The sequence below is a fragment of the Dermochelys coriacea genome, chromosome 13, assembly GCF_009764565.3.
Source record: "Dermochelys coriacea isolate rDerCor1 chromosome 13, rDerCor1.pri.v4, whole genome shotgun sequence".
Lineage (NCBI taxonomy): Eukaryota > Metazoa > Chordata > Testudines > Dermochelyidae > Dermochelys > Dermochelys coriacea.
In genome coordinates this window covers 2,670,019-2,729,962 of record NC_050080.1, presented here as the reverse complement: position 1 = coordinate 2,729,962, position 59,944 = coordinate 2,670,019, and the positions used below count along the sequence as shown (strand labels likewise).

General features: G+C 50.6%; 1 protein-coding gene across 3 annotated transcripts; it reads left to right on the top strand.

The window, feature by feature from the left end:
- Positions 1-19,011: 19,011 nt before the first annotated feature.
- Positions 19,012-51,018, top strand: HM13 (histocompatibility minor 13). Of its 3 annotated transcripts, XM_038370052.2 has the most exons (13): positions 19,018-19,293; positions 21,308-21,406; positions 28,788-28,870; positions 30,787-30,875; positions 31,690-31,775; positions 31,943-32,068; positions 38,188-38,245; positions 41,550-41,633; positions 43,303-43,339; positions 44,677-44,779; positions 46,328-46,413; positions 49,078-49,273; positions 50,538-50,603. In XM_038370052.2, exons 1-12 carry the CDS (start codon positions 19,096-19,098, stop codon positions 49,226-49,228), a joined length of 1,200 nt encoding a protein of 399 aa, XP_038225980.1. In that variant the 5' UTR covers positions 19,018-19,095; the 3' UTR covers positions 49,229-49,273; positions 50,538-50,603. The 3 variants fall into 3 exon arrangements, with proteins under 3 accessions (XP_038225981.1, XP_038225980.1, XP_043351952.1); XM_038370053.2 differs by lacking the exon at positions 49,078-49,273 and having other exon boundaries at positions 19,012-19,293; positions 50,538-51,018; XM_043496017.1 differs by lacking the exon at positions 49,078-49,273 and having other exon boundaries at positions 19,020-19,293; positions 49,638-51,018.
- Positions 51,019-59,944: the final 8,926 nt, after the last annotated feature.

Sequence of the window (59,944 nt, the reverse complement as noted above, 5' to 3'; positions counted from 1 at the left end):
GGCGCGGGAAGAATTGTTTAAGGGGAGAGCGGGGGAGATGCAAAGCTCTGGTGAATTGCAATCATTAATCTAGACAGCTGAAAGGGGGTGGGGGAGGAATGGGGGGGGGTGTAAAAGCCTCTTTCCTGCTCCTGAGGAAACTAGAGACTGAATTCTGCTGCTCTTTACACCAGGGCAAATCCAGAGTTATTCCACTTACTCCAGATTTATCCAGCTGTCAGTGAGCTCAGAATCTGCCCCTGGGCTGCTGCACTATTACATGGCACGCAGCCAGCTGCCCCTTTGGCAAAATCCTTGTTCCTGCTTGGGATCCAGTGGTTTCCTCAAGGCACCGCTACCGGGAAGCTCACGATGGAGGACTCTCACTGGCCACAGGCAGTGCACTGCTGGGAGGAAGCTCAATGCACTGCTGGAAGGAAGCTCACAGTACTGGAGTCTCACTGGCCACGGGCAGCGCACTGCTGGGAGGAAGCTCGCAGCACTGGAGTCTTATTGGCCACTGGCAGCACACTTCTGGGAGGAAGCTCACAGCACTGAAGTCTCACTGGCCACGGGCAGCGCAGTTGGGAGGAAGCTCACAGTCCTTGAAGCCTAGCTGCAGCTGGACCCAGGAAATGCCCTTTGATCTCCACCGTTCTTTAAGCCCAGCATTCCCTGTGCTGCCCTGGGGTGGAGTTAGCTGGGCGCTGCCTTGCCAGGTGGTGGAAACAGTTCTTGGCGAAGTGTCAGCCGTTTTGATCTGTAAAGCTCTGTATTGTTGAAGATCAGCTCTAGTCCTGCTGCCCTCCCCTCCTTCGCCCACCCTGGCCCCGGCCGGGAGCATCCAGATGTCTCCTGTGTGCAAACAGCTGAAAGACGGTTGCAGTCGCTCTGGGTTTACATCCAGCAGAAAGGCGGGGGCAGGGCTGTCATTATGGAAAGTTGGCAAGAGGCTGCAGGCTGGGAGAAGAGTGGAAAGAATGAGATCAAACCCAGAAAAATGCAACCCTGATGGAGGGCCCGGGAGGAGAGGCCAAGGGGGCGATACACTGACACGCTGGGAAAGGAAGGGATGGGAGGGGGGGCTTTTGGCCAGTGGTTCTGCACACAGCAGCTGGCTGGGCTGCGGCACCTGACGCAGGTATGGAAAGCCAGGCTTCAGCTGCCTGCTCGCTTCCCACCCCTCCTGAGTGGCACCATCTGTCCGTCACAGCATGGGCCACTGCAGGGCAGGGCAGCCCAGTGAGAGGGAAATGGGGAGCCCTTCGGAGGGACATCATGGTTCCCCCATCACTGACAGCTCTTAAAGCAAGGTGGGAGGGTTTTCTAATAGCTCTGCTCCAGGGATTCCTTGGGGGACGTTTGTGGTTCTGTTACCCAGGAGCTCAGACTAGGTGATCACCATGGTACCTTCTGGCCCAGGAATCTCTGAATGTGCCCCCAGTGTGCACAGCCAGGCTGCTGGAGCTAGTGTTCCTAGTGCTGCCACGGCACACTACGCAGGGGCCCTGAGTGCAAAGAGGGTGTGACCACGTGGCTTAGAGGTGGCCTTGCCCCGGTCACTGCGTGAGGCTGGGAGTGGATGGAGGCTGGCCCTGCGGGCAGCACGCCATATGCCTGTTTTAAGGATCTAGTAGTACCTGCTACTTCTGGGCTTGCTCCTCCCAGTATCCCCTGCCTGCTTCTGCTGTGCACACAGGCTCCAGCCTCCTGCGCACACCACACCGAGCAGGTGCAAAACGCTGCCATTCTGAATTGCACGTCTTTGGCCCAGCTGTAAGTGTTGACACAGCGTGAAAAGCAGTGAAGGATCAGGTTCAGGCACTCTGCCCCACCCCCACTGGTTGGGGGGTTGAGCTCTGTACCCTCCTCCAAAGGCACCTCTTGCTGTACAACCTCTAACTGAGCAATCTCTGTGTGTGCCTGTGTGAATTTTAGTACCCTCTTAGGTCACCGAGACCAATCTGCTGCCTGCTTTGAAGTAAGTCTCTGCACCCTAGTCAAAATGCTTCACTTGGTGCCCACTGATTGCTACTGGCCTCCGGTCCCTGCGCGAGAACCAGGATCTCCACTATCCAGCGGACCAATCGACCCATTGCTCTGTCCCCTAGCTAACTGGAACCAGTAGGAGCCAGCTGCCAGATTTCGGCTGGAATTCCCTCTCTAGGGCTGCTGCCCTCTCACTTGGTCGATAGCTGCTGGTGCCACGGTATTTGTCTCTAGCCATTGGCTGACTCAGTATGATGTGAACTGAAACTTTTAGGTGCTGATCCTGCTCCTAAGGAAGCCAGTGGGGTTTTTGCCAATGTTTCAGTGGAAGCAGGTTCTCAGAGAAAAGCATCCCAGATGGGGCAGAAGGTGATGGGCCAATTCTTCTCTCCATTACACCTGGGCACCCCTGGGAATGGGCCTTGGTCCCAGCTGTAAATGAGAGCAGGAGTGAGCTCAAGGGGTTTGAGACAATCAATGGTGCAACTTTCGGGAAGTAGCATCTGCTGCCTGGGAGGCACTGCAGGAAATGGACAGGTGAGAAAATCTAGAGGACAGGAAAGAAAATGCAAATAGCGTTTAAAGTGGCCAGGAGCAGCCAGCAATGTTCTAGCTGGAAAGAAGGGGCCAGAGCCCCCGCTGATGTAAACTTGTGTAGCTCCCTTGAAGTCAGCAGATCTATGCCTATTTATTCCAGATGAGGATCTGGGCCTAAACTTTACTCAGCCAGTTGCTAATAGGATCTTGAGTGTTTTCACTTCCAAGTCACTCATTGGTATCCAGACTGGGTCAATGGGGACCAAAAGTTGTTGTCATTCGATGGCTATTCGGTGGCCTCGGTGGAATGAATTTGTTGGGTTTTCATCCAGCTTCCACCAGACAAGTGTCTACATCTCAAAAAACACCCTCCAGCAGGCACTGATTGGCCCAGGGTTTCGTAGAGAGGCCAGTGTTTGAATGGGCCATGGGGACAGAACTATTTTTACTTTATTTATTTAGTCCTTTTATAAGGCAACTATTGTGAGGCATCTAAGAAACGTACAGTAAAAACCAAATGCCAAAGAATCAACCAGCCAAATACAATACGCAGCCAGACAGGGTAAAAAAAAAACATCTGGCACTGGGACAAGCCTAATAGCCTTCGGGCAAACCACTCCGCCTGCACCGGGATCAATTCCCATCTAGCAAGAGTAACAAGGAAGGATAGGTAGCAAATATGCATGCAAGGGGAGGGGTGGGGAGTGGAGGGGCCCATCCCCAACTGAAAACAGACCTACCGAAATAAACGAGATTTGCGTTATGCTTTGAGGGAAGATAGTGTAGGACTTTGGCAGACTTGCTGTACATGAGCCAAGGATCTTCACCTGAGCAATCCCTGCTCCTGACGGATGCGAGGGGCCCAGAGCAGACAAATGCCTTCTGACTGTTACTGCTGGATAGGGAGATACAGCAATCACATCCCTCCCTAATACTTAGGACTTACAGAAGGTGATGAAGGTTCTGCCATTGCCAGGACTTGCATTGTCTCCTTTGGGGGTCAGTAGATTGCAGAGGACCCAATTGTCTTGCTCCTATCCCAAGAATCAGGCAGGCAACCCTAGTTTGTGAGCGTTGAAGCTTCTGGTGCTATTTCAAGAGAAGCAGAAGCACATCTCAGTAATCCAGCCAGAATGTGGCAAATGCATGATCAAGGCACGGTCTGCATCGGAGAGAAAGTAACAACCATTTGGAGAAGGCAGACACCGTAACGGTCACTCTAGACTGTGTTTGCCACATGGGCCTCTCTATTGAAAGCATGTCCAAGGCTGACCCTGGTCCCACCCTGTCTCAGAACTGGTAGCTTTCCCCCTTGCAGAACAGGCATGCCTGTCTCATCTGATGGAAGATTTCCCTCCTCCCCTGCTTACTGGCATGAGCTGGGATATCTCAATTGACCAATAATGCCATTTGCAGCCTTTTTGAGCAGCATTCTGGGCCACTTTTCAGTCCACGGCCCCTCTGCTCTGCAAACAAAAGGTTCATTTCAGCTGTTTACAGGGCAAGAAAAGAAGAGAGGAAAGCAATTAAAGAGGAGAAGCAAGGCAGTAGCAAAGCCATCACTTTTTTTCTGTTCTTCTCTCTCTCCACATTCCCCCCTTTCCAATCTCTCTTCATCACTTCCTTTGCCTCTCTCGCTACATAGCCTTGTTTCTCCTGCACTCACCCTTTCTTTCTGGTGGTGGTGAGAGATGAAGCGAGGTAGTGTCTCTCTCTCTCATCCTCTCAAATTCAGTGTGGGGTTCCCCCTCCCCACTTCAGGAGCATCAGACCAAGGTGTGGAAGAAAACAGAGTCTTTACGCTGAGTTTGTCAGCAACAAGTCGGAGACAATTTGTTTATGCAATTGCAGGGAAGACAGCAATTGGACAGAATGTCTGTTCTTAGGCAAATGTTCAAAGTACACACAATATAAAGCAATATTTGTACTTTTCGTTACATATAGCTGTGTACTGTTTATACATTTTTTTCCCCATTATCTTAGTTAACATTGCATTTTATTCTTATCTTAAAGCAAGGTCCCTTGTACTTTTCCCATTCGCCTTGCACAAACCCCGCTTTTACAAATCTTGTGTTATTAGGGTTAAGGTTGGCCTGTTATTGCTCTGTTTCTTAACCAAACTAAAATAACTGCACACAAATTCTCTTTTCCCTTTCACACTTCCACAAAGGTCATCTCCAGAGCTTGGTGCTGGGAAGATGCACCAAAGGGACAGGATTCTCAGCAGAGAAAAAGGGTCCAACCTGGGGATTTGACTCTGAAATTTTTGTTGCTTTGAATTAAGATTGCTAACATTGAATCTGTGAAGTCTTAACATGGGTGTGGGCATGCGTGCATGCAGAGAAGGCATCTCAAATCGACGTGGGCCATACCAGCAGCCTGGGATGGAAATGGTTACACATGTATAAAATGTGCCACAGTTCATCTTCTCATGGAGAGGCTCTAAGAAAAGCTTTTGGGAAGGATGGTCTGGCCCCACTCTTGCTCCTCACTATGGGCTGCAGGCAGGTCATGTTCCAAATCCCTCTAGTACAATGATAGTGGAAAGTCCCTCCTGCTTTCCCAACACATGTTCTTACAGAAAATTCTTGTTACTCTGCTGACCTCTCCACTCTGCTCACTGCTACCCCATTGTTGGACTCTCTCTATCAGATGACTAATATCCCTGCAATTAACTCTTCCTGGAACCCTGAAGCCACTATCCTAGGGTCATCCTATCTTGGTCCAAGGTGCCTGCCTAAATGCCATGGTGATGGGTGCATTAAAAATGCTAGAAGATAGCTAGAGATCCTGAAATCCACCAGTCCTGCTTTTTGAAACTGTCATTCTATAATCAGCCCCTTTAGGACTAAGGGCTCTTGCCCTGAAATCTATCATTGCAGTTCATGGAAGCTCCTGTCCCCAGTATCAGACTCACAACAGCAAGAGGAATGGCTAGCCAGGGTTTGATTGCAAAGCCAGAGCTCTGATGAGGCTGTGCATGCCCAAATACATGACGCTGGCGAGCTTCTGAGTCAAGCCTGTTGGTGCTTCCTGCTTCTGCCTGCAGAAAAGAATGGTCTGTGAGCTGGCTTCATAGTGCTACGACTTTGTTTCTAAATCCAGTTTCTTCAATCGTGCCAAAGACCCTCATCTTCATTACAAACAAAGCCCCTGCCAAACTTGACCTTTTCTCTCAGGATGGGCTTCCCACTGAGTATGGGTTGTAGATGTTTTATGATGCTCCGTATGGGTTCCAGTGTGGGATGGTAGGTGACAACTAGGGGCGTTTGGTCAGAGGTGGGGGGGCATTTCTGTATTGAAACAGATTCTCTTGAGGTATTTGGGTGGCCCATTCCATGCGGTCTACTTCTCTGGTGCAGCGTCCTTGTTTGGTGAAGGCAGTTTTAAGTTCGTTAAGCAGAAGTTCTTGTTAATAGTCCCTAAGTTCATGACAGTGCACTGTGTACTATTAAATGTCATCCTATTTCTATTACTCCAGTCCTCCAAGCCATCCAGTTTTTCCTGGCTAATATTCCGCTCCTCCTCTGTATTGATGATGCTTCCCAATTTTGTGTCATCAGCAAATATCATTCTGAAGCCCCAGCAGGGCTGCAGTCTCCTTGCAATGCATTCCCAAGATGCACAGCCCACGAGGTAATTAGTCACGAGTGAAGCAGATGACTCTTCAGGTTCAGTGACTGGTAATTTGTGACAGATAAGATTTACAAGTAGCCTGAACAACTTGAGACTACCTAAACTCTCCTACTCAGAGCCATAGGAAACCTGTGAATCTCATTGCACCAGCAAAGCCCAAACTAGAGTCGTCATGTTTTATGAGGATTAAATCCCAATTTCCCTTAGTTTTAGGATGGTTATGTTTTATTGCTGGAAATAGAGCTGCTGTACCTCTCATTGCTACAACTGAAGGACACGATTGCTTACTGTGTCCTTCTCTGGTGGATAGAAAGGGATCACTTCCCTTCTGCAGTGCCACAAGGTAAGCCTTTACCAGGTTTGAATTTTAGGACCTCACCCATCAGAGAATATGTGTGAATGATCTCCTGATGCAGGGCTTGCTCCTACAGACTGGAAGACGCCAAGACTAAACTCTCTGAGATAGACACCTACACAGACAGGCTTAGACATCAGAAGAAGGATCCACAGGAAGCAGAGGAACTGATTTCAAAAGAGCTTAATTGCAGCGATGAATTGGGAAGAGGACATAGCCTCACAAATGCACACCCCCGCCTTCTCCGGCAGATACGGAAGTGGGGACGCCACTCTAGCAGCCTCAGTGTATAAGCTAAGGAGGATGCTTAATAACACAGCCAAGCTGCCAGCAGCCCAGGAGGGAAGGAAATATTCACAAGGAAAACACACATTTCAGCCAATTTTCCAGTGGAGCCCTGGCTCCTGTCCAGCTGCATGGAAAGTTTGCTTTCATTTACAAGGCATTTTTACTGACATGTTGTCTGCTGCGTCCTGCAGCAGGTGGGATCCAAGGAAGAATAGGGGTGAGAAGAATCCAATGAGGCAAAAGGGAAGATTCAGAGTGGTTAGCTTTCACTCTGAACCAGCCATCCCCAGAATAGGGAAGCCCAGCATAAAACAGGGACATGTGTTAACTATTATAGCTCCAGACTTAGTAATGTATTCAGATTCCTCTATTGGCTGTATATCTATCACCTTCTCTTTTATTGCCTTTTTCTGGAAGCCCGTAATGGTGGTGAGGGTGGAGATGAGAAGGGAGAAGCAGCTGAAAGGAAAGTTAAATATGCAACACTCTCAGTATTAGAAGCATTGTGAGCAAAGCAGCTAGCAACACACCCACTGCTCCTGGAGACAGGCCGGGCATCCTTAGGATCTCTTTCATTTGTACAACCAGTGTAGAAGGCCCCTAGGCCACATCTCCAGGCACAGGACAGGAGGCCTTTCCTACCATGTCCCCAACCAGTAAGTGGCTGAGCCTTTCATACCCTGACTATGTTGGCCATGGACAGAGATTTTATTTTAGGGTTGGACCATGACTTCATCTGCAAAGCGTAGAAGTTCTTGGCACCACATCTTCAGCAAGGAGGTTTTTGGTACCCTGACTCCACAGCACAAACTACAGCTCCAGTTACGCTGCTTTGCTCATATCCAGCAATCCATGCTCCATTAAACAGCTACAAATAAAGAAAAAAAAGAGGGAAACATCCTCCATGTATCCTTTTACACAAAGCTGCAGGGAGGCCAGGGAGTATAGCAGTTGTCTGTTTATCAAGCACCTATTCACAGTGGTATCTAGTCCTGAAATACAGATTTAAGGATCACAGTCATAGATTATAAAGCTAGAAGGGATCATTGTGATCATCTATTCTGACCTCCAGGATAACACAAGCCATAGGATTTCCCTGAATTTTAATTCTGGTTTGAACTAGAGTGGATCTTTTAGAAAAATATCTAATCTGGATTTAAAAGTTTCCAAGGATGGAGAATCCACCACAACCCTTGGTAAATTATTAATTGCTCTCACTGTTGAGAATTTGCACCTTATTTCTAGTCTGAATTTGCCTAGCTACAAATTCCAGCACACAGCCCTTGTTATATCTTTGTCTGTGAGATTGAAGCACCCTCTTACCAATGTTTTGTTCCTCAGGTAGTGACTATTGAACTGATACTATACTTGCCCTGAAGGGAGCCAGACTCATACATGCTGGCTACCACTCTTATGCTAAGGGATGATCTTTTAGATGCTGCGGTTCCATTTTGTCTTCTGTTGTTCCCAGTCCATTGTGAGTGAGATGTCCTGGTTGAGAGAGCAGTTACTGTACTCCCCAGGGAGTAAACTAAAAACTGCTGTCCCAAGCTAGCCCAGTTCAGATATTGCAGCTCTCTGAACACAACCAGACACATGCAATCGCTCAATTGTATCGACCTCCGGCTGCAGATTATACAGAGAGGAGTTAGGGGCTGCAAAGTCTTCTCTTCCACACAGGCAGCATCAAATCCACGCATCTATCAGCTGGATTCTGCTGACCTCTGGCGGCTCTCGGGTTAAACAGCAGCTCACTCCAAGCAGTTAGCTCAGGTAAGAGTTTTCTGGTGGTGACTTATTTGTTCTATCATGTTCCTCCAACCTCTTCCTCGTGACCCAGGCAATCCTCTATCTTTTCCCCCTCTGTTATTTCCCATTCACAGTATGAATCCTGTATCAATCCCACCATGATTCTGGATGAGCACAGCTGGAAATGGCGCTCCCTGCCCCCCCCCGCCAAGAATACTTGTGAATCAGTCAAACGGTTCACTGGAGTGTGATCTGAGGGGGACGCCCTCTTACTGTGGCTACCTTTGCAGCGTTACTCTCCAGTGCCAACCCAGGAGTGAAAGACTACAGCACAAGTCCCAACACTGGATCCTCTGCTTGGTAGTGCACTATATTTCCACTAGCCTAGGGGTGTTCCAACAGAAATCTCACAAAGAAGTGGGGCCAGGTCTGTGGCAAGCCCTCCACATAGAAGTGTTTTTTCACGCCTGAATTGCTGATAGTGAAGCATGTCTGGACTAAATATCCCTTCTCTGTCAGTGGGTGTATTCTCCATTTCTTTCAGCTTGAGTGATCGGAATGTGGGTCAATCTCCAGACACCAAAAGGAATGAGAGATCTCTCATTTCTAATCTGGGGGTCTCTCATCTGGGAATCTGTTGCTGTTAGCAACTGTCTGGCAAATGCCACTTGGCTGGCATCTCGAGATCTGGTTGATTAGCTAATCAGTAACACACTGGCATTGCTATAGCTGTAATACTTGAATACAGTTGAATACATAGCAACAGTTGTGGCATTTAGACAAAAGACCTGACTTGAGTGCTCTAAAAGACCAGGTTTATTTTGTGCCATGGGGGACGCAGAGCTATGCTGTGTGAAATGTGTAATTATATAACAGCTTGTACTCACTCTGTCAAAGAAAATATTTATAACACCTCGGCTGTGATGGCCTTAGGCCTGTGCCAGCTGTGTGATCACAATTATTACCTGTTATAATAACTGGGCTTACAAATTTATCCTAATTGTGAGCTCAACTGTAAGAAGTACTTGAAAGGTCATAAGATGTCACAATAACCTATAACAACAAAAGTTGATGGGAAAAAATATGAAAGCAGGACAGGCTGAATTAGTCCAAACAAAAAGACCTCCTGAAATAACACATGGACTATGCTAAGATTATGCTTGGTAAACAAGAAAAGTGGAACCAGAAATCAGTGAACCAAAATTGGTGGGTTGGAAAGTAGGCCTATTTGGTGAACAAAATAATGAGACGGGCTATTCCAACCATCATTCCTTTGTGAATCCTTAAAGAAAGAGACTTTGAGAAGAAAAATTAGCTACTGGAATGAACTCCAAACTCATGGTGGCCGTGCCCACTGTCTCTTGGGACCCCAGGCCTCCATCATCCTGATCCAGAGAGAGATCCTGACCAGACTGAGCAGAAAGAGGGACCCAAATGCTGATAAATGCAAGTAATGCACATTGGAAAACATAATTCCAACTATACTTATAAAATGATGGGGTCTAAAGTAGCTGTTACCACTCAAGAAAGATCTTGGAGTCATTGTGGATAGTTCTCTGAAAACATCCACTCAATGTGCAGTGGCAGTCAAAAAAACAACTGAATGTTGAGAATCATTAGCAAAGGGATAGATACTAAGACAGAAAATATAATATTGCCTTTATATAAACCTATGATATGCCCACATCTTGAATACTGTGTGCAGATCTGGTCCCCCCCGTCTCAAAAAAGATATATTGGAACTGGAAAAGGTACAGAAAAGGGCAACAAAAATTAGGAGTATGGAACAGCTTCTGTATGAGGAGAGAATAATAAGGCTGGGACTTTTCATCTTGGAAAAGGGAATGATAGAGATCTATAAAATCATGACTGGTGTGGAGAAAGTAAATAAGGAAGTGTTATTTATCCCTTCACAGAACACAAGAACTAGGGGTCACCAAATGAAATTAATACGTGGCAGGTTTAAAACGAACAAAAGCAAGTATTTCTTCACACAGCGCACAGTCAACCTGTGGAACTTGTTGCCAGAGGATGTTGTGAAGGCCAAGATTATAACAGGGTTCAAAAAAGAACTAGACAAATTCATTGAGCAAAGGTCCATCAGTGGGTATTAGCCAGGATGAGCAGGGATGGTGTCCCTAACTTCTGTTTGCCAGAAGCAGGGAATGGGTGACGGGATGGATCACTTGATGATTACCTGTTCTGTTCATTCCCTCTGAAGCACCTGGCATTGACCACAGTTGGGAGACAGGATTCTGGACCAGATGGAGCCTTGGTCTGACCCAGTGTGGCCGTTCTTATGTTCAAATGACATTGCCACCTCCACCGGCTCCAGCTGAATCCGAAACACACCCTGGGATGAAGTGGGAACAGATATTAACAGCAGCAGCAATACCAGCTCCAGCCCATCTCAGCTATCTTCTCTTTCCCCCAAAGGACAGTTCTTACCATCTTTGATTGCATCTAAGAGACTGTCAGACAAAGGGTTTTTTCCTTCTAAACATTCTCTCCAGCTACAGGGAAAGGCAACAAAGGATGTTGGTAAAATGAAAGCCTTGTTTCATACTTTATATTTTAAATGCTTTAACTGTTGAGTTCTCCGTTTTTATCTTTAAGAAAAGGTTAAAAGGATTTTTACTGGTGTGTTTGCCATGGCACTAAGCAACCCGAGGTCTCTATATATGAAAACCTGGACCTTGTTAAATGCTGTTTAGTGTTGGACAGTGACCAGGTTATGTTAACACTTTCAGCCCATATATTCATATGAATTAATACAAGGAGACCTGCCTCACAAGCCAGCCCAGTAATAAAAGCACACAAGCCCTAATTGCCCATCCACAGTCAAGTCTATCTAGTACCCATGGAGGCCTGCTAAATGGGGTGTTGCACAGACGTGTGTGTGTGTTGCACTAGCAGGGTGGGGGAGTAACTGGGAATGAAGCTCATGCTGGCTGGTGCACCAGCATAGTGCACAGGGCTTGCAAAACTCATTAGATACTGTGACAAAGCTCTGTCCTTGCCTCGTGGTCCTGTGTTTCCTGGCAGATTTCGCTAGCCTCAGAGGCTCACTGTGACCCTCCACGTAACCCTTCTCTCTCTAGAGACAAGGGTCACAGTCTACTAAGCCATTTTCATTATAAGCCAGCGAGGGAGGTGAGGAGAAGTTATCCTTCCTTGCACAGTCGCTGTTGTCTCCCAGTCTCAGTGATTAATCAGGGGGCAAAGGGGAGGGGAGCCTGGGCCCACCCTCTACTCCAGGCTCCAGCCCAGGGACCCTAATAGTATCAGCTATGGTAGCTGATCTTTTAGAAACATGACGTGTACAATTCCCTGGGCTACTTCCCCCACAGCAGCCCTCATTTCCTCAAGCTCCACTTCACCCTTACCTCAGGGCCTCCTTCCTTGTGCCTGATATGGTGTGTACTACTCAACCTCTCCAACAGCGCAACTTCCTCCCACAGCTCCTGACATGCACCCCCACCTGACTAACTGGGAGGCTTTTAATTAGTTTCAGCCAGCCCCTGATTGGCTTCAGGTGTCCCAATCAACCTAGCATCCTCCCTGTCTTCTGGAAAGTTCTTAATTGGCCCAGGTGTCTTAATTGACCTGGAACAGCTGCCATTTCACTTATCCTGGTACCAGGGATTTGTTTAGCCTGGAGCTAATCTATCTATTTCCCACTACTTTTCTATAGCCATCTGGCCTGCCCCGTCACATATCCCCTCCCCCACCGCTCAACACCATAGAGTTGGGCAACTTGGGACGCCAGGCAGTATGCTCATGACAGACCATCAGCGTTGCCATGGTGGCATCCAGCCCTGTGCCGTATGCGGAACTGGAATGGTTGGAGGGATAAGAACCACCAGGTGACCCTTGCATTCTTTTCCTTATTCCGCTGCATCCACTGGAGGGGTGCATGGTCCGTCACAAGAGTAAATCACCGGCCTAAGAGGTAATAACGCAGTGTCTCCATAGCCCATTTGACAGCAAGGCATTCTCTCTCGACTACTGCATATTTCTGTTCTCTTGGGAGAAGCTTTCTGCTTAGGTAGAGGATCGGGTGTTCCTCTTCTCCCACCATTTGTGACAGAACTGCTCCCAATCCCACCTCGGAAGCATCTGTTTGTAAAATAAATTCTCTGTTAAAGTCCGGGGCTATGAGTACGAGGTCATTACAGAGGGCCGTCTGAAGGTCTGTGAATGCCCCCTCTGCTGCATCGGTCCACTTTACTATGTCTGGACCTCGGTCCTTCACCTGGTCCGTTAGGGGACTTGCCCTAGTGGCCAAGTGGGGAATAAACCATCGGTAGTAGCCTACCATGCGTAGGAACACACGGACCTGCTTCTTTTGGGTCGGCCGGGGCCAGTTTTGAATTGCCTCTAGCTTATTCATTTGGGGCTTCATTATGCCCCTTCCCACAATATATCCCAGGTACCTAGCCTCTGCTAGCTCTATGGTGCATTTAGTGGGATTAGCAGTGAGGCCAGCCCGCCTTAAGGTGCGCAGTACTGCCTCAACTTTCTCCAACTGGGTTCCCCAGTCTGGCGTATGGATGATGACATCATCTAGGTATGCAACTGCATAACCAGTATGGGGGCGCAGCAGCTTATCCATGAGGCGCTGGAATGTGGCTGGGGCCCCAAGTAGCCCAAAAGGGAAGACGGTGTACTGGAATAGCCATCCGGGGTAGAGAATGCTGTCTTTTCTTTAGCTTCTTTGGTCAGAGGAATCTGCCAGTACCCTTTTGTCAGATCCAGTGTAGTCAAGAATCGGGCACTACCCAGTCAGTCAACCAGTTTGTCGATGCGTAGTATGGGGTATGCATCAAACTGGGATATTTCATTCAGTCGGCGAAAGTCATTACAGAATCTCATCAGGTTTAGGCACTAGAACAATTGGACTGGACCACTGACTGTAAGATTCTTCAATAACCCCTAATTCTAACATTTTCTTTGCTTCGGCCTACATTTCTTCTCTTTTGGCTGCTGGGATTTGGTAGAGTCTCAGTGTTACCTTGGCTCCGGGGATCGTGCAGATATGGTGATAGGTTTCAGTCATCCGCCCTGGTTTTGTAGAGAACACATCTCTGTTGCGATTAATCATGTCAGCTGCCTCAATCTTTTGGATCAGCGTCAAGTCAGATGATATCCTCACTTGCTCATGTAAGTTATCCTCCTGGGGAAGGGTCTCCTGCATGACTAAGCATGCCTCTCGATCGTGCCAAGGTTTTAGAAGATTGATGTGGTAAATTTGCTCCAATTTCCAACAGCCTGGCTGCCGTACCTTATAGTTCACCTCTCCCACGACTTCGATTACTTCATAGGGTCCCTGCCACTGGGCCAACAGTTTACTTTCTGCTGTGGGAACCAGTACCATCACCCAATCCCCTGGTTGGAACCGTCAAAGCTTCACTTGGTGGTTATAATGGGTTCGTTGGGTCTCCTGTGCTCTCTCCAAGTGTTCCTGTACAATGGGCGTAACTCGGGCTATCCGATCTCTCATCTGCACTACATGCTCAACTATGTTCCTTCCGGGATTTGGCTCCTCTTCCCAGGCTTCTCTGGCTATATCCAATATACCCCGAGGGTGGCGCCCATAGAATAGTTCGAATGGAAAGAAACCCATGGAGGCTTGCAGAACCTCCCGGATGGCGAACATGAGGTAAGACAATAGGGTATCCCACTCTTTCCCATCTCGGCTCACCGCTTTCCTGATCATGGCCTTGAGGGTCCTACTGAACCTTTCCACAAGGCCACCTGTTTGCAGGTGGTATACAGAGGTCCATAGGGCTTGTACATGGAGCAATGAACATCAACTTGGACACTAAAGGTGTCCCAATCAGTCAATATCTCCTTGGGTAGCCCAACCCGGGCAAAGATCTGTACTAGCTCCTTAGCTATTGTCTTGGAAGCTGTGTTGCGTAGGGGAACAGCTTCCGGGTACCGGGTTGCATAGTCCAGTACAACAAGCACATGTTGGTGGCCCCGAGCTGTCTTCTCTAGGGGCCCTACCAGATCTATGGCTATCCATTCAAAATGAACCTCTCTTATTGGAAGAGGTATCAAAGGAGCCCGCAAGTGTGGACGAGGGCTATGTAACTGACACTCCGGACAAGAGGTGCAGTATCGCTGGACATCTTCATGTACTCCTGGCCAGAAAAACCTCCGCAGGATCCATGCCTGGGTTTTCTCTACTCCTAGCTGTCCTCCAAACAGGTGACTGTGGGCGAGACTCAATATGGCTTTTTGATGTTTTCATGGCACCAGAAGTTGTTGTATCTCTTGCTCCTGGATTTGCACCACATGGTACAGGAAATCTTTCTTCACTATAAAGTAAGGTCTGGAACCCCGGACCTTCTCATCCACAGGTATCCCATCGATCTCAGCCACCTCTTTCCTGGCATAATCATATCTGGTGTCCTCCGCCTGGTCCCGCCCAAAAGTCTCTCTCCCAGTTCTAACCTGCCCTCATGGCTGGGGGCAGCTTCTGGCTCACTTTCTGTGGTGGAAGTTTCTCTATTGGCTGCTCGCATCCATCTGCCTACTAGGGAGGTCTTCTGGCCCTGGGTCAGGATCCAGGTTCCCAAGGCTTTCACGGCCTTCTTCTCTTTTTTTGTCTTCCGGGTCTTTCAGGGGGCTGAGAACAGATCCTGAGAAACTCAGTGAACATTGGCGATTGACATTCCTCTGGTGACAAGTCGCTGTCCTCAGGATCCCCATCTCCTTCCAGCCTCTCCGGGGGGAGTAAATTATCAAAGCCTGGATAGTTCCTCCCAATGACTACAGGATATGGGAGTTTAGGAACTACGCCCACGGTCACCTCAATGGGGTTTCCCTGAACCTCTATCTCCACTGGGATGGTGAGGTAATGGCTCACGGTCCCATGCACACACGTCACTGCTACACGTTTGGCTTGTAGAGCTGACTAATTTTTACCAGCTTACCTGATATGAGGGTGATAGCACTCCCAGAGTCCACAAGCGCTGTAGTCTCCACTCCATTTATCCTCACTGGCCTCGTGTAATTATGCGGGGCTAATGCAAACCCCGTGAGGTGGATAAGGGAGCATGGGACCTCCCAATCCCCCAAGTTACATTGCATAGGCTCCTCAGTGCTGGGACACTGTGCTGCTATGTGTCCCCACTTCCCACATGCAGAACATCTATAATTGCTTTTAATCACTCCCCTATTCCAGGGGTTAGGGGGTTTAGTCCTGGGGTTCCCCCCCACTCAGGCCAATCCCTTCCTTCTGGGGTCCCCACTGGTTTTCAGCCCCCCCTTCCACCTAGGACTCCCCGGGGGTTTGGCTGCGCAACCTTCGAGGATTGGGGTGGGATGCTTGCTTCGAAAGGGGCCTTCCTTGGGTAGTCGGGTCAGTTCCCTGGCTGTCATCTGTCTTTCCACCAGCATGATCAGCTCGTCGTACGTGGATGGATCGTTCTGGCCTACCCATTTGGGGAGATCTGGCGGCAGTCCCCGCATGTAATGGTCTATGACCAGGGTCTCCACACCTCCGGCCTGCACACCTTGGGCTGTAACTACTTCCGTGCGAGGTGTATGAGGTCGAATAGCTGGGATCTCTGGGGTTTGTTCTCCTGGTATTTCCACTCATGGAATCTCTGGGCCCTTACCGCTGCCGTTACCCCTGCTCATGCTAGGTTCTCTACCTTCAGATGGGTATAGTCAGCGGCATCCGTTGCAGGCAAGTCAAAGTAGGCCTTCTGGGCCTCTCCACACAAAAAAGGGGCGAGAATGCTGGCCCACTGCTCCTGGGGCCACGCCTCACGCTGAGCAGTCCTTTTGAATGAGAGGCAATATGCCTCTACGTCATCTCCTGACGTCATCTTTGGCAGACAACCAGTGGCCCTCAGGGTTCGTGTCCTGTTTGACCCCTGGGCCTGGGTGGTGAGGATCTTCAGCTGGTCCATCACCTCTATCAAGAGGGCATGATCTTGGGTTGCCTGGCTCATCAATAATTGATTGGTTTCCTGTTGTAGCCGCATAGACTCCTGTTGTGCCATTGCCTGAACCCAGATGGCATCCTGTTGGGCTGCCATGGCTTGTACCAGACTCTGACCACCTCCTCCATTGTGGTACAAAGCAAACAAACAAACCAAAACAAACAAAAAAACCCAATGCACTTGTTTTTTAAACCTCTTTCTTCTGCCACGCTGTGAATGAAGTCCCACTCCTGACACCAGTTGTGACAAAGCTCTGTCCTTGCCTCCGTGGGTCCTGCGTTTCCTGGTGGATTTTGCTAGCATCAGAGGCTCACTGTAACCTTCCACATAACCCTTCTCTCTCTAGAGACAAGGGTCACAGTCTACTAAGCCATTTTCATCATAAGCCAGCGAGGGAGGTGAGAAGTTATCCTTCCTTGCACAGTCTCTGTTGTCTCCCAGTCTCAGTTGATTAATCAGGGGGCAAAGGGGGGGAGCCTGGGCCCACCCTCTACTCCAGGCTCCAGCCCAGGGACCCTAATAGTATCAGCTATTTCACAGGTTTCAGAGTAGTAGCCGTGTTAGTCTGTATTCGCAAAAAGAAAAGGAGTACTTGTGGCACCTTAGAGACTAACAAATTTATTAGAGCATAAGCTTTCGTGAGCTACAGCTCACTTCATCTATGATAGCTGACCTTTTAGAAACATGACGTGTACAATTCCCTGGGCTACTTCCCCCACAGCAGCCCTCATTTCCTCAAGCTCCACTTCACCCTTACCTCAGGGCCTCCTTCCCTGTGCCTATTATGTGTGTCCTACTCAGTCTCTCCAACAGCACAACTTCCTCCCACAGCTCCTGACATGCACACTCACCAGACTAACTGGGAGGCTTTTAACTAGTTCCCAATCGACCTAGCATTCCCCCTGCCTTCTGGAAAGTTCTTAATTGGCCCCAAGTGTCTTAATTGACCTGGAGCAGCTGCCATTTCACTTATCCTGGTACCAGGGATTTGTTTAGCCTGGAGCTAATCTATCTATCTCCCACTATTTTTCTATAACTATCTGGCCTTGCCCCGTCAGAATACCTACTAGTCAAGACAATTAGCCCCCGGGGTAAGCACAAAAGACGGGGGAAGTAAGGGGCTACACTGCTGAGGCTCGGGGTGAAACCATCTCCCCTGCTAGCAGTTCTGCCAAGCTACTCTTGGTGCTGCTTGGGGGCTCTGTCAGCCTGGGGTTAGCAGGAGGTTGATTAGCTAGAAGCTGTTGGATGGGAGAATGGGGCTCTGCTTCTTCCCTCCTGGCAAGAACCTCTTTGTGGCCTTATCGGAAGGGATCCCCTACTCTACCCTGTAGGTGACAAAGGTCACAGGCTCAAGGATGGGGGGGTCCCAACTTGGGGGAGAAGATAGGGGCCTGGGAATGGGGGCCAAGGCCAGGGATAGAGCAGGCCATGGGAGGGAGGATGGGGCCTGGGGATAGGGCTTATGGGTGGGAAAGGCCTGGCCCATGGGTGGGTAGGGTTGCCAACCCTCCAGGATTGTCCAGGAATTAAATATTATGTCTTGTGAGGAAACCTCCAGGAATACGTCCAGCTAAAATTTGCCCCTCTTGAGTAGGGTTCATGGCCTGGCGGGAGGACGTGGGTCTGGAGGTGGGGCCAGGCCAGGAGTAGGGAGGAGGGGGTCTGGGGATCTAGGGAGGGGCAGGGCTGGGGTGGGGCTCCTGGCCTGGGGGGAGGACGTGGGTCTGCAGGTGGGGCCCAGGCCAGGAGCAGGGGATCTGGGGATGTAGGGAGGGGCAGGGCGGGGTGGGGGTCCCGGCCTGGGGGGAGGACATGGGTCTGGAGGTGGGGCCCAGGCCAGGAGCAGGGAATCTAGGGAGGGGCAGGGCCGGGGTGGGGGTCCCGGCCTGGGGGGAGGACGTGGGTCTGGAGGTGGGGCCCTGGCCAGGAGCAGGGAGGAGGAGGTCTGGGGTTCTAGGGAGGAGCAGGGCTGGGGTGGGGCTCCCGGCCTGGGGGGAGGACGTGGGTCTGCAGGTGGGGCCCAGGCCAGGAGCAGGGGATCTGGGGATGTAGGGAGGGGCAGGGCGGGGTGGGGGTCCCGGCCTGGGGGGAGGACATGGGTCTGGAGGTGGGGCCCAGGCCAGGAGCAGGGGATCTAGGGAGGGGCAGGGCCGGGGTGGGGGTCACGGCCTGGGGGGAGGACATGGGTCTGGAGGTGGGGCCCAGGCCAGGAGCAGGGAGGAGGGGGTCTGGGGATCTAGGGAGGGGCAGGGCGGGGTGGGGGTCCCGGCCTGGGGGGAGGACGTGGGTCTGGAGCTGGGGCCCAGGCCAGGAGCAGGGGATCTAGGGAGGGGCAGGGCGGGGTGGGGGTCCCGGCCTGGGGGCTGGATGGGGCCCAGGGCGGGGGGGCTGGTCTAGGCCTAGGCCCTGTCCCAGGCTCATCCCTGGGTGGCGCAGCCGCAGCTGCGGGTCCCCTTGGTAACGGAGCCGGCTCGGTTGCTAGGGGGCGGGGCCAGGCCGGCGCACGCGCGCGTCCCACTTCCGGCTCTTAAGGGAACGTGTCCCGGAGGCGGCGGGCTGCCGGGCCGGAAGTGCGGACCGCGTTGGGAGCAGGCGGCGATGGCGGAGCAGGCTGCGGCTCCCGTGAGCGAAGCGCACAACGTGAGCGGGCCCGGGGAGGCCCCCCCCGCCGCCGGCCCGGCGCGCCCGCCCGCCACCCCCGAGGGCATGGCCCTGGCCTACGGCAGCCTGGTGCTCATGGCGCTGCTGCCCATCTTCTTCGGGGCGCTGCGCTCCGTCACCTGCGCCAAGAGCAAGGTAACCTCCGGACCGGGCCCCCCCTCCCCGGACCGGGCACCCCTCAAGGGACTCATCCTCTGCAGCACCCCCTTTGAGCGTCTGGGGCAGCCCCCAGGGACCTCCCGCGCTGCGGGGCCCTGGTTTCTCGTATTGTTGCGCTGGCTGACCCCCCCCCCGCAAGGGGCCTGGGACCCCCAGTGACAGATCAGCCTTTTGCTGTGGTCCCCACTGCTCCCCTGCGACACCCAGGTGTGTTCTCATCGCGGACGTTCCCCTCTCGTGCCATGGGAGAAAAGTCCTGAGCCGCCTCCAGGCCTGGAACCCGTATGCGCGCACACTGGGGGGCCCGCAGCGTTTTCATACCCCCCAGGTATTACTGCTCCCTTCCTGGAAAGATATGCTCTCTAGCTTCTGGTGTCTCACCCCTGTTTGTGACCCATAGGGTTCTGCTTTCGTCCTCTAGTCCTGCCTTCGTTCTCCCCTTCTGGAGAGAGGTACCCATAGGGTATCTCTGTCTTCTTGGTTATTGCCCCCTGGGTAGTGCCCCTGCTGGTTCTGGAGGAGTTCATGTATCCTTGGAAAGCTTCTAAGCCCCCATCATCCCTTTTTGAGTAATGCATCCACTAGAGAGAGTTGATCCTGGGTTCTGTTTCTACCTCTCTGGCTTTCTCCCCAGAAAAACTCCTGCTTCCTTTCGCTATCTTCCATGGAGATGTTTTCCCTGTCTGAGAGAATTCTGCTCCCCTTCAGCTTTAGGTTAAACAAACGCCTCTCAGAGTGTCTGTCTCACTGCAGGAGACTGCGTTGGATAACCTCCCAAGATCCGTTCCAACCCTGCATTTCTATGATTCTGCGCATTATCCTGTCCCCTTCTTGGGGGGCATCTAGTAATGATAGTTCACCCAGTTATATCACATTTTCTTCCCTAATGCCTAGTTTGGGGAGTTTATCATAGCTGTGGTGGTCAGTGTACGCTAGATGGAGATAAAGCTGCGGGGTTAACAGACCTTGCTGCAGAAAATGAGCAATTCTTTGGGTACTTAGATACTGCCTTGATCTGGGGAATGCTGTGCAGCAGCCAGCTGTATGCTCTATATGAGTCGTCACTACTTTCATATGTTGTTTTGCATAAGTGGTAGCACTAGGGTGCATATCTCTCAGGCAGGATTGCAAGTGTGTTGTGAAAGTTTCTGTATCTTGATTAGCCAAACAGCTAATGCCAAGTGTAGAGTGCAGTCAGCTGTCTGGTAACCATCACTAGACAGTAGACTGCTAGCCATCATGCTCTGCTGTGTGGTCTCGGTACCATAGCAAGGGCTATTGATGTCATGGAGAGAATGCGATGTAGGGGAATAAAAGGTCATATCAGGAATTGAGGACCTACACTGAGAGAACCAGACTTTTTTGGGTCAAAACAAAAGATTTCAAGTTACCTAACAGAAGCTTCCAAAATTATTTAAAGGAATTTACAAAATGAATACATCTTTCACACTCGTAAGGGGCTCAGTACAAGGGTGCATCCTAAGAATGTGATGAGTAAAAGGTGGCTGGACAGAACTGTCATTCAGTGGCTAATAAACATATGGCTTACACAGATGGGAAAGCTAAATGAAGCCAAGAATATGAATAATGTTGAAACAGTTCCAATGCAAGAATAGTACAGGGGATGCAGAGCCAGCAGTGTCCAACACTGGCCTCTGCTGGGGGAGTAGGAAGAGAGAAATGGGGAGGGAGGTAAGTTCAGAAGGCCCACTGCTTTCTCCCGAAGGGAAAAAGTAGTAAACTCTGGCAATTCCTGCTAGGACAAAGGTGGGCAGGTATCTGTTTCCATATCAGTTTCTGCTTTTAAAAAAGGCTTGGCAGGGATGATTGGAAGCCAGCAAGAAACCTACTTCTGTGTGAGCCCAGTGTTGATTAGTTCTGCACAGTCCAGCAAGCTGATAGCTCTGCTGGTGCTTCTGGACCTCTTCTCCCCAATGTGTTAATATGGAGAGCAGGTTAATCCACAGATGTGCTCTTCTTCTCTCTCTAGAATGCCTCAGATATGCCAGAGACTATTACCAGTCGGGACGCTGCTCGCTTTCCCATTGTTGCCAGTTGCACCCTCTTCGGACTCTACCTCTTCTTTAAAGTAAGTAAGCCACGTAGATCCTATGCTGTTGGGGGCCATAGAAATGTGTAAATTCCCTTCTTTGCTCGTTGTTTGTTTTAATCTCTCTACCTTACTGCATTTACGTTTAAATCACATCAAGACTGATCACAGCTTGCAGTGCAGACGTCTCAAAGAGGAGTCTGAAAGGCTCTTTTTGGCTTGCTGTATTGTGATCTCTAGAATCTGGGTGCACGCTATGTTGAAATTGCACAGGTTTTAGAGATCTTTGCAACGTTGCTAGGCAGAGAGAGACATGAGGGATGGTGTGTCAGCCTGTATTCTGAATTATCTGTCTTTTATGGCAAGTCTGAGTTTGTGTACAAGTAAGTGCTTATAAAATAAGACCAAAGAGCCAGTGACAATTTTGAGTCACTTTTCGGACTACTAAGCACGTGTCCTTCCTTGACACATTGTGGTGCTGGCTCTGAAGTCTGAGATTTACTAACTCAGAGGTTCTCAAAGCCGGTCTGCCGCTTGTTCAGGGAAAGCCCCTGACAGGCCGGACCAGTTTGTTTACCTGACACATCTGCAGGTTCGGCCGATTGCGGCTCCCAGTGGCCGCGGTTCGCCGCTCGAGGCTAATGGGGGATGCAGGAAGGGCGGCCAGCATGTCCCTTGGCCCACACCGCATCCCGCAGCCCCCATTTGTGATCGACCGAACCTGCGGATGCGGCAGGTAAACAAACCAGTCCAGCTCGCCAGGGACTTTCCCTGAACAAATGGCAGACCAGCTTTGAGAGCCACTGTACTAATTGATAACTCAGTGACCTGGCTGAAAGCAGAGGAGAAGGAAGAATCTACAGTTCAAATACCTTCAGACTTTGTTTCATATTCCTTTCCTGCTATAAGCAGTCTTAGGCGTTGATAAATGTCGGCTATCCAGCTAACTGAGAAGGTAAAAGGTGCTATTGTCTATAAGTAAAAAATAATCTCCCGCATGTTTCGTAGGGGAAGCCTCAGAGAAATACTACATCTCGGGTTACATGAAAATGCCAGAACTGTAGCTAGAAGTCATGGCAGTAAGGGCTTTAGGCCTTGTATATGAGAACAGTGGCACTGATGTAACTAAATGGACTTAGGCCTCATCTCTGGTTATGTCTACACTACGAAATTAGGTCAAATTTATAGAAGTCGGTTTTGTAGAAAGCATTTTTATACAGTTGATTGTGTGTGTCCCCACACAAGTGCTCTAAGTGCATGTAGTCGGCGGAGTGTGTCCACAGAACCGAGGCAGCCGTTGACTTCCAGAGCATTGCGCTGTGGGTAGCTATCCCACAGTTCCTGCAGTCTCCGCCACCCATTTGAATTCTGGGTAAAAATCCCAATGCCTGCTGGGGCTAAAACATTGTCACGGGTGGTTCTGTGTACGCATCGTCAGGCCCCCCTTCCCTCCCTCCCTCCCTTCCGTGAAAGCAAGGGCAGACGATCATTTTGTGCCTTTTTTCTTGAGTTACCTGTGCAGACACCATACCTCGGCAAGCATGGAGCCCGCTCAGCTAACCGTCACCATATGTCTCCTGGGTGCTGGCAGACGTGGTACTGCATTGCTACACAGCAGCAGTTTATTGCCTTTTGTTAGCAGACAGTGCAGTATGACTGGTAGCCGTCGTCGATGTAGTCCTGGGTGCTCTTTTAACCGACCTCGATGAGGTCAGGGGCGCCTGGGCAAACATGGGAGTGACTCAGCCAGGTCATTTCCCTTTTAAGTTTCATCTCGTGGTGATTCAATCCTACCAGCAGTGCACTGTCTTTTAATCAGCAGCCAGCAGAAGACGGTGGCCAGCAGTCATACTGCACCGTCTTCTGCCGAGCACCCAGGAGATGACGATAGCTAGCAGTCGTACTGCACAGTGTACTGCCAGCAAGATGTATAAAGTTAGATGAAGTGGATCAAAACAAGAAATAGACCAGATTTGTTTTGTATTCATTTTCTCCTCCCTCCCTCTGTGAAGTAAATGGCCTGCTAAACCCAGATTTGAGTTCTATCCTTGAGGTTTTGAGTTCTACCCTTGAGGGGGCCATTCTGTTTCTTGCAAAGCCACTCCCTTTGTTGATTTTAATTCCCTGTAAGCCAACCCTCTAAACCATGTCGTCAGTCGCCCCTCCTTCCGTCAGGGCAATGGCAGACAATTGTTCCGCGCCTTTTTTCTGTGCAGACGCCATACCACGGCAAGCATGGAGCCCGCTCAGATCACTTTGGCAATTAGGAGCACATTAAACACCACATGCATTATCCAGCAGTATATGCAGCACCAGAACCCGGCAAAGCGAAACTGGGCGAGTAGGCGACGTCAGCATGGTGACAAGAGTGATGAGGACGTGGACACAGACTTGGCAACGTGGGGATCATGGTGCTAATGGGGCAGGTTCATGCGGTGGAATGCCGATTCTGGGCTCGGGAAACAAGCACAGACTGGTGGGACCGCATAGTGTTGCAGGTCTGGGACAATTCCCAGTGGCTGCGAAACTTCCGCATGTGTAAGGACACTTTCATGGAACTTTGACTTGCTTTTCCCTGCCCTGAGGCACAAGAATACCATGATGAGAGCAGCCCTCACAGTTGAGAAGCGAGTGTCAATGGCGTTGCAAGCTTCCACAGGGCTTGTCAGTCGGGAATCAATTTGGAGTGGGTAAATCTATTATGGGGGCTGCTGTGATGCAAGTAGCCAGCGCAATCAAAGATCTGCTCATATCAAGGGTAGTGACCCTGGGAAATGTGCAGGTCATAGTGGATGGCTTTGCTGCAATGGGCTTCCCTAACTGTGGTGGGGCCATAGATGGAACCCATATCCTTATTTTGGCACCGGAGCACCAAGCAGGTGAGTACATAAACCGCAAGGGGTACTTTTCAGTAGTGCTGCAAGCACTGGTGGATCACAAGGGATGTTTCACCAACATCAACGTGGGATGGCCGGGAAAGGTACATGACGCGCGCATCTTCAGGAACTCTGGTCTGTTTCAAAAGCTGCAGGAAGGGACTTTATTCCCAGACCAGAAAATAACCGTTGGGGATGTTGAAATGCCTATAGTTATCCTTGGGGACCCAGCCTACCCTTTAATGCCATGGCTCATGAAGCCATACACAGGCAGCCTGGACAGTAGTCCAGGAGTCAACTACAGGCTAAGCAAGTGCAGAATGGTGGTAGAATGAGCATTTGGATGTTTAAAAGTGCGCTGGCGCAGTTTACTGACTCAGTTAGACCTCAGCGAAACCAATATTCCTACTGTTATTACCGCTTGCTGTGCGCGTCACAATATCTGAGAGAGTAAGGCGGAGACGTTTATGGTGGGGTAGGAGGTTGAGGCAAATCACCTGGCTGCTGGTTAAGCACAGCCAGACACCAGGGCTGTTAGAAGAGCACAGAAGGGCGCAGTGCATATCAGAGAAGCTTTGAAAAACAGTTTCATGACTGGCCAGGCTACGGTGTGAAAGTTCTGTTTGTTTCTCCTTGATGAAACCTCCTGCCCCTTGGTTCACTCTACTTCCCTGTAAGCTAACCACCCTCCCCTTCTCCCTTCGATCACTGCTTGCAGAGGCAATAAAGTCACTGTTGCTTCACATTCATGCATTCTTTATTAATTCATCACACAAATAGGGGGATAACTACCAAGGTAGCCCAGGAGTGGTGGTGGAGAAGGGAAGGACAAGGCCACACAGCACTTTAAAAGTTTAAAACTTCTTGAATGCCAGCCTTCTGTTGCTTGGGCAATCCTCTGGGGTGGAGTGGCTGGGTGGCTGGAGGCCCCCCCCCACCGCGTTCTTGGGCATCTGGGTGAGGAGGCTATGGAACTTGGGGAGGAGGGCGGTTGGTTACACAGGGGCTGTAGCGGCGGTCTGTGCTCCTGCTGCCTTTCCTGTAGCTCAACCATATGCTGGAGCATATTAGTTTGATCCTCCAGCAGCCTCAGCATTGAGTCCTGCCTCCTCATCACGCTGCTGCCACCTTTCAGCTCAGCCCTCTCTTCAGCCCGCCACCTCTCCTCTTGGTTGTTTTGTGCTTTCCTGCACTCTGACATTGTCTGCCTCATGTATTCGTCTGTGCTCTATCAGTGTGGGTGGACAGCATGAGCTCAGAGAACATTTCATCGCGAGTGCGTTTTTTTTCACCTTTTAATCTTCGCTAGCCTCTGGGAAGGAGAAGATCCTGTGATCCTTGAAACACATGCAGCTGGTGGAGGGGGAAAAAAAGGGACAGTGGTATTGGAAAAAGACACATTTTGTAGAACAATGGGTACGCTCTTTCATGGTAAACCTTGCTGTTAACATTACATACATAGCACATGTGCTTTCATTCCAAGGTCGCATTTTGCCTCCCCCACCGCGTGGCTAGTCCCTCCACCCTCCCCATGGCTAACAGCAGGGAACATTTCTGTTCAGCTACAGGCAAACAGCCCAGCAGGAATGGGCACTTCTGAATGTCCCCTTAAGAAAAGCACCTTATTTCAACCAGGTGACCATGAATGATATCACTCTCCTGAGGATAACACAGAGAGATAAAGAATGGATGTTGTTTGAACCCCAGCAAACATACACTGCAATGCTTTATTCTACAGTGATTCCTGAGTACATGCTACTGGCCTGGAGTGGTAAAGTGTCCTACCATAGTGGACGGAATAAGGCTGCCGCCCCCAGAAACCTTTTGCAAAGGCTTTGGGAGTACATCCAGGAGAGCCGCGAATGCCAGGGCAAATTAAAGATGCTTGCTTTTAAACCATGTGTAGTATTTTAAAAGGTACACTCACCAGAGGTCCCTTCTCTGCCTGGCGGGTCCGGGAGACAGCCTTGGGTGGGTTCGGGGGGTACTGGCTCCACGTCCAGGGTGAGAAACAGTTCCTGGCTGTCGGGAAAACCGGTTTCTCCGCTTGCTTGCTGTAAGCTATCTACAACCTCATCATCATAATCTTCCTCATCCCCAAAACCTACTTCTGTGTTGCCTCCATCTCCATTGAAGGAGTCAAACAACATGGCTGACGTAGTGGTGGCTGAACCCCCTAAAACGGCATGCTGCTCATCATAGAAGCGGCATGCTTTGGGCTCTGACCCGGAATGGCCATTCGCCTCTCTGGTTTTCTGGTAGGCTTGCCTCAGCTCCTTAAGTTTCACGCAGCACTGCTTCGGGTCCCTTGGTCACTCTGTCCTTCATGCCCTGGGAGATTTTGACAAATGTTTCGGCATTTCAAAAACTGGAATGTAGTTCTGATAGCACGGATTCCTCTCCCCATATAGCAATCGGATCCCGTACCTTCCATTTGGTCCTTGCTGGATCTCTTTTGCGATTCTGGGACTCCATCATGGTCACCTCTGGTGATGAGCTCTGCATGGTCACCTGCAGCTTGCCACGCTGGCCAAACAGAAAATTGAAATTCAAAAGTTCGTGGGCCTTTTTCTGTCTACCTGGCCAGTGCATCTGAGTTGAGAGTGCTGTCCAGAGCGGTCACAATGAAGCACTCTGGGATAGCTCCCAGAGGCCAATACTGTCTAATTGTGTCCATAGTACCACAAATTCGACCCAGGAAGGCCGATTTCAGCGCTAATCCCCTTGTCGGGGGTGGAATAAAGAAATCGATTTTAAGAACCCTTTAAGTCGGGGGAAAAAAGGGCTTCGTCATGTGGACGGGTGCAGGGTTAAATCAATTTAACGCTGCTAAATTCGACCTCAACTCCTAGTGTAGACCAAGGCTCTATGAGAATGTAATAAAGTTTACTTTAAATTATGTAGTTATACCTGTACAAATCCCTTATGTAACTGTACTTAAAGTACCAATTTCGACTGAAGCTTAAACTGGCTTAAGCGTGTTTACGTGGGGGGGGGGGTGGGATGTAAAGGCCTAAATAGTTTACAATTTAAAATCAGCTTCATTAAAGTGGTACAGCCTTTCTTTTATTGAGGAGGCCTTAGTTAAGAATTCATTTCAACTGCTATTCTAATTCTTCAGCATTTACAACTTTCTCATACTTCTCTGCGCTGTAATCTTCCATTCTTGGTTGTTAGCCAAGGGGGAATTTATTTTTAGAATACTTGAATAAAATTGGTTCAGATATATTTGAGTGTTATGAGCACTGGGGCAGGGGGAATACTTTTCTAAAAATACTATCTGGACAGGGTTCTCACTCCTGGAATAGGGGAGACCACAAGCCAGGATCCCTACCATTTATAGCACCATGGTTACAAATGCTGCCCATCAAGCATTCTGGTCAGTTCCTTCTTGACTGTGGTCAGAGAAGGTGTTCCCCCTAAGAAACCCAACCTCCTGTGGTGTCAGGATGCTAGCAGGACTCCTCGGGTACCTTTACCGTCCCTTATCTTTGGTCATGCCAGGGGTGGCTGTGAAGTGTCTCAAGAGGGAAAGTACTAAACATGTGCAATGTGGACAAATTAATGTTGCTACACGAGCCTTCACTTGGACAGGTTTAAAATAATTACCATGATGTTACTCTGCATTAAGCATTTGTATTTTAATTTCTCTAGTTTAAGAGACTACAAGAAAAGATCAAAGGCTGCCTGAAGTGCTTCTTGGCAAATTTAGCTGTGTGTGTGTGTGTGTGTGTGTGTGTGTGTGTGTGTGTGAGAAAATGAATGCAGGCTATAAGGCTGCACGTGCATTTCAGGGGGGTAGGGGTTCTCATAATATCCTCAATAAACTAGGGTGGAGCATGAGTTTAGGATGCCTTTGGAACTGAAGGGGTAGGGGGAATGCTGCCTTAATTCAGTTTTCACAGAAATGTAGGGCTGGAAGAGACCTCAAGAGGTTATCTTGTCCAGCCCCTGACACTGAGGCAAGACTCGGTCAACCTCTTTGTCATTTTTTGTATTCGGGCTGTTGCATGAATTTAACAAACAATTTCATGCTCCGATCACATGCTGAATATTTCTCCAAAGGAGAATTGTGTGGGAAAAACGAGAGCCCTTTCCTGCAATTTTTTGATTAAACCATTTTGAATGGCTTGCTGTTGCAGCTGGTAGCATAGACCCTGGAGGTGGCCACCTATCCCACATGACCCTTATTATGGGATCAGGGGACTAGTCATGGATTTTAATTCCTTTTTTATTTTAACCCCACGGTATGAAATATATGTTAAAAGAAAAGGAGTACTTGTGGCACCTTAGAGACTAAGCACAAGTACTCCTTTTCTTTTTGCGAATACAGACTAATACAGCTGCTACTCTGAAACCAGTAAATATGTTGAGTTCCCTTAGTCATTCTTAGTCACTTGTCACAACTGTGACCAGAAAGCAGTGACCAGTAACGTGCTAGTTACATCACAGCTGCTTAACATGTAAAGGGGTTCTTGCCTTTTCTGCCACCTGCAAGGTGCGAATTGCTATTATAACCAAATCTTTTTTTTTTTGCCTTTCAGATCTTCTCTCAAGAATATATCAACCTGTTGCTATCTATGTATTTCTTTGTCTTGGGGATCCTAGCCCTGTCTCACACCATCAGGTAAAAAATGGGGTAGGGTACCTCAATATTGTATGGTAAACTCTGTCCTGGTGACTAGGGGAGTGTATAGGGAAGTGCCCTATGGTGTATGTGCACCTAGAAGGGGGCAGATTGGACTTGTTTATTCCCGAGTGCTGTTACCTTACAGCAGTAAAAATATGACCTAGCGCTTTTCATCAGCAGAACTCTAAGCAGTTTACAAAGGAGGGCAGTATCATTCTCTGACTTAGACAGGGAAGCTAAGGCATAGAGTGGAAAAGTGACTTGCCCAAGGTCATATAGCAGACCAATGGGTGAGCCAGGTGTAGACCCCAGCTCTCCCAAGCCCCAGGCTAGTGGACAAAGCACTGGGCTATGCAGCCTGCAAAGGAGTTTGGATTTATGCTCTTACTGCACCATAGGTGTGCCTGGCCAGCAAGGCACTGTCCCTCTCCTGAGGAGCTAACAGCGTATGTTGTATTTAAACAGCACAGAGAGCACTTTTTGCTTTGAACAGCAACCGTGAGAGACGGTTCTGAAGTCCTCAGTGGGCTTCTATTGACAGAGCTGGTGCCTCAGCAAAGCCAGTTGGGAAATTGGTTTACAAAGCACAAACCTCAGTGAAAACTGCAGGCTAAATTCTCAACTGCACTGGGACACAATGTGATACAGTTGGGGAAACAGGTGGAATGGAGCCACTGTTCTGCACCATGCCTCATGCCTGCAGCTAGCCATGCCTCCCAGTGCAAGTTAGAGCAGTCTCAGTGCATTACACCAGCAAGGCTCACTAGAGTATGGTGTACTCCAGCCCACCCCCTCCTGTCCCACACACCAGAGGGGGGCAGCTCTGCCAACTTTTCACCAGCTGAGGATTCCCCCTTTCCAGGGGGAACTGGTTGCCCACTGAAAGTAGCATTTCAGGTCCCTTTGCGCCTTAGAATAGGGTAGGATCTGGCCTTGGATGTTGCAATCTCAGCTGAGCTTTTCTAGAAAAGTCAAGTTATTGTGGGGGTGGGGAATCAGTTTCCTGTTTCTTGAGCTGTTTGGGGCCTTTTGGGGGTGGTGTGGGGAGGGGAAAGATGCCTTCCTTTAGATTACAGGATTTTGAACCTGACCCAGATCCCTCTGACTTCTGATATTGATTCCACTAGTCTCTGCAAACCCAGTAGGTTATGGGCTTTTGGGACAGGGATAACTTCCCCAGGCTTTTGGATTATGGTGTTTTGCCTTTTTCTCTTTAGATGTGCTGACTCAAACACGTTAGCTACTCCCTGAGACGGTAGTGCTGGTGTCAGGCTTCGAATGGGGGTCTCTTCACTGCAAGTCTCTGATCCAGGAGACTTGTGGGATGCTGCAGCAAGTTACGCTAGAAACCGTTAGGTGGGCTGGGGCATGCAGAGGGCAATCCAGGGTGAGCCACAGCCTCAGGCTTTAGGAGGTGTGATGGATGGGAAATGAGAACAGTCACTCCTGACCGCGAGCAGAATTGGGATTGGGTTTCTCTCCCTCCAGTGGAGCTCTCCTTTCTCTCTGGCTAATGCTAAGCCAGCCCTGCCATGGGTGACTCTGAAAAGCATTGGAATGCAGCCAATTGCACCAAATTGGCATGCTTCCAAAATATAACCAGCAGTGTTTCCCCTGCAGCCGCACCCACCCACCCCTCCCACAAATTGGTTTGAATACTGCCTATAACCCTACAAAGATTGTCGTCTTCCGGTTAGAGCTTGGTGACGGAGCTGTGCCACTATATCAGGAGCATTCAGCAAGTCACTTCATTTTTCTGTACTTGAGTTTCCCCATCTGTACAGGGGATAGGGTAGAGGTGTTGGGACTTAATGTTTGTAATGTGGTTTACAGTCATCCTGGAGGTAATAGGGAAGTGCATTGAATTCACAGGTGCTTCTGCAGGATTGACCTCCTCTCCATCTGTATTTCAGCCCTGTCATGAACAAAGTCTTCCCAGCTAACTTCCCCAGCAAACAGTACCAGCTTCTCTTCACCCAGGGCTCGGGGGAAAACAAGGAAGGTATGTCTATTTTGCCTGCTTTCTCTTGGGACTTTTTGTTCTACCTTTTTTTCCTGCTTCATGTGCTCTCGCTCTCTCAGCTTGTCAATTTTCAACCCTTCATTGAATCAAAATATTTTGGACTCTCCCTCTCATTCCCCACTCCACGCTGCGGTGGCCTGTTTGGATGTACCCAGTGCTCTTCGGATTCTGTGCATGTGCTGTTAGAACCTCGGCTTTGGCATCTCCCTGTCTGCTGTCTTTTGGTCAGATGGAAGATCCCAGTATCAGGGTGCTGCAGAAATGAAATTGATAAAGAGAATTCATTTTAAATATTTTTTATCTAAGGCTTTTAACTAATATAGTGCTGTCTCCACTGCTCCTGATCTCCACCCACTGATGGTCTATGAACAAGTAGAATATGCTTCACCTAGCTGAAAAAGTACTTACTGCTAATTAACTATGTGAATAGGAAAGGCGAAAAGGCATCCACCTCCCGAGACAGCTGTGTGTATACAATCCCAGCGAACCTGAGTTCAGTTTCCTTCCTGGCAGCAAGACAATCTGCCGAGGAAGAGTGGCCTGGTTGAAAGGAAAGGTCCGGATTTTCCAAGTTCAGCTCTGAATGGACACCTAACTTGCATGTGGTTACTGCAGAATTGGTCACTTGCACGTGCAGTGTCACTCCGACTCTCGTTTGGGAAAGTTGCCACGGTGGTCCTGTGTGGCTCACCTGCTATAGATAGATAGATATACACTAGTCCCTGCTCTGCCTCTGGGAGAGTGGGAGGAGTTGTGCAGACCAGATGGAATCATGCTGTTATGTTTGTTACAGAAATAGTGAATTATGAGTTTGATTCCAAGGATCTTGTGTGCTTGGCCATGAGCAGCGTCGTTGGAGTCTGGTACCTGCTGAGGAAGGTAAGAAAGGGAACAAAGTAGCGGTGGGATATTCAAACTAGAAGGGGGAGGAACAACCCCTAGATCAAACTTGGGAGTCTCTTGGTAATCTGCCTGCAAGGAATAGGAAGTTTCTGCCACTGGCTGTGCTGAGCCAGATCCATCTTCTTGTTGTGTTTGGCCCTTAGCACTGGATTGCAAACAATCTCTTTGGACTGGCGTTCTCTCTCAATGGCGTGGAGCTCCTGCATTTGAACAACGTCAGCACTGGGTGCATCCTGCTCGGGGGCCTCTTCATCTACGATGTGTTCTGGGTAAGTAGGCGCGGCTCGTGGGCATTGGCAGAGCAGGTGGAGCAGTGTCACACCATCCCTGTTCTGTAGGTTTTCTGGCAGAGGTGTCCAAATATGATGTCATGCTAATTTTGGGAAAGGAGGGAGTACTGGCAACCGGGTGTATGCTTTCTCCTCTGCCCAAAAGCAAGGTTGGGGAGGAGGGGGAAATGACAGGGTGTTTGGCCAAAACTTAGCCCAGCAAATACTCTTCCAATTTATTCACTTAATTCCATAGGGTGGCTCCCGGAGCACCAGCGAGAGAAACCGGCTGCATTGCATAATGCAGCTGGCACCAGCACTGTTTGCTCTATTATAGCTGGTTTTCTCAGCTGATTATCATGCTGTGCCTACAAGCAGTCTCCAGACAGCCTTCCTGGCTCTGTACAAAGGACTTGTCCTTGCTGCTTGATTTCATGTGTCTCTTCAGCATTAAACAGTCATGTTGTAGCTCAGTGAGAATCGTTCACAATTTGGGATCCCAGGTGGTGATTTTACAATAAGGGGAAAATAAATATGTTACTGAATATGCTACAGGTCCCTCTTGTAATGTTGGGTGAAGTTTTGCTAGAATGTTTAAAGATTTTCCTTAGTCCTTGTGGCTGCTTCAAGGCCCAGACTGCTGGAAAGTCCCTCTGGACTTGAGGTTCAATAAGGATAAGTGCAGGGTCCTGCACTTAGGATGGAAGAATCCAATGCACCGCTACAGACTAGGGACCGAATGGCTCGGCAGCAGTTCTGCGGAAAAGGACCTAGGGGTGACAGTGGACGAGAAGCTGGATATGAGTCAGCAGTGTGCCCTTGTTGCCAAGAAGGCCAATGGCATTTTGGGATGTATAAGTAGGGGCATAGCGAGCAGATCGAGGGACGTGATCGTTCCCCTCTATTCGACACTGGTGAGGCCTCATCTGGAGTACTGTGTCCAGTTTTGGGCCCCACACTACAAGAAGGATGTGGATAAATTGGAAAGAGTACAGCGAAGGGCAACAAAAATGATTAGGGGTCTAGAGCACATGACTTATGAGGAGAGGCTGAGGGAGCTGGGATTGTTTAGTCTGCAGAAGAGAAGAATGAGGGGGGATTTGATAGCTGCTTTCAACTACCTGAAAGGGGGTTTCAAAGAGGATGGCTCTAGACTGTTCTCAATGGTAGCAGATGACAGAACGAGGAGTAATGGTCTCAAGTTGCAATGGGGGAGGTTTAGATTGGATATTAGGAAAAACTTTTTCACTAAGAGGGTGGTGAAACACTGGAATGCGTTACCTAGGGAGGTGGTAGAATCTCCTTCCTTAGAGGTTTTTAAGGTCAGGCTTGACAAAGCCCTGGCTAGGATGATTTAACTGGGACTTGGTCCTGCTTTGAGCAGGGGGTTGGACTAGATGACCTTCTGGGGTCCCTTCCAACCCTGATATTCTATGATTCTATGATTCTATGGATACTGTCCTCTCTTTGGCCCTGGCTAGAGTTTCTGACCTCACTCCTTGGTTATAATAGACATTCTAATAATGATTGCACCATTCTGTTATGCTCTTGTCTCTCTGTATGCTAACTCTTGGATCTCATTGGCCAGGAACAAGCTGGCCTCTGATTTATCGGTCTACAGTTGGCTTAATCTAAACTAGATGCCATGAAATGACCAGGAATTGAAGAGGCCTGACAAACTCATGTTTAGTCAGTCCAATGAAAAGGTGCCAATATTTAAAATGGACACATTCCTCCAGATTATACAATAAAAATAGATGCCCAAAGAGCAAAATAGAGTTGTCAGAAGCAGTCATTACACTTCCTATTGAATTCAGTCCTGTTTCAAGCTTCCAGACACACACTCTGCATTGTCTGCTAATTGAGGCCAAGTCAGCAGTTTGTACTTTTACTGAATGCTTTCATGTAAATTTAGGCCAATGGCAGGCACCCTCAACTTGGTCGATTTTATTGTATCCTCTCTACGCACGCACATCATACCTTGTTTGGAAGCTTATGATGTCTACTTTAGGATGAGATATGATATGGAGCTGTCAAGTGGTGCTGTTTCCATAGAAACAGGGATAAACAATGACACCATCACATGTTAAAGTGACCACATCGCAATATTTGCATTCACTTCTCTTAGTTTAATGTCTCTCTGTATTGTTGTTATGATGCTTTGAGGTCATAATCTATTATTAGATTTTGTTTTACCCCTGTATAGATATCATTGAAATGCAATAGTGCTGGTGACATTTCTCATCAATCTCTTTATCATCATTACAATCTCTGAGTGTGTGGGCTAACGCAGTCTTCATTGCCTGGTCATGTACCCAGTTCTGAGCAGGAAAGATTGGTCTGACTACAGACACAGTTGATTATGCAGCAACCCTATTGGTATAGGCACAAATAAGGTTCTTGTAGAAGTTCAGATGCCAACAGGCCCTTGAAGAATACAGGAAATAATTCATCATCTGCATATTTCCACCCACGTTGCAACAGTGATCCACTATCTGGTGTACCTGTGTGCAAGGACATCCAGATCTTTATTTGCCAAGATGCTCTTGTGATGTGCTCTTCAAAACTGTCCTCACATGGTGGGCGTTTGACTAGTGAGTTGTCGTTTTTGATGGCTAGATAGAGGCACAAGCAATTCAGATCTGTGGGCCATCTTTTCTTTCTTACTCTGGTCAGACAGCACTGCTACCAACTTCCTTGCTGTAGAAATCGTAGCTTGTCTGTCCTCTCTCCCGGAAGCAGTAAACAGTCTTTGTTTTAAGAACATTAAGCACAGATTTTTTTTTTTCCCCCCATCACCAAATAGGAATGACAGAGTCACATCCTGTTAATGCAGGTACAGCAGGAGGTATGTTGCGGAAGTCAGGAATGAGTGCATCACAAATTGCATGCACAAGTATGAAGGGCAACGCTTGTCAGTTGTGCTGGTAATGGAGCGTGTTTCAGTCCACATGTTTATCTCTGTTTCATTTTCGGAAAATAGTGAATAGCAAGCGCTACTGGAAAAATCTCCAGCCAGGAGGGGTGTTTGTGCTGAGTGTTTTCATGCACACTCAGGTATATTTTGAACCATATAGTCAGGAATTTTACAAGTGACTGCTTGCTGGGTGCCACATTTAGGCCTTGTCTACACTACGAAGTTTTGTCTGCAAAAGCTGCCTTTTGCTAACAAAACAGGAGAGGGGTGGCAAAACTCTGCTGTTTTGCTGACAATATAAAACCACCTCAACGAGAAGTGTAAAGCTTTTTGCAGCAAAGTTAAAGTGACAAAGCGTCAGTGTAGACACTGCTGTTTGTTTTGTTAACATAACTGGCTTCCATCTGTATCCCACAATGCCTCCTGTGACAGCTCTGCTCGCTGTTTTGATCTCTCCTGCCCTGTAGGCAGGCACCCCTCCTCTTTCAAAGCTCCAGGAAGTATCTGGCAGCTCAGCATGCTGCTCTGTTTGGGGAACAAAGCACAAGTCGATAATGTGGACTGCTCCTGTTCTGCCCTGCCCTAGGAATACAGCCACAGGCAGACTGCTGTGGGGGGGGGGGGGGCTGCTGTGCAGCTTTGGCATTTCTCAGCACAGAGAGCTACAGAGCTGCTCAAGATGGCTCCCGGCAGCTGAGGAGGCTGTGGGAGAACTCCGGGAATCACAGAGCCATAGGCAGGCCAGCAGAGTGGGCTGCTTTGGAAGAGACTGCTATGCAGACCCCAAGCAGAGCTAGGGGCTGATGTGGAGGGATGTCCCCCTTCACCCGCCTCGGGATAGGTCAGTCAGCCTGCTGTCCCCCTGCCCCAGACACACTACTCTCCTTCCCCCGCCCCCCATACTTCAGTTGAAAAAGCATCTGACAATATACTGAGGCATTGCAAACCCTTCCCAAAGCACCCTGCTATCTCTTGCACAGTGGGATAGTTACCTATAGTGCACTGCTCTCTGTGTCTGTGGGAGAGCTGTTAGTGTGGATGCACTCTGCCAACACAAGGAGCTAGTGAGGGCATGCAACAGCGATTTTAATTAAAGTGGCTTAACTTTTGCTGACAAAACTTTGTAGTGTAGACAAGGCCTTAGAAACTTCTGTGGAGGCACAGGGCATCCACCAATCATCTGCTCTTACTTGCATCCCTCCTCAGACCCTGTCTGGTGTTATTTTTCTGCAGTTTTCACAGAGTTACTGTTGTATCAGCAGCCAATTCATTGAAGGGGTGGAATTGGAATGTGCCATCATTTCTATGGCAGCCATGGTACCTCTGATGTACACTGTGGTTTCTCTGTTGCGTTCTCTTAGCTTATTGATTCTTCCGTCTTGAGTTTCCAGTTGATGTCCTAATTCATCTTTGTCCGTTCTTCTCGTTGTATCAGCATGGAAGAGGGACATAGGCACAGGTCCTATTGGGTGACTAAGAACAGTTGCCATTGAAATATCTCTGCACCTTGCTAAGGACAGGGCTCTGCGGAAAACATTTTCCGGAGTGGTAGCTGCTGTGATTATCCCTTCCAGGCCAGACGTAAATGTGGTTGTCTTGGCCATGTCAGCAAATGTTTTGGTGCCAGATTTCTTGACTGGGCTGAAGAAGCTCCGGGTCTCATTAGAATCAAGTCACCTTTCATGAATCTGTTGGTTCTTCGCCAACAGCTGCTGTTTTCAGCAGACTTGTGTGCATGTGGTGTTGCATATAGGCTGGTAGCTCTGTTGGTAAGCACCTCTAGATCAGGGGTTCTTGCCATAATTTTTTTGGCGCTTCAGAGTGCAGCCACCAACTCTTGCTGGTGGCCATTCAACAGTTTTTCCTAAAATACTTTAGGAAAAACAAATATGCACATGTATATGGCCAAATCATAGTAATTTATTTATGCAGGGTTTTTTTGCAGACTTAATAATAAAAATAGCTTACGTTTGTCTCTTTTCTTTACTAGACCTAAACAGAATAGAAACACAAATAAGGTGCTTTGCATGTTCTTGTCTTCCTTTATTTTTCTTTTGCTTTTTTGCTGCATTTTTTAGACTTGCTAGCTAGTAAGTCTGCTTCTGTGAAAACTGATATTTGTACGTTTGCTGCTGTGCAAAGTGATATTAACAGACTGGTTAGCTGGCTGAGAGGCAGTGAAAACTGATATTAACAAATATACAAATATCGCTTTTCACAGCAGACTTGTTCAGCCCTGGCAAGCCAGGGAACAAATTAAGACTTGGATGAGGAGGTGGATAGGGAGGCAGCAGGGACGAGATGGGGCTGGTGAGCCCAGGGATGGAATCCTGCAGCCGAGGGATGGAGCCTAACACTGAGTAGCCAGGGTTCAAAGCCCCACAATCAGAGCCCGTGGCAGGAGCCTGCCACACCAGGGCTGAAGCCAGAAGCCTGAGCCCCACTGCCTTGGGAAGACGGGAAACTCACACTGGCTGTCTGCTCCTCTGGTGTTTGTGGCTCCAAAGGGGGGAAGGCCCAATCCCTCCTGGCAGCCCCAGAGGGAGGGGCTGCTCCTTTCCTCCCCCCCCCCCATCACCACCCAGGAGGCTGTGACTGCAAGAAAAGCCCCTGATGGCCGCATGGAGCCATGATGGCCACATTTGAAAAACACTGCTCTAGATGTGATAGAGGGTCAAGTGGATTTGTCATATTATTGCTGACATAGTTGGTAAGAGCTGTAACATGCTCTTCCTCTCCCTTCAGTGCGGATAAAAGGACTTGTTTGTGGGGTTTGTCCTCACTACTACTTGTTAGACCACTTCTTTTTTTCAAAGCTTTTGCATATTCGTAATATGAAGCTGTGTATTGTCATCTTTAACACCAATAATGACCTGTGTATCAAGTGTCAATGAATTAAAAAGCTAGTTTCTAGAATATTTCAAAGGCTAGTACAGCATGCGTAGGCAATTGCAAATTAAAAACCTTCTACCAGGCAGACTAGATGCGACATTGTATTTACAAAGGAAGAAGTCACAGTATTCATTTACTCAGACTCGGAGGAGAAAATGAATACTGTGATTCTTTGACTGGTTGGAGCTTTGTCTCTGCTGTGACCACAACTGGCCCTGGTAGTGTTAGCTGCAGCTAGGCAGCTGTAGTGGAGTGGCTTCTCTCGTTATTACCTGGGCCTCTGTTTTCACTTTGGACTGTTTGCTCCTAGGTTTTTGGCACCAACGTGATGGTGACTGTTGCCAAATCGTTTGAGGCACCAATAAAACGTGAGTAGATCTTTCCTGCTTTCTGGGAAGACCTGTCCTGTCTCCTGCCCATCACCCTCACTGCCTGGGCTCTGGGCTCCACCTGGCTAGTTTTACATTCTGTTATGCGTGCCACTGTTCATGAGTGGATTTTGTCACGAGTTCCCTCCCTTGGAGTTGGAATCCGACTCCTGCTCGCACTTTGCCCATGAGGAATTTGGGTCCTCTTGCAGCCATTTGCTCTAGATCTGTACTGGTCCTTCCAGCATGTCCTGTCATTTGCACACCATGAAGTGCAATACACCTGCCAGGCAGGGTAGCATTGTATGTAGGCATTCAGGTCTCTGCTGATGGGGCAAGAACATCTGCAGAGACCTGGCCCAGCCCAGTGAAGGGGTCAATACAAAGCCTCAGTTGACCCGAGTCCCCACGATTCTCACCTTAAAGAAGTGTGAAGTGAGTTTCTACAGCCACTGAACATGGTAGGCGCATCAGACACGCGATCTGAAAGGCACCTGAAGCCATAGTGTCTGTAGTATTCTGGGGTGTTGGTAGCCGCTCCCTAGTTCAGGCTATATGAGGATTTGCATGTAAAGCTGGAATAGAATCATAGAAGATTAGGGTTGGAAGAAACTTCAGGAGGTCATCTAGTCCAACCCCCTGCTCAAAGCAAGACCAACACCAACTAAATCATCCCAGCCAGGGCTTAAAAACCTCTAAGGATGGAGATTTCACCACCTCCCTAGGTAACCCATTCCGGTGCTTCACCACCCTGCTAGCGAAATATCCAACTTAGACCTCCCCCACTGCAACTTGAGACTATTGCTCCTTGTTCTGTCATCTGCCACTACTGAGAGCAGCCGAGCTCCATCCTCTCTGGAACCCCCCTTCAGGTAGTTGAAGGCTGCTATCAAATCCCCCCTCACTCTTCTCTTCTGCAGACTAAATAAACTCAGTTCCCTCAGCCTCGCCTCATAAGACATGTGCCCCAGCCCCTGAACATTTTCACTGCCCTGCACTGGACTCTCTCCAATTTGTCCACATCCTTTCTGTAGTGGGGGGCCCAAAACTGGATGCAGTACTCCAGGTGTGGCCTCACCAGTGCCAAATAGAGGGGAATAATCACTGCCCTCGATCTGCTGGCAATGCTTCTATTAATGCAGCCCAATATGCCATTAGCCTTCTTGGCAACAAGGGCACACTGTTGGCTCATAGAATCCCTCTTAGTCTCCAGATTTAGCTTAGTAACTCTCCAGGGGACAATGGAATCTCCCAGCTAATAGTTTTAGAAAGTAAAGGAAACACTTTAAACATCATAATGGCCATACTGGCTCAGACCAATGGTCCATCTAGCCCAGTATCCTATCTTTCGACAGTGGCCAATGCTAGGTGCTTCAGAGGGAGTGACCAGAACAGGGCAATTTATTGAGTGATCATCTCCTTGTTGTCCAGCCCCAGCTTCTAGCAGTCCGAGGTTTAGAGACACTCGGAGCATGGGTTGTATCCCTGACTATCTTGGCTAATAGTCATTGATGGACCTATCCTCCATGAATGTATCTAATTCCTCTTTGAACCCTTTGAATACTTTGGCCTTCACTGTATCTCCTGGCAAGGAGTTCCACAGATTGACTTTGTGTTTTATGAAGAAGTACTTCCTTATGTATGTTTTAAACCTAATTCCTATTAATTTCACTGGGTAACCACAGGTTCTTGTGTTACGTTAGGCTTACTGGTCTGTAATTGCCAGGATTGCTGCTGGAGCCTTTTTAAAAAATTGGCGTGACATTAGCTATTCTCCAGTGATCTGGTACAGAGGCTGATTTAAGCAATAGATTGCATACCACAGTCAATAGTTCTGCAGTTTCATCTTTGAATTACTTAAGAACTCTTGGGTGATACCATCTGGTCCTGGTGACTTATTACTGTTTAATTTATCAATTTGTTCCAAAACCACCTGTACTGACACCTCTATCTGGGACAGTTCCTCAGATTTGTCACCTAAAAAGAATGGCTATTATGGTTGCTGTTACTGAGTGGTTCAGGTATGTTCACTTCTTGGACCAGATCATGTGCGCTGCTTAGGACTAAATCAAGAATTACCTCTCCCCTTGTGGGTTCCAGGACTAGCTGTTCCAAGAAGAAGCCGTTAATGGTGTCTAGAAATTTTATGTCTGCATCCTGTCCTGAGGTGACATGTTCCCAGTCAATATGGGGTTAGCTGAAATCCCTGTTATTATTGGGGTTTCTGTTTTTGTAGCCTCTCGAATCTCCAAGAGTCACCATCACCATCCTGGTCAGGCGGTCAGTACTGTAGTCCTACTGCTACACTCTTATTAGTCACACAGGGAATTTCTCTCTCTAGTGAGTCTGTGGGGCTGTTGGATTCATTTCAGATTTTTACCATATTTGAGACTCTGTTTTCACATATAGTGAAAGAACCATACTGCACATTTTTCCGAGTCGCCTGTTTCTTTGGGTTCCTTTAGCTAAACAGCCCACCTGCTCCAGACGACCCCGCCATGCATTCCTGTCGGTTGTCTTGGGCACAGGTCACTCTGAAGTGTTGGCCCCCTGGGGCCTGGATGGCTACAGTCTGCTCATGATGCTCCATCAGCTGCCTTCTTTCCCGTCTCCCTGACCCCTCCCACGGTGTCGTCCCCTACTTCTAATACCGAGTAGTGAGATGGGACAGTTGCAGTTCAAGACACTTCACAAGCTGAGCTTTCAGGTCCTCTCCAGACATGGCAGCTTCTGCAAACCCCCTGAGCAGCCCTGTTGGACTCATCTCCAGCTGGGGGACCTAGGGAAGGATGCCTGGAAGCTTCCCACTTCTCTCTTTCTTTGCCCCCTCAATGTGGTCTTCCCCCAAGTTGGCACCACACAGCACTGCTACCTGCGAGATTGGGACAATCAAGACAGCCTCACCAAAGGAAGCTCTGAATGTCCTAATGGCTCTGCTTCCCCAGCTCACCAGGAGGAGCCTAGCCTTTGTGCATGGAAGAATTGCATGTAGATGGGGCATGTCTCCCCATTCACCTGCTGTGGGTGATGGCTGGCAAGCGTGGCATGTGAATGGGATGTTGAATGATTTATCTCTGTGTTCCCTTGCTTTCCAGGGCCTGCAGTGGGGGGATATGCAGTAAGTTGATCCACCTTTGTGGCAATATGAATAGATTGAGTTGGAGAGGAAACTCTCATGTGTAGGTCTTTCCATTCCTGTACTCACGCACACCCGTTGCTAACCTCCCACCAAAGCATCAGCTTGGCTTTGTGCTTTTAACCCTGAGCTCTTCCCCTTTTTAATACTCCCTCTCTGCTTTTCCAGTGGTTTTCCCCCAGGATCTGCTGGAGAAGGGGCTGGAGGCTGACAACTTTGCCATGTTGGGTCTTGGAGATGTTGTAATTCCAGGTAAAGCTGAATGGATGGTGTGCTAGAAAGTGTGTTACTCAACCAAGGATACAATTTTGGGGCCTGGACTCTGCCCTGCTGGGGCCTGGGTGTGGAGTGTACACTACAAATCCAGCTGAATGGCTGCAGGTCAACCTGGGACTCCTCTGCTTAAGAGCTGGATGAGGACAAGGTCTTGTGGTTCTGAAGTGGAGGGAGGCTGTCAAAGGGAGCTTGGGGAGCCTGAAGCTGGGAGTAGGGAAGGGAGCAAGGAGAGGGGGAGGCATATGGGAAAGGTTACAGAGGGAAGCCAGGTGTTGGCATTGGTGCTGTCATGATAGCTGTGGACTTTGTTTGCCATGCTTATCTGCAGCACGGCCATTGCCAGTCCTAGAACCAGATGGCTCTGTTATATGCATTCATGTTGAGCCTGCTGCAGGCTTGCAGTGTTGGGCTGCCAGAGACCTTCTCAAATCGGCTGTTCCGGGAGCTGGGGCTGGCTGGCCTGAGCTGTGCTCATTAGAAGTGTTGATGGAGGGATTTGCTGCTGCCCCCCCTCTCAGGGTTTGGACTATCAGGAGATCCCTTTCCCTCCGAACTGCTACCATAGGACCCTAGAGAAGGAACTGGTGGGGGCAGATGGGCTTAGAAGCATTTTAGACGGCAAAGCATTCTCTGAAGGGGAGGGCTTCTGGCAGCACAGCTAGTGATGCTCATAGATGTGCTGGGCCTTGTCACGTAATTGAGCTCTAGTGTGCTGCATGGTACGACAGGCCTCCCTTCCAGGATAGGACCAGGGAAGTGTCCCTTAAGGTGATGGAGAGAGCAGCACTTGGCTGGCACTGGTGAGAGGTCACCAGCTGGAATTCCAGGCTAGGGACCGGTTGTCTGAAAGGAAGTGGGGTGAGCATGCGGGTTCAGGTGCGTTCCTTGTCTTGGCTTGCTTGCCCTGTGCCCCAGCGTAGCGCCCCTGTATTTTACTCCCCTGATCTTCAGTGCCTCTCCCTCCTGCAGTTTCCCTTTGCAGTGAGGGGTTGGGTGCTCTATAGCAGTGGCTCTCAACCTTTCCAGACTACTGAACCCCTTTCAGGAGTGAGATTTGTCTTGCATACCCCAAGTTACACCTCACTTAAAAACTACCTGCTTACAAAATCAGATATAAAAATACAAGTGTCACAGCCACTATTACTGAAAAATGGCTGATTTTCTCGTTGTTACCATAGAATTATAAAATCAACTGGAATATAAATACTGTACTTACATTTCCGTATAGAGAGCAGTATAAACAACGTCATTGTATGAAATTTTAGTTTGTACTGACTTTGCTAGGGCTTTTTATATAGCAAAGATGTGTTGACATACCCCCTGGAAGACCTCTGTGTACCCCCAGGGTACATGTGCCCTGGCTGAGAACCACTGCTTTACAATACCAAGGGAGTCAGGAATTGCTTCTCTAGAACTGGACCAATATTGAATTCAGTCACAAGGGGGTGCTGTGGTCCCAAATGTGTTTGTGGCCGTGGCCAAGTACAAGATCATCACTGGTTTCAGAGTAGCAGCCGTGTTAGTCTGTTAGCCACAAGTACTCCTTTTCTTTTTAAGATCATCACTGTCACTCTGCATTTGGCACCAAATGTCGGATAGGTGATCTCTCCAGCCCTTTCTCTAACTCTGTGTTTCTGCCCCTCAGGGATCTTCATTGCCCTGCTGCTGCGTTTTGACATCAGGTGAGCTGTGCCTCTAGGAGCATGTCTACAGGACAGCTTTGTTTGGCGCTGTTTATGTAAGTTGCCCCAGGGTGCTTTGCTGAAATAGATGAGGAAGGCCAGGGTGGCCAGACATCTTTTGCTGAGCCTTGAGATGAGGAAGCATTGACTGGAGGCAACGGGGTTAGTCTAGAAAGCAGAAGAACAAAGGAGAAAGCAACAACCGTTGTGATTGAAAAGAGCCTGGTGCTAGACCTGATCTTTCTGGGCTTGTCTGTGAGCTAGTCTGGGGAAAGTCCATGGTCAGGGGGTGGTCACTTGTGATCTGAACCCTGAAATGACTGGGGCCCCGTCAAGTTGTTTGACCCTGGAACTGCTGCATTTGTGCATGTGCGAGCAGCAGCCCGCACATGCTGGAGTCTGGAGAGCTGGGGCTGGAGGACGAGCGAAGAGGACACGGCTGTCGTGGAGCTGGGAGAAGTGGAGGCAAGGCAGCAGTGTTTGTGAGCAGGAATGGGGTGGTTGGGCATATGGAGACAAGGGAAGGGGAGTGCTCAGGGTCGCTGCTGATGGTGTAGGCCAGCGGGAAGCTGTTGGGAGTGGTCCTGTCACACAGAAGAAGCACTTCTCCGGACACGTGATCCATCGTCTTGCCAGTGCTGTGCTTTCCCATGTGTGCCTTCCCACGTGGCGTTCAGCCTGCCTCTGGACTCAAGTTCTCAGTGGTCACCTTGTGTCGCTTGGAAGATGGGTTACTGACCTTGCCCCCCTCAGGTTTCCACTCCTCCTCGTCAAATGATCCACTTGCCACATGCATCCGTGCTGGCTTCTCTGTGCAAGGCTGGAAGTGCTACTGGTGCTTCTGCCCACATCTGTCTGCAGCTGCTGCCCTGGTCTGACCTGCAGTAAAACAGCTGCCCAGCTGGGGAATGGGTGCAGGGAGATACAGGTGAAGAGCTGCTCCCTTGGTGCAGGGCTTCTCACTGCAGCTTCCTCGCTCATGTTAAGGGGGTATGACTGCAGGGCACTTTTTGTGCTTATTGGGTAAAGACTGGGGGTTCCAGGATCCTTCCAGAGACCTTGTGTCATGGCAGCCTCCCCTCCAAGACTGGACTATGCTCTCACCAGATCCTCTCTGCACCACTCCGAGCACTGGCAGGAGGGGCTGCTCAGAAGGATGGTGCCGACTGCCTCTGCCAGCCTGGTTGTCAGTCTCCTGTGTGGATGTGTTGCTACTAGATTGCTAGGCCAGCTGAAGATCAGTCCTGATAAAGCTTGCAAATTCCATAAACTGGAGTGGTTTTGGTATTGCCTCTCTCAGGGCCCATGTTAATCCTGCTCTCTTCCCTCCCCTGTAGTTTAAAGAAGAACACGCACACGTACTTCTACACCAGCTTTGTGGCATACATCTTTGGACTGGGTCTGACCATCTTCATCATGCACGTCTTCAAACATGCCCAGGTAAGCTTGCTTTCCAGCTGGCCTTGCCTCACACTTGCACTGTGAGGTGGCTATAAAAGGAGCTGTAAAATTGCAGTTTTGGCCACAAGATCTCCCTGTGTTTGTGCAGTGAGGATCTGTAAAACATGCCTTTCACTGCACAGAGTTCGCGGTTCCTGGCCATCAAGGGCCAGTGAATCCCCGTCTTCTGTGCCCGGCCCATTACTGCTCTGCTAACTCCTGAGCCACACGCAGCCAAGTGCAGCAGGAAGCTGGGGAAGCTTGGTCAGAACTTGCGTTACAATCAGGGTGACAGAGAATCAACTCTGTATCTCTGAGCTGAGATTGTATAGTGCCCACCCTGAGATGCTATCACAGCAAGCGATGCTAGATACAGCCACTCCGTTTTGCCTTTTTTAACTGGGGGTGTGCGCTTCGTAACAGAGTGGAGCCAGAGTGGAGCACCTGGCTGGGGGGCGAGTGCGTTAAATGCAAAGGTTACTGGGGATTGCCCCTTGGAGAACTATCTGTTCACTACTTCTAGCACAGCAGAGCGAGCGAGATTCTCTGCCTCATGCATCTGCAAAACTGTCTAAGATCCTCCTGCAGGGTGTGTCCTGCCAGGGGTGACGCAGGAGACAGCCAGGCCAGCAGGGTTTTCAGCTCCCGCGTGAAGTGTGCCTTGAAGAATTGTCTCGGATTGTAAATTGGGCAAACTGGCTCTGGGAGTCCCAGGCACTAAAGGTGGAGCCTGCTGCGGGCATCTCTGCATACAACTGCACTTTACTATCTTCGGGAGGAGAGGGGTGGTTCTCCCTGGCCTTGCAGTTCCCTCACGTCAATGGCGAGTTCTGCTCATGTGTTGAGAACAGCCTGCTCTTTAGTAACGGGGAGCATCGGCGTGTTCTCCTGGGCTCATCTCTAGATCTCAAGAGCAGGTGCAAATGCAGCAGAAATACCCGGCTAGTTTTAATGCTTCCCAGCTGCCTCCTGCATGGGAGGAAGGAATTCACAAGATGTGGAAATGATGGGTGAGCGTGGCAGCCCCTGTGCCTGCAGCACATAACTCCGCTGGCCTTGGGCAGTGGGCTCTTCTGAGGGGGGCTGGTCAGTACTTGGGGGTTCTCCGCTCCTCCTCTGGGGCAGTATCCCCAGATCTTTAGTCCCCATCCAGGTGAGTGCTAGACAAGAGACGGTACCTTGGTTATCAGAAAGTCAGCACGTGTAGAGTGTCATCCACCCCTTTCTTGAACGGCTCTGCACTGAGAGTGCTGGGCCAGAGTGTGGGACTTCTAGCCACCCTCTTACTCTGGTGCTACAGTATGTTGGGACTTGACGCTTACAGATTTCTGGAGCATAAAGGAAAGATCTGACACTGAGCCCTAGCCCTGAGCTGTGCCAGTCGTTCCCTCGTATGTGATTTACTCCTTAATCCAGGGTCTGAGACCAGCTGTGAACCCAGATGAGCCAGTCCCGTTCCTCCCCAGTGGCCTTTGATGCAGGCTGTGTTGGCTTTTCCAGCTGTTTGATGCAGTAATTGCCTCTGTTCTCCTCTCCCCCTCCCCCCAGCCAGCCCTGCTGTACCTGGTCCCTGCCTGCATTGGGTTCCCTCTCCTCGTGGCCTTGGTGAAGGGAGAAGTAACCGAAATGTTCAGGTAAGTCAGCCTCTAGCCGACAGTGCTGGGATGTGCAGGTGTTCCGATGCTGGGGTGCAGGCAAACGGACAAGTTCATCTGGGCATGCTGTAGGTGCGTGGGCGTGTGTACGGGTGGAGGGAGCGAATCTGTGTTTATACAAGTCTCTCAGGAGCGTTCCTCCTCTAGCCCTGTCCCTACCCTCCTCCTGGGCAAGTGTGTGGGAGTGCCAGGGCTGGAACACAGGTGAGGCCTCTGGTATCACTCTGCACCGTGAACTCTGACTCACTCTTCCGATGAGCTGGGGTGAAGTCAGAGGGTGGGCCTGCACACCTGGCTCATCAGCACCCAGTCGCTGTTGTAATGCATGCTGGAAGAAGGGAGCAGAGCCAGCCCAGCCATGGATCTTGGAGAGGTAGTGGCGTGCTTCTTCATCACTGGTGCCACCAGGCCAGTTTAATCATCCTTCCCCTCTCCCAGAGCAGGGGAGCTAGGTCCTAGCTATGTGCATCTTCTCTGTGCTACTCTCTCCCCCGGCTCTGCAGAGGGGGCACTTCTAGCCCTGTCCTCCAGTGCTCTCCACGCAGCTGCCTAGCCTAGTACTGCTGGCTAGCAACTGGAGGCGCCCTTCAGTCTGGCTCCAGCACCTTCTGGCTGGCCTGTTCCAGACATGGGGGTCCTGCACCCTCCCAGCCACAATGGAGCCCTGCAAGTTCCTCCCCAAAGTTAGCATCCTTCTCACATGTCACGGGAGAACTTGGACAGTCCATGGCCCATGGAAATGCGAGCTCCTTGCATTGTGGTCTCCGTCTGCTCAGAGGGGGTGTGCGGCTCTGGGTCTGGCAGCTGGGCTGACACAGAATTGATCAGAAACTAATGGAGGCAAAAGTATGGTAAAGTAGAGGGTCGAGTTGCCATTCACCTCTGGATGCCAGTGGAACCAGCCTTTCCCTCCCCATCTCCTAGCCCAGGGAATGCTACTGTGCACCTTCCCCACGGTGGCTCTTTGCTGGGACTTCTCCCCTCTTCCCAGTCCCTTCAGCACCTGCCTGGTCTTTGATGTTTGCTTCTGACAATTGCTGCTGCAGGCACTGTGTGTTCTGGCTTCATCCTTCCTGTGCACCTGGTATCCTGCAGCCACTTTTCACACATGCCTGTGACTCACCAGCCTGCTGCAGCATTACCTCCCGTGCTAGAGACGGCTCTGGTGAGAGACAAGCTGCTTGGACACACGGTCTTTGAACAAGGAGCTCGTGGACTCTTGTGGCAGAGCGAGAAGGGTTAATGTTCGGAGCGCTGGGCCAGTATGGACGCCACGCATAGCTCTGACCCCAGTGTGGTTCTGACTGTTAGCAAGTCCCCCTTAGAACTAACCTGACAGGAAAGAGCGATCCCCTCCTAGCATCTTAGAGGTGGATGCAGCAATCTGCATCTCTTGGAGTCAGCTGTCTTGCAGGGAGCGCGGGGGTTGGATGTCTTAGGAAAGTTTCTGGGGTCCAGCATCTCTTGAAACTGCTCCTGTATTTGGAGGAGGAAATGGAACTTGACAGAGCTCATGTGCCTGGAGGGACGGAAGCCACCCCACCCTAGGAATTCCACCAGGTGTGGGATCCTAGGCTGCTTTGATGCTGCTTGTGTTTCTGTGAGCGCTGAAAGTCTGTGATTTGAGAGGGGGACCTACTCCATGTGTCTCCATCAGCCACCTGCGCTTCTGGCAGCACATCTTAGTCTGAGGATGATCCCTGGCTAAATTCCACATGAGCTCTTGGCCTGCAGCCCCTTGCAGTTTGCACACGGAGACATGGCTCTGTCCTGAGGAGCTTACAGGTTGGACACAGAGTACCAGGTGACCAAACAGTAGAATTGTTGCCCAGTGGTATTTTCAGTGGCCTGGCGGTTGTAAACACGCTGCCGGGCTTCCCAGAACAAGTGCCCTAAGAAGAGGGGGGATACCTGGGGTGTCGGACTATGGAGCGGATTGGTTGGGCAGCCAGGAAGCTGTGGGAGAAGAAGCCAGGAGGACCAGTTAGATGTATAGGGGTCTGGGGGGGTGGAGGAGGAGGAGGAAATGCAGGCTGGAGCAGAGCTAGGCAGCACCCGCTTGGAGCTAACTCTCTGGGGTTCATGTCCCTGCAGAGCCCCCTTAGTTCCCTAACCTCCCATCTCCTTTTGTGCTTTGAATTAATCACAGGAAATCCGATAGCTAGCACACCCAGAGGGAGCTACCGCAGAGCAGCCTGGTCTAGACCTGCATGGAAGAGCTTTTGCATGTATTGGTCTGCAGCCTCTCAAAGGCCTCTGGGCCTGGCCCTACCGTGTGTGCGCTTCTGTGCATTGGAGCCCAGTTTTATTCTCCTGCTGGGCCCTGTCCATTTGCTCTCCGTGATCACGCTGCAGGTACTGCCATAGACCTCGGCCCCTCATACAGCTATGCTCGTGTAGGCTCACGCCCCAAGGGCTTGTATAGAGTATACTACAGTGTGAGCTTCCTGGGGGCCCCCGTGTGGCCAACCCAGCCCCCTGGCTCATCCCAGTGCTGGCGACGAAAGGGCGGGCTAAGAGACAGCGAGCAGGCTTTGCAGGGTGGAGTGTTTGCAGACATATCACTCAAAGCAATTCTTACTCCTTCCTTTCTCTTTCCCTTCTATCCCATTCCTCCCTGTCCCCTTCCTGTCTTTCCTGCAGCTATGAATCCTCTGCTGAAATCTTGCCACACACACCAAGACTTACCCACTTCCCAACCGTGTCGGGTTCTCCGGCCAGCCTTGCCGATTCCATGCAGCAGAAACTGTCCTGTCCCCGCCGACGCCGGCAGCAAAGCCCCAGTGCTATGTAGCAATCGCACCCGATGCCCTTTCTTTGTCTGTCTCTGTCTGGCCAGGTAGGGTCTCTCCAGTTCTGTCAAACTCCTTCCCAGCTCCTCGGTGTCTGGCTTGTGCTGTGGCCATCTGCCTCGCTGCGATGGGCTGGTCTCACTCTTGTTGCCTTTGAACTGGTGCCCCTCCCCTCTAATGATGTCCTGGTCACAGCGCTAAGTGCCAGAGCACCTTCAGGCCACCCTCTTGCCCATTCTGAACCCAGCTCGTGAGCCATCTGCACAGGCTCCAGAATAACCCCCCCCCCCCCCCCCCAAGTATCAAGTGCCTGACGGGGCTGGAGCAGGTGTCGTTAGTTCAGCTATTTAGCTCTCTACTGTCTGTCTGAAGGCCTGGCTGCTAGGCTCTCTCCTCTGATCTCCCCTGCAGCTTCTAATGTCGCTATTGTGGGGCTTCTCCCTGCCCCAGGGAACCAGTCCCTGCACGGCCAAGTCTGTTGAAGAGCGTACACAGAGGCTAGTCCCTCCCTTCATGCAGCCAGAGCCAGCCACCCGAAAGAAGAAGAAATCTAAATCTGCCTTACTGAATAGTCCGCCCGCCTCCCTCCCCCGGGCTCCTGGCTTAACTGAGGTCACTTGTCCCAGGCACACATGCTCTTCGCAGCGTGGCCTGTCTGGCCTCGTGAAAATGCCAGTGCCGCACTATACGGGGGCAGTGTCGAGGGGCAGTGCTTTTATTCAAGGTGGCCAAATATTCTGCATGGCACTGAGAACCAGTGTTCTCAGATCCACCTGCCACCTACGCAAGCCAGAGCTGGCTTGAGCTGAATTCTCAGTCTCTTGACCGGGAGGAGGTGTCCATTGGCGTGCGTGCGCAGTGAGCTGACTGGCGTGTGTGTGTGTGAGCGTATCTGCATGTGCGCCTTGCTGCCATAGTGAAACCCTCTCTTCTCGGTTTGGAAGGTATATTGAGGGAGGGAGGGCTGCCTGTGGTGGGGGAGGTAGGTACGACAGGGCATCATACGTTGTCAGCCTCCCCCTCTCCCAGTGACTTCACTTGAATCCTGTGTCCAGCGCTGTAACAATGACGGTGGGAGCTGTTCTCCCCACTTGGATGGAGTCCTGCTCTGTGTGGAACTGTAGCCCAGAGATCTGCACTGCTAGGGGTGGGCTGGAAAGCCCCACTCTCTGTGCAGCTGGCTGACAGTGCTCATGCCCTTGGTCCTGATCCACATGTTCCCCACCCACTTTCACCCAAAGCAGAGGCGTTGACTTTCCTAAGAACTGCAGCTGCTTAACTCCCAGCATCCTCTCCTTCTCTTGCCCTCAGCTATGAGGAGAATTCCATGCCAAAGGAGGAGCCTGGGGACTCCAAAGATGCAAGGATGGAAACGGATAAAAAAGAGAAGTGACCTTGCATGCCTGGGCCAGGATGGGCGTGTCGGGACCAGGCCAGGCTGGGATCCAGGCCCCATCGCAAGGGATAAAGATAAAAAGACCAATTGTGTATCAGCATCATTGTGTGTGTGTGTGTGTGTGTGTGTGTGTGTGTGTGTCCGGAGAAACTGTCGGGATGGGAGAAGTCTCTGGAAGCCACATCTCTCTGTCTGAAGTTCTTTTGCCATCCCGACGTTCTACCTGGGGCCTGTCCACTGCCACGCAGTGCTTTGGGCAGCCATGCTTCCTTATTTTATTTCTTTTCTTTTTTTTTTGTCATCTCCTAAATGGGTAGAAAAAAGGGGAGGGGCTGGTTTTTAAATTTTGTATTGTGGATTCGCTTTCTCTCATATTAAACCATCTCGAAGGATGGAGGAACTGTCTGGATCTGTTCCTTGGTGGTAAGTGGGTGGAGGAGCTTGCCTCTCCCTTTGGGCCCCGCTGGGAGAACACTCATTAACCCAGAGCAGCAGATCAGGTGTTGCCTGGCCCCCACCCTGGGTGAAATCCTGCCTGGAGTGTGTTGAGTGGAGATGAGGTTCAGAGTAGAAACCTGTTGCTTCCAAGCTAAAAAAATGACCTCCAGCATCACTGCCTGGTGGGGGGGGACATGCTTTCTCTTAGCCTAGGAAGTCCTTTTATCTGAAAACTCCTGTCCAATCACTCCCTCAGTTTACTTACACATTCAGGTGACTCACTTGGCCCCTGATGGAGAGGAGGGGTGAGGCTGGCTGCCTGGAGGAGTTGGATGCCTGATTCCCATTAATTTCTGTCTTGGGTAGTGGGGGCCAGATGAGTACCCTAGTATCAGAGCGCCAATCCACCTTTATTGTCCTCATCCGCACAAAGCCCCATGGGGCAGAGTTGAGCTATCCCCATTGTACAGATGGGAAACTGAGGCGCACAGAGACCTGCCTGAGGCCACACGGGGTCTGTAGCAGAGCAGAGAATTGACCCTGGATCTTGCCGGTCTCAGGCTAGGCCCTAACATTCTTCCTCTCCTGTTAACTTCTCATTGGAGTTGGGGAGCTACAGCTGAGGTGGCTTTGAGAATCCCACTTGATCGGCTTGGCTTGGATCATGTGACCCCCTCCTTGGCCAATAGCAAAGCTGCAGTGGCACTAGTGGAAGTGGCTGTTTGACATCAATGCATGTGAATTGTTTGCGCTTTGTCCCATGCCCCTTGGAAGCATTTCTGGGTAGAGCAATGCTGGCCTTTTCCAGTGCAGGGCGCTGGCGGTCCCACAGTGCCAGGGGGAGCTGCATGTTGGGAACACTACCTGCTGTGACCTGTGTGGAGGAGATCCACCTGCCTGGCAGGACAAGGGGCAGAAGGCTTGTTGCCTCCATGAAAAACCGAACCCAACAGCTGCTGATGGAAGAGAAGCCTAGAATTGCCATCGCAAGGTGGGTGGGGAATAGGACAGAGGGTCTTTTGAGGACCTACCACTGCTCAGAGCAGGTGGAAGGAGGGGCTGAGCAGGGAGAAAGGAAAGTGATCAGGCCTATCCTGATGCGTGTTGCCTGTCCTATGCCAAGTATAAAGGAGCAAGAAAATATGCCCCAGAGGTGGGGGGTGGAAGGAGGAGACAAGATAAATGTCAGATCCGTTCCCTGCCCTAAATCCTGAGGCTTCTCCTCTTTAACTCCTGGGGCCTAGAGCCCCAGTCTGAGAGCCAGGATCGTGAACTGGAGCGAAGGAACTAGGCAGTTTTCAGGCCTATGTTCAGCTAAGTGGACTGAGGCTAACAATCCATGTGTCTGACTCTGCCATCTGTCGGTTGTGCCCAGAGACCGCGATCAGCATCAGGGTCCCATTGTCCTACAAACCCAGAGGTAGAAATGATCTGTGCCTTTGGGCACTGCTCTGGCTCAGGGTCCCCTTAAAACCTGCTGGGCCCTATCGCTTTCTGGGCTGGAGAAGCTTCATCTGGGGCTGGGCCGCCCGCGTCTGTGACCTCGGGCTTCTCTTCCCAGCCTGCCCGGCTGTGGTTCTGGAAGGGGAACACTAGCAGCAGAGTATTTGAGGAATTGACACACACTCTTCCCCTGTCTAGCCAGTAGGCAGACCCAGCTAACCTCCTTCTGTGCTGTTACTGAGTGAGAGTCCTGCCCCAGGACAGAGGAAACTGCAGGGATCACAAAGTGGTAGGAGCAAAGGTCAGATGCTTCTGATTGTAAGCGGTTACCTGCTGGATCTGTCAAGTCTCTGCAGCTTGTTACAGCACTTATGTCTTTGGCCTTGGATATGCAGCCTGCTGCAGCATGGAGCTGTTACCTGTTGTGATCTTTCCCTGCAGGACTCAGTGGAGTAGCTGTTAGATTCCCTCCCTTAGCTAAAGGAAGCAGGGCAGGGTCAGTGATTCATTGCAGGAATGTGTGTGGGGCACCTCCCTGGTACCCACGTAGCATCCTGCATGCAGGGAAGCTGATCATCAAGAGCAGTGGTGTCTGGGAGAGCCTGTCCTGTCCCATGGTTGTGCCAGTTCTGCTGCCCGCAATGAGTGGCAGGGCTTCACTGCCCTCTCTTGGGAAGGGATGTTCTGCACTGCTGCAAGTTCAGGGCCCCTGACTGCCTAGAACAGTTGCTTTTGCCCAGCACCTGTGCTAGCCTTGGCAACGAGTGCCTGTCCACTAACCCTAAAATTAGGCTAAAGAGACGCACTATGGGCTGTGGCAGGGATGGGACTCAAAGCCCAGGCTGGCATTTTTAAAAGGGGGGGGGGGGATTTAGTCCTGGTTGTGCAAGAAACACTGACCATGGGAACTGAGTGTGCAGGAACCTGACCTGCTAGCGCAGAGCGGGGACGTGCCCTGTTCAGCTACAGGGGGTGCGACCTGCCCGTCTAGCTCCCCATGCCCAGCCACACACCGTACCAACAGAGACCTGTGTGGCAGGTGGGGAAAAGTGCAGCCGGCCCAGCCCACCTCCCCAAGATCTGGCAGCAACTGTGATGTGAGTAATGGGGGGGGTCCCCTTTCTGTCTCTTGGGAGTTGATGGGGTCCCTTTGCCATTCCTGAGGGGGGGGAGAGAGGTGTGGTCCCTGCCACTCAGGGAGGGGGTCGCTCTGTCACTGCAAGGGGAGGGAGATCTGGGGGGCAGCCATGGGGGCTGGGGGATGTTTCATTATGTCTAAGGCCTCTGCTTCCCTTAATCTGGCCCTTGCTAACTCTGGATGCTCTGATCTCTCGCTGCCTTCTCACAATGTGCTCTGGCTCCTGCCAGCTGTATCAGTGCACCCTGCCTCATAGTGAATAGCCCTTGCTCCCAGTCTGTGAGCACCGTATGGCTCCTGGGATCAGCTCCCTCTTACACGCACGGGGCTGCCTCACACCTAGGGCTGGGCTGACACATCAGGCATGGTGTCCTGCTCTCCAGCCCTGCGCTGTCCTGCGCCCATGCAGGCCACAGTGGAGTCCTCTGGTTGCCTGCCTGGCTCATTCCCTCTGCAGCAGCTCCCTCTGCCAGGAGTGCAGTCACGAGCCCTAACATGCTTCAGCTCTGGGTCCCACTAGCCTCCCCCCGCGCTCGAGAGCCTCGGAGTATGGCCTGGCCAACAGGGAGCAGGCTGGGCCCGGGAGGAAGGGGCTGGCCATAGCGGTAAGGGGCCTGAGCCAGCTCCTCTGGGAAAGGCAGTTTCAAAGCCCCAGCTGCGGAGGGCAGAGAGGAGGGGCACCGCTCCCAAGTCCAGACATCTGCAGCCCTCATCCTGCCGCCCATTGTCAGTGGGATTCCACTGGCTGCCTGATTCCTTCACACTGGCCCTTGTGTCCCCTCCCCGTGCAGGTGGGAGCCTGGCCCCTTTATTGAACTGCCCTGCCCTCTGGACAAGGCCTGGCCTGGCCGAATCAATGGGGCCTTCCGTTGCTCGGCAGTTTCTAAGTGGCCATCTCCTCCCCCCACGCTGCCCGCCCCTCTCCAGCTAGGGCAAAGGGACAGCTGGGCCATCAGCTCATGGTTTTGTGACAGGCTTTGCTCAGCCTCTCGCAGCAGCAGGCGAGACTTACGGGTCTGGCCTGCTGACCCGGGCCCTGTGGCCAGGAGCACAGCTTCAGGAGCGAGAGCCGTGTTCAGGTAGCCCCGCACTCAGCCTGGGCTGAAGCACAAAGTGTGAGATGAAGCCAAAATGCAGAAATACAGTGGACAGGGGTCGTTTGTCTTCAGATTGATTGGGAAATAAATGCCTACAGTCCGTCTTAAGACACACAGACCGGAGGGATCCAAGCCACGCTGCGGGCCAGCGCCATTAGGCTCCTATAGCTACACCTCCCCTCGTCCATCCTCAGGCTGGAGGGGAAAGGGCTGCAGGGCGCCAGGCCAGGCCTGGCTGCAGCAGATTAAGGGCAGAGGCCCTAGCCGCAGAGCTTGCAGCTCACACCCTGCAATAGAATTCAAAGGCTGAACCAGAGTTGCCCTGGAGGAAAAGGGCTTTTCCTCATTCCACCCTGACTGTTCTCAGGTTATAAAGTGACCTGTCATCTTGCCATTCTCTCCAGTGCTGGACCCAGCTCCCAGTCTGGCCCCCCTCCCCTGTAACTTCCCCACCTGTCTCTCACGCACCTTCTACAGACAAGTCTCTTTTTCTCCCACTGCTGCTGTATTTCTGGATAGTCCTTTGCATTCAGAGCATGTTTCATTCTCCAAGCTCTGTCCTGCGAGTGAGGGGAACACAACCCCCCCCCCGCCACCCTTTACAGCTGGGGAAGCTGAGGCAGAGTGCTGTGCTCACACCGTCGGGGCCACCCTACAGTCCATGGTATCTGTGTATTCACTGTGCGGTAGCTTGTCAGCATTGTGGTGTGCTGGGTGCTCCCCAGGGAGGCAGCCTGGGCTCCCCTTTATCTGAAAGGACATGGACACCTAGACTTGAGCCTTTGGTCTTGGCCCCATACTCTGAGAGACTGGCCTAGCTCACAGAGCCCGGTAATATTCCACCTGGGATTTCTCAGGGCACTTTAGAAAGGTGGGTGAGGGAATATCTTTTATTGGACCAACTTCTGGTGGTGAGAGAGACAAGCTTTGGAGTTTACACAGAGCTCTTCTTCGGGTCACGTATTGGCTCAAAAGCTTGCGTCTCTCACCAACAGACGTTGGTCCAATAAAAGACATTCCCTCACCCATCTTGTCTCTCCAATATCCTGGGACTGACCTAGCTACAGCAGCTCTACATCCATCCATGCAATTTGTTGCTACTAAGATGTCTCCAACTGAGCAGTCACCTGTCTCATCTCCCTGTGCCAGGAGTGAGTGGTCTGGGTTCCCTGCTGCTGTTTTCTGGGAGATTATTCTAGTTTCCGAGACAGGAAAGCAGTTTGTCGTGAGGAGACAACCATTTAAAACTCATTTTCCAGTCCACACGCTTATTGCACCGAGCTGCAGGATCCACATGCTTGTCAGAGGGCTGGCTGGAGCCCTGGCTCATGGGAAGACATTCCTATATGCAACACGAGGGATCCCATCTCTGCAATCCCCTTCTGCAGATCCTGCCCATTTCCATGATGTGTTGAAGTGCTCCAGCGTTAAATCCCCTAGAGGAACGGATGTTTTCTCCTTTGTTCTAAAGGTGAGTGGAAGCTTCCCAGGTTGGACCTGTAGGGCCCAGAAGCCCTAATTTCTGGCAGTCCTCTGACTGTAGCTGGGTCCTTCTAATCCCAAAAGTTGAATGGAGAAACCTTTGTAGGCCCTGAGACCTGAATTCCAGGCTTTGTTTTCTCCTTCACCGGCTGATACCATCAGAAGTGCCCAGAGCAAAGCAAGAATAGCAGCTGTCAGCTTCGGGGGTGTCAGTGACTGCTCATGTTCCAGGACACTGGCAGCTGCTCCGCTCCTGGCAGTGAGGCTCCAAAGGGACATCCACCACTCTGAACTCTAATGATCTGACTGGCTGGGTGGCCACGGAGCCCTGATTAAAAACTCCCAGGCCCTGACCTACTTTGCCCTGGGCTCCCCTGAGAAGCTTGAAATAACCCACCCACAAGAGCTCTGGAATCAGGACTCCTGGGTAATACAGCACCAAGCAGGGAAGTTGTGATGCTTTCAAGCAGCAGCACGGTGGGTTAGGTCAAGCTGAGGTCTGGGTTGGGATTGCGTTGAGCCTTGAAATGGGTTAGAGGAGGGATCAGTTAGCTTAGGATGGAATAGGTCTGGTCTGGATCCTGGGGGCAGTGAGAGCACTAATGGGGGAAGCCTATTAAGATTATAACAAGGTTCAAAAAAGAACTAGTTAAGTTTATGGAGGATAGGTCCATCAATGGCTATTGGCCAGGTTGGACAGGGATGGATTGTGTCCCTAGCCTCTGTTTGCCAGAGGCTGGGAATGAGCGACGGGATGGATCACCTGATGAGTCCCTGTTCTGTTCATTCCCTCTGGGGCACCTGGCATTGGCCACTGTTGGCAGACAGGAGACTGGGCTGGATGGACCTTGGGTCTGACCCAGGCTGGCCGTTCTGATGTTCCTAAGCCTGCTGGAAGACCCTAAGCAGCACTATTGCCTGAGCAGGGATGAGAGTCAGACCTGGCCTGAACTAGGGATTCCTGCTCTTGGAGACCAGGCGCTGGGATAGCTGCAGCAGTGCAACCCCCTCATATAGACAAGAAAGGCCAGGAATTGTGCCAGTGCTGGAAACGGGCAAGCTGCTCTCATGCAAACCAGGGCTATCAGCAGCTTTGCCTGGGGGATTGCAGCAAGGCCAATGGCTGGAATGGGCGAGCCCCTGTGTGCATGAGACCTGTGTAGGTGTGACACTGATTGACCCATGTCCTCTGTGAAGTCACCCATCCAGCCATTATTTCTCGCTGGTTTCAGATGCCCTTCCTAGGCAAAAAGCTCAGTCAGCTAGCTCTAGCCTCTCTAGCAAGGGGTCTTCTGCTGCCCAGGGGCAAAAGAAATGAGCACGAGAGGGTTTTCCGATGGACACCCCACTCCGAATGGAGACAGAGAAGCCTCATTGTACAGGGCTAGCTTAGAGCAAGAGCCAGCGCGCTGGATCGATGGCACGCACAGCATCTCCCCTGCTGGCGTAGAGACTGCCCTTCAGTGCAGGAGCTCTTGGAGTATCCCCATGTCTCTCCCCATGCCCCGTGCCAGAATAAATAGAAGTGTTTGCTGGCTTGGCAGCTCCTCCACAAAAGCCGTATTGAACTATTATTCCCTCCATCGGCTGTGAGCACTAAAAGTGGCGCCTCGCATTCTGCCATCTAATGACCCTTCGCCGTCTCCTACAGATGTTTTCTATGACTTACAGCTACTTTTCCAACAGCCTTGTCCGCAAAAACAAGAGGGGCCACTTTAATTCCAATTAAATACCTCCAGCTAAGCAAACAGTGTGCAGCAGGGAATGGGCAGAGCCCAGCCTGCAAGCCCAGCCCACAGAGTCACTGAGTCTAGACTCCAGATGTGATTTCACCAGCCTCCAGTGTCCCATGGAAAAATGACACTCAGCGAGCATAGGAGCAGTCATAAACAGCCCGGGAGCTGGGAGAGAAGCGCTGACTGTCAGGCACGGATTGCACAGCCTGTGGAGGCAGCTGGGAGGATGAACCCTGGCACTAATGCCCTGGCAGGCCAACCCTACTGCACCCAGATGCCAAGGCTGCAGACTCACTGGCAGCACCAGGATGGTGGGAGCCAGTAGATGTTTCCCAAGTGGGAGGGTGAAGCCTGGCCCTCATGTGTTTCTGGGGTGTGGCTCCTACTGTGTGAGGTTCAGTGGTGAAAGGCTGGCACTTGTGAATAGGGTATGCAACCTACTGTACTCAGGAGCTAGGAGTGTGAATCCTGGTGCCAAGTCAGTTGGTGTTTGGCTCCTCCTGCATTTCTGTACTGCCTGCTGCCCTGCCAAAACATGGCCTGATTTCTGCCTCCAGCAGCCTAGTGGGGCCCAAACGTCACACAGGACATACGTGGTTCTGGATTTTGTCACATCTCACCCCTCTGTGTGTTGCATTAAATGCCAGAGCGCTTCCAGGCATGCTGCTAAATACTGGCTCCTCTGGGGTGGCAGAGCTAGATCCCAACATGCCTTATGGTGCTGGGTGGAACCCTGCTTCCCCAGCTGGAGCCCTCTGAATAGGCTTTTTGATCAGATCCCCACTCCCGTCTTGTCCCCAGGACACAGAGGTGAACTTCTTTCAGTGTTTCCACGTTGCTGGTCACAACCAGCGCTAGGAAGTGTGGAAAAAACGAAACGGGAGGAAAAAGAGACAAATTTAAAAAAACCTGCCAGTTCAGCCTTTACTCCCATCAGTTTTCTCATCCCTATCCCTCCCCCCCCCCCCCCCGATTTCCTTTGGAACTCGTGAGGTTAACCCTCTGAAGGCATCCAATGAAGTGAGCTGTAGCTCACAAAAGCTTATGCTCAAATAAATTTGTTAGTCTCTGAGGTGCCACAAGTCCTCCTTTTCTTTTTGAGGTTAACCCTCATGCCTTTCCACTCAGCTGCTCTGGGCACGGGTTCCATCTGCACATTAATCCCTTATGGTGAACAGCCCAGACAGCTTAAGACTTTAATTGGGACCTTTCCCCTGGTCATTAGAAGTGTTCTCTGAGTAGAAGGGTCAGGCTATTTCATTAGAAGTGGAGGTAGAAGGGAATTAGAACTCTCTCTGCATTCTCCGGTCAATCATCTGCTCTCCAGCCCGCTCTAATTCCCACATGAGCAGCTGGCACTGTGCTTGAGAGTTTGGATCAGTAACGTGGAGGTGAATGTCCAAGGAAGATAGAAAGCTGGTGTCGCTACGGGGCAGAGTTAAGGTTGTTTGGGTGATTTTAACTGTGTACTTCCAGACTGTCAAATGGTGGGATTTATTTTCAGTTTAACCTTCACTCTGACATTCGTGCTTTCTCCAAGTTTTCTGCCCCCTACGCTGGCAGTGTAAGTTTTATTTTTGTTTGGCGTAAAGGTGTGACTGAAATGTACTTCAGCCTGAACTCCAGACAAGCCAGGCCGAGGCGTGCTCTGCAGGGCTCCAAGAGCGAGGAAGCAGCAGGTCCCTGGGAGCTTAGGATCTCCCTCTGCATCGCCTCCTTTTGCTTCCCCAAGCTCCAGAACTCAATTCCCAGACCTCTGGGCCTGCTGCAGAGTGCATGAAGTTTGCAGGAATTGTAAGACCTGTACATATTGTATACAATGCGTGTGCAGAGAGCCTGGACCCCAGACTTTAAATCACGATGCTGACAAATCTCGCCCTTGGCATGAGGGATGATCTGCGGGAGCAGGGAAGCTCACTGAGGATCCTGCACCACTGCAGGACCCAGTAGGCTGGGAAGCCTGTAAGAACATCATTCCACCAGGCACT

Coding starts and splice junctions, on each gene's coding strand:
- HM13 (XM_038370052.2), top strand. CDS start 19,096: ATGGCGGAGCAGGCTGCGGCTCCCGTGAGCGAAGCGCACAACGTGAGC. Junction 28,871..30,786: donor GCCCTGTCTCACACCATCAG/GTAAAAAATGGG, acceptor TCTGTATTTCAG/CCCTGTCATGAACAAAGTCT. Junction 46,414..49,077: donor GAAGTAACCGAAATGTTCAG/GTAAGTCAGCCT, acceptor TCTTTCCTGCAG/CTATGAATCCTCTGCTGAAA.